Below are 70292 nucleotides of genomic sequence, written 5' to 3'. Positions count from 1 at the left end.
GAATTACTCCCAATCGGCCCAGGAGTCGGCCCCGCCGTGCCAAGCGCCCCGCTTGGCGTCGTACTCGGGTTCGTCCGCCGAGCACCAGCACGTCCCCGGCGCGACCGCCAGCAGCAACGCGATCGCAACCAAAATCCTCTTCGCCGCCATGCTTTCCCCCCCCGGCGCCGCGGAAGTTGCACTCTCTCAGCGGCAGCAGCAGCAGCAGCAGCAGCAGCGATCGATCCAAAGACGAACAGGTAAAAAGTTGGCGTACGGCGGAGACAAGTGTTTTCTCTGTGCGTGAAATCTGCAAGGCGAGCGCTTGACGAAGGAAGGAAGGGAGGAGAGGGAAATGGTGGAGCGACTGCGGGGAGCGAGCCGTTAAGAAAGAGGGAATCCCGAAACGTGGCGCGACGAGGATCGACGTGGCGGGTGGGGGCGAGGCTGGGCGCGCGGAGGTGGCGACGCGTGTCGCTGGCCGGGTTGAAGGGGAGCGACGCGACACGCGTGGGCGCGTCGGTGGCTTCGCGGTCGGGTCGTGCGGGGAGTGATTTCGCGCGCGAATCGGGGTGTTTTGAGCTGAGCGAGCGGTTGTCCAGACTCCAGAGGGAGGAGGAAATGGTCAAAAAGGGAACGACGTATCCAAAGGGCAGATGAATTTTCATACTCGAAAAATATGATCGGGAATTTATTACTAATAAATTATTTTAAAATATTTTTATCATCCATAAGTAATGATTTATACATATAAATATTTTTGAAAATATTTTTTTTTTATTTCTTTACGTTTAAATATTTTCATAAATGGTTAAAATGTTTATTATTCACTTATTTTGTAAGTGGTACAAGCTATTTACTTTTAGGAAAATGAATTTTCATGAAATTTAATGCGCCATTAAGCGAGAATTGTTATAATTTGATGACATTAATCAAACAATTTGGAAAGGTGCAGGCACCTAATATCATAAAATTATATGTTTTGCTCGTTGTTTTGACATGTTCCCTTTGTGGAATTATACAGTTCACGGCCTGTCTTGTCCATCAAACACCGGAAGAACTTTTTCAGCCAAACCAAGGGACAAGATGTAATTTTATAGAAACTAAGTCAGGAAAGTACCCTTTATCTTGAAAATTCATAGCTTTATTTTCATTTTCGAACATGCATGGATCCCGTGTGCAGACAGGTTATGACGCGCAGAATTGCAAACGAATATAGTCATGCAAGAAAGAAGATTACATATAGACTAAATACACAAGGCGCCTATACAAGTGGGTGCAAAATAATGACGATGATTTTACTACTCTCGAACCTTTATGAATGAGATACAATCAAAACCCTCCCCTTTAACTTTAGCAAGGAAAAATGGCCTTCATGATCAAACATAAACGAGGGGATATCCTCCTACGCTCATGCGATGATCTTCCTCTCCATGTACTCATTTCAAGAATATCTCTAGTTATGAGCAGGAGGTAGTAATGCACAGATCGACAGCACGGAAATCATTATCGCTCGTTCAACTGAAAGTATGTCGAAAGAATTTCAATAAGCCAATGAATAAAACCAACAGAGTTACAAGGATGTCCGAAGACATTACCGGTGTTCTCGTATCATGACACGCAGTATATTGACCAAAGATTAGGAACCACCTCAATATCGTATGCCGAATACATGAAGATGTACACCACGTGAATTCTTCCCATTATTTGGGATAAAAATGGATTTTATTATCTTTTCTGACGGATAACTCGCCCGTGAAAAGGCAAAAAAGGTTCATCTCAATCAGGTGGAAGCAGCAGCTGCAACAGCCGCCGTGTAAAACCTCTTGAAGGAGCACCGCTGCTTCCTTCTATCTACTTCCCCGGATTTCAAGCGTTTTGTACAGTATGAGCATTACTCCATCTACCAAAAAATCGCATAGAAACACGACTTCACCGGCTGCCTCTCCATTTAAAGCAAGAATTACAAATGAGACGATTTCACCGGTCAAAATTTGGGAAAGCAGCCTCTCCATTAGAAAGAACAGAAACAAATTGCAAACCAGAATCTAGGCAGGTTGACCACCATTGGCTGCCAATTTTATCCGCTGTTGATGCTCTCCAACTTTGTATTCTACAATCTCCTTGAAAAGATCGGCATCTAAGACACAGTCTGGCCTTCCATAGACAGCTGCTTGCACACTGGCCATTAGTTTTGCTATCTCACGGCCAGAGAAGCCCTCCATCTTCCGAGCAGCTTCTTGAAGCACATCATCTGATATGTCTTCTATGGTTATCTTTTGAGGCTGCTTCTTAAATAGAGAACCCCACTGAGATGTTTCGTCCCCTTCGCCGCAAAGGTACTTCCTCAAATAGAGTTTTAGAAGTCTAAATCGTTCCTCCTCCCCAGGGAGTGGGAACTCAATCACTTCATCAATGCGGTCAGTCACAGCTTTATCAAGATCCCCAGGCCGGTTAGTTGCTAGGACTAGAACAATGTCTCTGGATTGATCTCCAGTCCGGAAGAGCAAAGCATTTAGGGCACTACGCTGAGCCTCGCTCATATATCTACTGTTACGCCTGCATTGGAAATATATTTCATAACATGTGATGGAAAATTGTGCATAATCAAACAGAATCTGATCCTAACAAATATTGTCATGTCTTCATGTTCCAATGGAGTAATGGGCTCATTTAAAAGCATCAATTTTACCAACCTCAAACTTCAAGAGGTTAATTACTAAACATTGAAGGGATTTGTCATTTAAAAGCATCAATTTTACCAACCTCAAACTTCAAGAGGTTAATTACTAAACATTGAAGGGATTCCAACAAACGACATCTTTACCGACCAAACTACAATCTTACTGGCATATAATCAATCATAGAGCTATCCGCAACCTACTAGAAATCAGGTACACCAAAAAATCAGTTCTCAACTGCCAAACAATTTTTCAGGTCAATTTCCTCAAAGAAATCACATAAGTGAACATTAGCTACATTCCATCAAGCTGGCATCATTGCTAAGGCTTTGCTGATATAGTCATAAAGCAAAAGGCAGTTTCATTAAAAATATTGTAAATCAATATGCAAGAAAAGAACTCACTCGCATAGAAAAGCATCTGCCTCATCTATGAAGAGAAGGAGACCCTTCTTTGACTTTTTAGCCCAGTCAAATATTTGATGGATTTTGGTGACGGCCTGTGGACCTAGTGGGGCAACATCTCCTCCGGTCATCATGGCATAATCTAAACCCTGGAAGAAGAAATAAAGAAAATTAATAAAGTTTTGATGCACCCATTTGAATGCACACAGGACATGGAAAGGACAGCTAGAAAAAAAGCAAAATAAAAACATCAACAAAGAAGTATAAAAGCAACATAATTGAAGAGAATATTTATGCAGATTTTAATAAAGACGAAATGAAGTTTACAGGGCTCATCAACAAGCCTTCAATGAGATTCCAGTTAGGGCATTTTCTGCTGTTCTTTTACTAGAGTTGTAAGGCTGAACAAGCTAGCAGAGAAATGAAAGGAGCCACCAACTCGGGGAAAGAACAACACTGAAATGAGCAATGGTTGCTACCATACCGATTTCCGAGCTATCTCCCTAGCGACCATAGTTTTTCCTGTGCCAGGAGGTCCATAAAACAGCATATTGCGGAATGGAGCCTCGTGAGCCTTGGTGTTTGCTGTAGCTCTAGCAAGTTGTTCTATTCTTTTCTGCAATGAAGGGTGGAGAACAATATTTCCAAGTCCGCTTTTATTCTCTGAAAGCACTGTGGAGCCAGCTGCAGCAGCAGTGCTATAATTCATAAGTTTGTTTCCTCCCCGAGAAACAAGGCCCGACCAAGGAAATTTAGAAATGGATGATTCCCGAATAAGTGAGGGCTGCCCAAGTATTCGGTTTATGTAACCCCATGTGACTCGAGCACCTTCCCTGAAAAAAAAAATACCAGAAGACTTTGAAGAGAAATAACAAGATCTATCTATTTCCTACCATGCAGATGAGAGACCCAAAAACAGCTAAAGAGTGAATTTTCCACCTATGCTGAATGCCTTTGAGCAATGCCAAAGCTAAGCACTCCAGGATGCATTTTACTGAGTCTTTTCAGCGTTCAAATCTGTCCCGATGGCAAAATTTCATTGTTATGTTGGCAGTCATGTTAGCTGTTAACATCCACAACCATATATAAGCGGCTTGTTATTCTATGCAAAGGAGTCCTGCCTAATTCACTAATCTATGGGAAGATACTAAATTTAAGAATTGGAAAAATGTTTAAACTGATCAATCACAATTTCCAGTATGACAACAGCATTTACATGGGATTACTGCTATGATAAGAAAACAGGCATAGGTTTCATTCTGGATTAAAGTCAAAGTCCCTCATCTGCACACGGCAATCATCTGTTGGTGTTTATCACGATACCAGAGAACACATGCTCTATGTTATTTTAACTTATATGTGAGTTTCAAGCAAACGAACCTGGTGGTGTAAATTCCTGCAGCTAATGCAGTAGCTCCACCGACAGTCATGACCAATGTGTTTCTATCATTCAGTAATATCCTAAAACCACCTGCAGATTCCATCCACGAAAGAATAATAATGAACATAATGGTAACGCCAGAATCAAACAACAAACTCAAGAATATGAGTTGAATTGGTGTCATACCTTCAATATGACTAAACAATGTATTGATGGCAGCAAGCCACTTCTCTCTTTCACCATTGATTCGTTCTATAAGCATTCTCCTATTGTGGTCTTCTGTCAATTTCGCTTCATGGGCCCGGCCTTCGGCCTCAGCCATGGCCTTCACTCTTATAGTTTCTCGCTCTATTTCAGCTCTTTCTTTCTCAGTTTGCCGTTGTTGGGCTTGAATCTGTTCCTCAGTCGCCCGTTTTTGCTGCTCTTTTCTTACAGAGGATTCCTCTTGCATCTGAACCAATTCAGCATTATGGCGCCTCTGAGCTTCATGGTCTGTCTGAGAACATTTGAATATGATATCATGAGCAGTTTGATATTGATAATCTTCCACATGAATACAGTTTAATGTTTTAAAAGGAACACCACTATATTCGTAGGAGACAATCTCATTGACATCTCAACATACCCACGGACTTTAATCCTAAGAAAGAAGAAGCTATTCAACTGGCTCAAAATTTCACCATCGGTTAACTTCAAATCAGAAGTTCCAGGCCAAAAAGAAAAAGAGCAAAAGTGAAGACATACTCAAGCTTGAGAAGCCTTTAAACAAATTAATCATTACATTACAGGACCATCTCTACAAGATGATTCTTTTAAAGACACTAGATAGACGTTCACAAAATTGAATAAATACTAGTCTTTGCAGAATCTTCTTTATTTACTTGCCAAGTAAAGGCCCCTCAAGATTTCTCCTTCCTAATAACATATCGATGCCTCTATGTTAGTTCTTTTCATAACTGAAACAGCTTTTAGTGCAAAATGGCACCAAGGGGGTGCCAACCTATGCAACAAATCAGTAAGTACAACTCAAGTCTCTAATTGTCAACAAGGTCGATTCTCAATGTTACTCAATGCACCTGCTTTCTCTTTCTCGCCAACTCATCTTCATATCTAAGCATTTGAGCTTTTGCCTGTGCTTGTTGCTGAACCAAATTTCTCTGCTCTTCAGCCAGTTTCCTCTGTCTGTCCTGCCAAACACAATGTCAAAGGATCGAGTCACTCAATGACAGATCGCAGAAAAGTAACAGAAATCAAAGAAAACAAATTGCAGCACAACATGAAAGACTCAGCACTGGAATTCATTAAGAAAAACCCACAAAACCCAATAACGAGTAAACACATCATGCGAAAGTCAGTTACATGAATCAAGCGGATACACGAGACTGAGCTCAAATTGTTAAAAGAACAATTGATTATACATAGAAAGACAGATGCATCGCTGACACGTCTAGTACTCACAATGTCAGTTTGAGCTTGAATTAACTCGTAATGGACCTTCTCCGCAGCTACCTCAGCCAAACGATTCTGTTCTTGCTTTCTCATCACCTCAAAAACCTGCCAATTCATTCCACGCCCAAAAATGAATATCTCCGATTTCCAAATTCAAATCGATCACCATCAGAACCCCCCCATTGCATATCCACTTGCCATCAACCGCCTCGGTTTCTCCACAACCGAGCAGAAAACAACGATCAGGAAACAGTACAGACCTGTTTCGCATGAGGGGAGCTATTGATTTCCCGGAGGGCCTTCGCTCCCCTCTCCAACGCCTCCGGGTCGAACCCCGCCCCCCGCGGCTCCTCAGGAGGCTCGGGCTTCGCCGGCGAGGCCGCGTCGGGAGGAGCGTCCTCGGCGCGCTGCGACGGAGGCGGAGGCGGCGCCGAGGAAAGAAGCCCGGGAAGCGGAAGGGAGCGTCGGCGTACGCGCGGGTCGATAGCGTGGACAGGAGGCCGCCGCCGCCGCCACGGCGATCGCCGATGACAGTCTCGAGGCCGCCATTTCCGAGCATAAATCCCAGGAGAAGAGAGAGAGACACAGACACAGACACAGGGTCTGTCTAGGGTTTAAGCGGGATGGGGGTTTTAGGATTTCAGGAGGAGGAAGAAGAAGGAGATGGGCTTTTTCTTGGAGAATAATCCACACCATGGGCCCAAACCCAGGGCCCAAATACAAGAACTCCCTTTGGGCCCAGGCCTTGCTATTTCCCCTCTTTTTGTCTTTTTTTATTATTATTATTATTATTATTCTTGTGGTGTAATTTCTCCTTGGATATTTTTATTTAATTTCTCTGTTAATTTTTGTAAATTGTTTTCACTATGTCTATGATGTGAGAAATAAGTTTTCCTAGGGTAGTGTGACCGAGTATCTAGTCGACTCGAGTTCAACACCTCATGCGATACTCGACAGGTTCACGCATTCGATTGAGTTTATATTACTCACTTTTACACGCCTAGAGCTGGCATTTTACCCGCAAATTGATTGTAATCGAGACGAGTGTTGATTAATTTTTCTTTCGGAAGTCGTGCTTTTTTCCGTTTGTACGACCAACTTTACAGAAACTTTTCTCTTTTATTTTTTGAGTTTTTTTGTTTTTTGAATGACAATCCGAAAACCACCAATACAAGAACAGAAAAGGAGTAGAAAATGCGTGAGTGACGTACATCCGCGCACGAACTGCAAGCTCTCAAAATGCTGGAAATTCACGCTCAATAAAGCGCCGACGGCGATAGGGAGCCGAAGCCACCACACTATGGCAGCGCCGTCATCGCCGATATATTGACTAAGGGTGAGCATAATTTCATGGCAGAACTTGGAATTTGAGAACCAAATTAGTGGGAATTGTCTAGTTTCATGTTTTCAAATAAGCGAGTAGGTTCTAGGTTCAACGGATAAGTTTTAGATTTCAAGTTTTACTAACCCATAACTTGAAACCTAAAATCTTGAATAAATTTTTGTGTTTTTCTTGGCCAATGCCTTAGTGCAATTTTGAGATATTTTTCATGATGTTCGATGATTAGTATATAATTTAGAATTACATGTCTGAATTTCCATTTAATAACTAAGATTTTTAATTTATTAATGTTTCATATTTTTCATATATCTAAATATAAATTATGATAAGTGAATTGTAACAGCAAGTGGTGGTCATTAAAAGTGATAATTCATTACAATCATTCAATTAATAATACAGGTGAAATCTAGTAGACTTTGATACTGATCTTGGAATTTTTTATAGAGTAGGTTTTAGGTTTCAAAAAATGAATAACTTGTTCTGGTGGGTGGGTTTTTGGTTTTAGATTCCAAGTAAACCTATATAGACCCTAGAACCACTCACCCCTAATGTTGACCTTGGATCGGGGAGAGAGAGAGAGAGACACTATTTGCATGATCTTTAAGTAATGTGGCTGTCGTTTGAAACCTTATTACTCTCAATTGGTGAAAGAAACGCTAAATTTGTCTGTACTTTCATGCTGTTCTCCTGTTCTTCATCTTCTTGATCTGCCGCATCATATGTTCTGTTAGGCTGCGACTGCTAATCTTGTCATTTGGACGAGGGCTTCTGAATATGTTGTGAATTTGTTTTGCTCCGTTTGGTCATAGAAGAATTTCTCACTCCGCCATCAACGTTACTGGTATCGATTTAATGACATTTTAATCTTCCCTTTCTGAACATATTGCGTTATTGTTCCCAAAATCATATGATTCAGTGTTGATATACCAGGCTTCATCCTTACTTCGACTCCCATTAAAATATGGTAGCTTATCGGGTGATTATGGGTTTTGACATTGATACAAAGTGGGAATAACTGACTTTTTTCTTGACGGGACAGTTATATTCTGCAGACGGCCATGAGGATGAGACATTTTGGCTGAATATCATAGACAGGTGGTAAATGATACTTCATCCATTCACTTGTAATGGGCCACTCAATTTCAAGTCGAAAATTACTTAAATCACAAAGACGTTACAAGTAGAGAACATCAAGACTATGTCGTCTACTTCTTGAGCCTCCTGCTTTCTTGGACATAATATGCAGATCAGAAACTGCTACCCTTCATCTTAAAGATTCAGGAAAACTCCATAGACTTCACCGAACCTGTTGGTGTAAAGCAACAAAAAGAATTGTTCTCAGTGAATTTAAAAGCAAAAAGAAAGAAATCTTGTATACTTGTAATCGGTGAAGAAGCCAAAAATCCAGAAGGGCATGAGAAATACCTGGTCTTTTGTCTCTAAGTGGAGACAAAAAGTGGAAAAGCAATAAAGTTCACAGAGGAATAGGAGATTTGGAAACTTGGATTCATATAATAAACAAGCGAGTTGGCTGTACAGGAGAATCCTCACAGAAATCAAAAGGAAAAAGGAACTCTCTTGCTTTCTCATGGATTGTCCTCACACGCAAGTTCTTTGCAGTAGTGGTAAGCATAGGACCATTGAAATATCATCCACAGAAAACAGGAGGATCAGATTATTCAGATCTCATGAGGGATTTTTTCTTTTCTTGTCTTTTCTTCTTTTGGATGAGAGACAGGATAAGAAGAGTTGCATCCAATGTGGTCGTACACTGGTTCAGGCATTGCCTTTTTACATGTGATCTAATGTGTTGCTATCTTGAACAGTTGGCAAATGGGACAAAGGCCGAATGATAAGAGAGAAGCAAAACTTGAGGGAGGACCAGTCAAGATTGCAACTTGGGGGTTTTCAGATTTCCAAGTTTCTTCTCTACGGGTTCATCTTATGGCCCCCACGAGAAAAGTATTCTCACCTTGTGATTGTGGAAAAGGTAATTAGGTATAACAATCTGAATAAAGACATATATCTTAAAATCCAGAAAAAGTGTGAACCTTTATTTTTTCTGTGAAGTTCAGTGACACTCAAAGGTTTCTCAGAGTCAGTTAATGAGTCGATTAGACCTGGGTTTTGGCGAGAACAATCTCAATTGTTTGTGCACAGCCATTTAGTCATAGTTGGTCGAATGATATGGTTCCATGCAAAAGATGTGCACATCAATAAACTATCCTTAGTTTCGCCCACTCAGAAAGAGCAAATAAGTATTTATTTCTATAGAGAAGAACATTAACAGAACCTTGCCTTCGATGTGAAGGCATCAATGCCACAGCATTCGAGGTGGCCTCTGAGCCATGGACTAATGCAAGCAACCACTAAATGAAACTTAAGAGAAGCCACAGTCCATCCATAAGGGTATATTACCTTCAGCCGCTATTGTTGCTCGACCTGTAATTAGGAAAAGGAACTCTGCCAGACTCGATGTGCTTGACGTCCTCGATTAAAATTTCATAGTGTCTTTTCACTTCATCTGCAGATTTCCCACCCACGGCCTTGGCAATCTTCTGCCACCTGTCGGGAGTGTCCTTGTCATATTGAGCCAATGCCTTCTCGAACATCTTGTTCTGCTTCGGCGTCCAGGATGAAGAAGTCAGAGAATTCGATGCCATTTGGGGAAAAACGGATCTCTCAAAACGCTAAAGAGAAAGAATGTAATTGAACAGCTTGAGGGAAGATGGTAGGAGAGTAGCTCCTTATAAGAAGGAAGGAAAAGGAAGATGTGTGGGGTTGAGCCAGTTGAGAGGGAATATATCTTTGAAAGGGGAAGAATATGGAGTGACCCGGTTGATTAGCAACCACAAGAAGATGCAGGACAAAGGAACACAGCTTGTGAAAGAGGGGGAAAATTAGTATCAAAAGGACAGTATCTTTGTCTTTTCTTTTTGGTCTAAAAAAAAAAAGGAACAACAGCGAAATTCCCTCCAAGTTGGACAAATAGATTCAAGTACTGATGGTGATGGTACACGAAATCACCTTGTGTTGTCTTCTGGTAATGGCGTCTTTCTGAGCTGCTAAAGCAGCGGCTGGTTTGATGATTGACAAGATTATCTGTCTCTTCAATCAAGACAACATGAGATGATGGAATGTGCTTCTGGGGGGGCAATAAAGGGTTTCTGACAATGGGTCAATTGCGTTACGGTCGTGACCCGTAGGTGTTTGGTTAATGATGATATATTTCACCTAATGCTCTGTAACTGGCAGAGCACAAGTTGTTTCGCTATGATTTTACAGTAATCCAGATTTTGTTCAGGCGGGGTTTTTTCTTTTGGGTTAATTCCTTATGCGCTTACACCTCAAACATATATCTCAGAATGTTGAACTCACCAAAATTCTTCCTCTTTCGAACTGGTACATGATTAGACTAGAGCACCATGATTGGCTAATTAAAAGGAAGTTATGTCATCCAGTCACGCCTCTGGATAAGGGGGAAGTGGCTCTCCTCCTCATCAATGACTTGTCTATTTTCTCATATTTCCTGACATTCTAACGGACGAGATGACAGCGTCACCCTCAATGCATTAATTCAGCGTGACTGGTAATTTGCTCTTAAGTAGTTTCCCCAATGCAGTTGCTTTGGCTAGAATCGGAAAGCGACAGCCATATTCAGGCTGGAGTCAATTGTGTCATGTTCTTCATCTCAGGATGAGCAGCCTTTAAATTTAAAACTAGTCTGCTTGTAGTTTTTAATTCAAAGGGAAGGTGAGCATCAAACTGCCAAATTGATTATCCTTCTCCATATTGCAATTGAAGATCCCTCTAGATTCGGCGATAGTGGAGGATAATAACAAATCCACAGAACCTTCAATGAACTCAGATAGTTCACGCACTGATGTTTTTCTCAACTGGCTCAGATAATTGGCTTGTTTACCTCTGGATGATTTCTTATTTGACTGTTCAGTTTCACAAAACAAACAGGGCAAATATTCTCCACAACAATACTCAGAATTTCATATGCAGATATTTTGGGAAGGGCTTTTCTTGGTTTTTCGTTCCCTTCTTTTTTGTCCCTGTTTTCTGCTATGTAGTGATTGATCTTGCTTCCTCCTGTAGAAGAAGTTTATCTTATGTTATGGCCTTGTTCTTTGCTTACGTAGAAATCTCAAGATAGTTCCACTGAGTGCTCTTCCTAAGTGATTTGTTTGGGGCCACCCTGGTCTAATTACCCCAAGAATAGTGTAGTACATCGATTACCACACAGATTTCATTTGTGCTGTATGCAAAATTGCATCTCTATGTTTCAAGACTCTCTGATCCCTAATCATCTTCTCATGCTGCAGTTTTCGGCTCATTCATCATGTGACAGCAGACATTCCTCAAAAAAGTCTAGTGCCCAGTCAAATTATTTAAGCAGCTTCTGAGTTCTCTATGGCAATCATGGGCTTTTAACTTGTCTCTCTCTCTCTCTCTCTACATGCAATTCAAGACAAGTGTAGCATGCCGCATACCACACAGATCTCGTTTCGTGATGTACGCACCATGATATCTTTAAATTCCAAGACTCTCCGATTGCTAATCTCCTGCTCGTTCTGGGGTTTTCAGTTCATTCATCACGTGACAGCAGACATTCCTCAAATAAGGTCAGTTCCCAGTCAAATCATCACAACAGGTTTCGAGATTTCTATGCTAATCAGGGCTTTTTAACTTGTCTGTCTTTTCTCTTACACGCAATTCAAGTCTTTGACTATTTCTCTCTGATCTGAACAGACTGAGAAGACCAGATTCTTGAAATGAAGTCAGACAAACACTAGGACCTGCCGACTCCTATTCTTATCTTGACAGCTTTATTTGTTTGAGCAACTTGGCTATTCTGGGAAGCCCAGAACCATAAAGGAAGATTAGGCAACAAGAATCTGACCTTTTGGGCAAGTGGAATGGCTCATATATAATTGTTTTCTACATCCAGAATCAAGGCATTGCTTTGTGATCTTAAAGTGATTGCTGTCAACTTTGCTCCTTTTCCAAACCACTGATCTGACATTGTCTTTCAGACATTAGATATGGATTGGTTGGCAACGATGCGAGCGCAACCACGACCCCTAATCATGAACTCAAGTCCTTGCCCTTTCATGCTTTAACATGCGTCGCTCCTTCATTGACCAGTTTAGCAAAAAGCAAATTTGATGTCTTAACTGTTTGATAAAACATCAATTAATCCAAAGGGAGACCAGTTTTACTAGCACGCTAACATGTACACATTGAAAAAAAATTGATCCAACGAACTATACCCATTTCTCAAAACTGTCATAAAAACAAATGCAGGCATAAGGACCAGGCGCTGCACCGACCTTTACCAGTTGAATGATGACGTATTACAAATATCGGAGTGGCAATTGGCATCCGGGTCGACAGTAAAAAAGTTTATTCTCTGGTTGACATGATCTTCAGAGAACCAGGTATCGGAATAGCTTGAAAAGCACGAAGTTTGTTATCTGGGACGGTGCTAAATGTACGGGAGATATGAATCAATTAGGTTCACATCGATCTCACCAATCATATGAAAAAGCGGATGCGCATACATCGATTATCGAACTGTCTCTGTAAGTCGTCTGAGAATCAAGGTCTAAAGAATGTGTGTGGATAGATTTCGCTGATGTTTGGAATCCTTATCATATTCCCATCATTTTCGGCGTGAGAATTCTTGCAATGGTCCATAGCACTCCACAGATAATGGAAGATGCTGTCACCGAGATCAGCACATTCACCAGTAAACATCACGCCTAAGAAAGTTAACTTCAATGGTCAAAGCTTTGCTTAGTCATCATTTGAAGTTGCTTCCCCCAGCCCAGCCTATCCATAATCTATACGATACAGACCGGATACCCTGTTCCCAACTGTCTCGTATAGCCCCATCACATAACTGTACACATGCAACGGTTATTGACTGTGTTTTGCCTAGATCTTTCTCCCTAAGAACATGCAAGGATATACAAGTGAGCTATGTTAGAGAAATTCCATATCGAAAAATTGATGTAGTGTAAAGCAATTGATATATCATATTTGGCCTATAATATATTGGTTTAAGTTTTTGAACGAAGATAAGTCCAACCGAATGTACATCTAATACCTTAATTTTCTAGTGTAAAGCAATTAATATTTCCTAATTGGCCTATAATACATTGATTTAAGTTTTTGAGCGAAGGTGAGTCCAGCTAAATGTACATGTAACACCTTAATTTTCTTTATCGTTTTTCCAAGTAGATGGATAAAAAGAAAGGCATGTTGACTCATCATTTTTAATACTCCAACTCAACATATAATAATCCGCTTTATCACGTTTAATTTGTCGTTTAAGCATACAAAAGTAATACAATGAACATTTATTAATAGCTTAGGAGCCACATCGAACAAATTAAAAGTCCAAGGACAAGATTGTACATTGGGTCAAAGTTTAGATACCAATACATGTCAACACCCTATTTTTCTTTTCCTTTTTCCAAGTAGACTGATAAAAAGAAAGACATGTTTTTTTTTTTTTTTTTTGTCGATAAAAAGAAAGACATGTTGACTCAACATTTTTAAGCTTACAAAAGGACTTCACTTAATATTTACTAATAATTCAAGGGAGCAAATTAAAAGTCCACGGGCAGTATTTTACATTGGGTGAAAATTCATTGACCATTTATGTCATTTTCCCTTCCAAAATCCTTTTTTTTTTTGTGTCAACAGATTTCTAAAAGTGGTTATAAGTGTCAAACCAGCCTTATTTAAATCATGCACTTTTGTTATATTAACCAATTAATCCACTTCTTCACGTCTAATTTGCCGTTTAAGCAAACAAAAGAATTACACTTTACATTTACTAACAGTTTAGAGTCCACACTAAATACATTAAAAATCTAAGGATAAGATTGCATATTGGGTCAAAATTTATGCATCATTTGTGTCGTTTTTCTTCCCAAAACCCTAATTTTTTCATGCAGGTAGATTTCTAAAAGAGGTTATAATCGCCAAACCAGCATTATTTGATTCTATTTTAATTATGCACTTCAACTTGAATTACCAACCTTTTTTTTGTGGGACTTACCAGTTTCTCTTATCAACCAGTATGGCTTACCAGGTCTCCATGTTTTTTTCCTCCAAATTTACTAGATTTCCTATTTAGTTACCTATTTGTGTATGTCTTCCTTAGCGACTTGTTGAATTTATCAATTTATAAGAAATTAGCAACCTTAATTAATAACCAAACATGTTAATAACAAGTTTCAAGTTACCAACTTTTATTTGAGTTGATTACCAACGTTCATTTGGTTGTTACAAATTACTAATTTCCTTAATCTATAAAATTTTATCTACCTTCTTACTAATGTTTTAAATTTACCAACTATTATATAAATTAACAACATTTATTTTAATTATTTATCACTTTCCTTCAATTAAGTTACAAATTATTTTTTTGTTACCAATTCTCATCTGAGTCACTTATTACCAAGTTCTATTTATGCTTTCTAATTATGTTGAGTGACCACATTTATTTATCATGCTTGCCAACTTTTCATAAATACCAATTATTTTAAAAATTAACAATATCAATTAGAGTGATTAGTAATTTTTCTCCAATTAAATTACCAATTAATTTTGTATTTACCAAAGTTATTGATGTTTATTTGGTTCTTCTTTAATATCAACCTCTTGGAAGAAATACACCTTAAGTGCTAAAATTTGACATGGGTGAACACATAAGTGCCAAAAATTTTAAAAGATACACTTAAGTGGCATTTAAAAAAAAAATTGACATTTAGTGTGAACTCCGACAAGGCTTGCTAGAAATTCGACATAGCATTATTTATTAATAAATTCGATATACGTGGCTGCCGAAAATCTAACGTGGCTTGTTGTGGTACTTAAGTGTTCATTTATTTTCCAATTTTGGCACTTAAGTGTATTTTTGGAAATTTTAGTACTTATATGTCCACCCATGCTGAGTTTTGGCACTTAGGGTATATGCGCCTTTCAATCTCTCTTATCTCTGATCGAAAAAATAAAAAATGCTCTTATTGTTCATCCACTTTAATTACCTTTTTTACCAAAGGCTTAAACTTACCAACTACTACCAGAAATATTGACTTTTATTTAAGTGATTAAAAACTTTTCTCTAATTAAATTGCTAACTTTTTTTTTTGTTACCAACTCATTTAAGTTATTTACCAACATTTATTTGTTTTTCCTTAGAATTATTAACTTTTTTTTTACTCAGTTACTAATTTATTTGCATTACTCCGATTTTTTAAAATTTACCAACTCTTGCTAACCTCAATTCAGTGATTAGCAATTTCTATCCAATGAAATTACCAACTTATTTAAGCTAGTTACCAACAACTATTTGATATTTTGTTTTGCACTTACCTACTTTTCTCATCTCTGAAAACAAAGAACTTATCTAATTTTTACCAATTTTTACTCACCTTTCTTAGAAACACTTAAATTTACTATCTATTATGTTATCAACATTTTTTATATGATCGACCAACTTTTCTCTGATTAAGTTACCAATTAGTTTTGAATTACCAAGTCTCATTTGAGTTGCTTACCTATGAAAATTTGATTTTTTTTTTAATTTGCCAATTTTTGGATTGAATTGACACTATTATGCAATTAAATTACTAATTAATTTTGCATTAGTAACTCTTATTTAAGTTAGTTACAAGCATTTGTTAATTTTTTGTAATTACCAACTTCTATTATCTTTGACAAAAAAACTTCTCTTACTACTTATCAACTTTAATTGAACTTTCTTGCAAACAATTTAAATCAACCAATTATTAATCAATCTTTATTGGGTGATTTACCAACTTTATTCCCCATTAATTAACCAAATAGAATAGTTGGTAATTTTAAAAAAAAGTCAACATTATTAATTAACTCACATGAGTTGGTAATTTAGAACTAATTGATGGCTTAAATAGGAGAAATGTTGATAAATAACATGACTTAAAGTTAGAAATTTCCATATAGAAGTCAGTGAATATAACTTGTAAATAAGAACGGTTTATAAAGTTGATAAAATATAAGAAAGCTGGTAATTAATGAAAACTAAACTTGGTAAGTAACTCACATGAGAATTGATAATCCAAAACTAACTGGTAGCTTATTAATTTATTTTAAAAATTGAAATTTACTTTAATTAAGTAGCACATTCTTCAAATAGTTGGTAAATTAAAGCGTCCTCATGAGATGCATATAAATGTTTATTATTGGTAAGAAAGTTGGTAAATTAAAAAAAAAAAAACTCAGTAAATAAATCAAATGCAAGTTTGCTACTCAATCCTATAGGGTAGTTGAATGGATTTAGGTTGGTAATCTTTCAAAAGAGTTTGTATATAAGAGGAGTCGATAAATGAAAATTAGTAACACAATAGAAAAGTTGGTAAACTAAATTTTTTTTAGTATAAGTAAACTAGTGGACTAAGAGTTGGTAACCCAAAACTAATTGGCAATTTAATTTGACAAAATTGGTAAACCACTCAAATTTAAATTGTTTAATTTTATGTGAGTTAGTAATTATAAAGCATCGGTAAGTGGTGCAAATAATTCAATATAAGCATCAATAAGTTATCCAACAAAATGTCATCGGTACATTTTTCTAAATAGTTTTGTGGCATTCATAAACAGTTATCAAAACTTACCAGCACATAAAAGAAATCAACTTTTTCTAGTACCGAACAATAGAATTATGCATAATGGTTATTCAATTGGTGAATTGGTCTAGGTGACATCAATCTAATTGCTTCAATATTGGGACTTATATATTCCATATCAACGTTATACAAAAACGAAAGAAATTTTTTTATCATCAATAAAAATGTAGACATAGATTACTGTCGATAGTAAAACTATTTTAATTTTTGCATATGATACAAATAATTATTTTAAGAAAAGCCATCTTGATTTATTCATTTTTCACGAAACAAATCCAAACTTCAAATGATATAGCTCAAAAGCAAGAATCCAATAAGAGTCAAGAAGTCATGACTCATGAGCATCCAATTGAGGTGCACAAAGGAAGACAAGACAACTTGACCCTTCTTTGCAAAGATAACCAAGAAATTTTTGTTCTAGATGCTTCCAAAATATCTAGCCGTGAATTGACAATCAAGTAGAGATGGGTCTCAAATTACGCATCGTATTGTGAACTCTACACAACTATGTGTATAAATTTGAGCCATAAGTCCCCAACTCATGGAATATGGATTAATTTACCTAATGTCGATTCTAGAACCTACCCGATAAAAAAAAATGCAAGCATTATGAGAACCACTTTTTTGTTTTTTTGTTTTTTTTTCCTTTTTTTGGAGTGGCATTGGTACCAAAGTAGAAAAGGAGGGATTTGCCTTCACGTTGCTAGATTTGATTCCAATGGGTGGGGATATGAGAAAGTAGTGAAAGGTTTCACTGATTCGGTCCCTATCGAGAAAGATTTTTGACGTGAGATTCTTGCATCAACCAATTGGAAATCGGAAAAAGCATTCCTTTTTTTATCATGATGAGGGGCTAAAAAAGGGAGAGAACAAGATAAAGGTTAGGAACCCCGTGTAGGGAGAGGTCAAGGTGATAATAGTCTTGTGGCTATAACCACATGAGAAGGACGTAGCTAGAGGGACGGGAAACTGGATAAGTTACGGGGATAATCATTTAAATAGTTCATGAACTTTAATTCAACATGTAATGTTGTCCATAAACTCTTAATTTATTTATTATAGTGTTTGAACTTTAACTCAATACGCAATTTCGTCATTTGATTTTTAATTTGTTTAATATGGTTTATTTAATCTATTTTCTCAAATATATGAAAATATTTAATATTGTTATTCTATTAATTCAAGTTCATGTACAATATTGAGTACTTTCATATAGTCTAGTCAAAAAATTGAATATGTCCCAAAATTTTAGGGAATATATTGAAAATTTTAGAGAGAACATTACACATTGGATTAAAGTTTAGAGACCACATTGAACAAATTAAAATTAATTGTCGACATTACACAATGACCAAAATTCATAGACTATAGGTGTCAATTTCCAAAGTTATACCTCGAGCCCTAGATTTTAAAAGATGCCTCATCCGACATTATTCTATTTCTTTTTAAGAAAAAATAAATCAGCATTTTCATCTCCGGAACTTTGACTAGAGTCTTCATAAGTAAATTACCCTTTCATGTAGTAATTCGTCTAACATTCTCCGAAATTTTGTTAAATCTACTGTTATCATTTATGTTTACCAGTTGTAATGTGGCTATAGAGTTCGAAATGTATGTATGTTAGCTCTCAATAATTATCGTTAATAGCGAAGCGAGCTCCATTGAATTGTCGTTAGTGATATTACCTAAACTCCCATACCCAGACTTTACACGACAGTTGGTAATCTTCCTTCAAAATTAGTAAATTGTCTCTATTTCTTGTAAGTTTGAACATCCTATGGTTTATTTAAGGAGCCAATCGATAGTAACTTTCATTGTATGTCCGTAATCCTTTTTCAGTAACTTTCCTTAAACGATAGTAAGCTGCCAATAAAGAATTCCTGTTGTATCTTAAGCTGAGTGCAATGTTCTTCGATTTTCAATCAGTGCTCTGACAGCCTTAGAAGGCTGGGCTTGGAAGCCCACATGGTCCAAGCCGGTGCCGCATTAAACTCAATGTGACTTGTGGCAATGTGGCTAAAGATGCATTTGATTCAGTATTTTGAAAGCTTATTAAAAAAATGTAAACCAGTTTAACCTAAAAGATTTTAGGAAAATGGAAAAATCATTTGGTAAATTATGTTTTAAGAAATAACTTTGAGAGAAATGACGTTTGGTAGATAACACATTTGAAAAGCCCCTCGGGTGATTGACTATAAGTGTATCGCTGTCCGTCATTCTCGCAAATATCAAGTAATTCCACCCAAAAGAAAAAAATGCGTAATCTATGTTCCTGGCTTGTACTGTTCTTATGCATCCATGTTTTCCATTTGTTGTCAGAAGCAAGAGCGAAAGGGAGCGACCAGATCGCCATTCAAGTTTCAACATCTGGTTCGCAATTCAATGACAAGCCCTTTCGTGGCTCCTCCACGTCTAAAAACACCAGCAGTCCATACGTTATGCCAGCAGACCGACGGCTCCTTCCGGCTCAAAATCGTTCGTCTCAGGATAGAACCTCCGTCGAGAACCTAAACCGAAAGGTGTTAAGGTTGCATCACCTCCGCTTATTTACGGAGCTTATCCTTCTTAAATGACTCATTGTTGAAAAAGTCACGTTAATGGAGAGATGTAAGAGTTTTCCTGATGTGGGCTACATTAATTGATATTGTAATTTACCGTTTTATGGGCATTGTAAAACGGGATTGTTCTAAAGTGAGATAAAATGTTTCTTAATTAGTCTAATATGAAACTGGCTAGTGTGGGTTGAGTTGAACATAGCCCGTAATGAAATGTCTAGCTGGAAACTCTATAAATAGTGCTCAAGTCTCTCCTCTAACCATAATTTTCACATGTATCATCACATAAAGAGCGTTAACCTAACCTTAAAGGGTTAGAGGGCTGCCTCATTAAGCCAATGATACAAATGGCAATAGAAGAGAAAGACTTGTACGTGGAACATCTGTTATCTTTTTATTCAATCATGCATGTTCTTATTCTGATTATGGAGAGCTTGAAATTGCGTAATTTGCATCTAACAAGAGAGTCACACTTCTAAGTAGACATTCTAACATGACCCCCATTTGATTTATAGCTCTATCGTGTTCATCTCCATCCCTGCTTTTTCGGAATCACTTTCGAAATTGGTCATTGGAATAACATGGAAGTCGATTTCCGTGTGATGGTGCTTCTTCCATCGAGCCTTCAATGCCCCATCCATGTCCAAATAATTACAGCCAACCAAGAAAGGTGTCCCCAATCAAATAGTTTGCCCTCAATACTGGGCAAAAATTCGTGACCTCTCCGATTTGATTTTCGGTTTGCTTTTCAGAATACGATGGGACTTACATAAATCATCGATAAGAAGCACGTAATTTTCTTTGGATAAGCATGAGGAACAAATATGCTATAAGTTTTTTTTCAACATTACGATTAGTTGTTTCGTTCTTGCAAAATAGTTTATATAAACATGTGGAAATATCGGTATAATTGTCCACAAAGTCCTAAACTCATTGTACGACAATTAATTCAGTCTTAAAATTTTCAATTTGACTAATTTAGTTATATACATTTTAAAGATCAATTAATGTAGTTCTATCGGCTAATTTTGATCGAAAATCATCGCTAACATGAAATTTTGTAATTTTTAAATTTCTCTGATTTTTTCTTTTTCTTTTCTTTTCTTTTTTTTTTTTTTTTTTCTTTCCTTTTTTCTTTTTCCTTTTTTTTTTTTTTTTCTATTTCCCACCGCTAGTACCCAGCCTCAACAACTCCCCCAGACTTTTATGGTTTGCAATTTTTATGTCCCATGAATGATTCAATTGGGTGGCGAAAAAGTCGTGCTTTAAGAATAGGCATGATTATACAAATGATTCTTCATTTATGTCTAATGTGCAATTGAACTTTTTATTTGTTTGTGTGGTCCAGGAATTTTATTTCAATGACATACTTGAATTTTTAATTTGTTCAATATGATCATGAATTTTTAGTAAATGTTCAATCTAATCTCTACATTATTATATCCCTATATTCAATTTAATCCTTAGATTATCTAGTTTATGAATTAATTTGAACATGTACCAAAAGTTTAGGATCCACATCAAATGAATTAATACTTCATGGATGATATTACACATTTAGTTAAAATTCATTAACCACATTGAATAAATTAATAATTCAAAGACGACATTGCACATTGAACCGTAGTTCAAAGATCACTTGTCTCATTTTCTCTTAAGAATACCTTAACATCTCATAACTTGTTTAACTCAAGAAAAGGCTTAGACTATATTTAATTGTAGACTTACGAGGGAAAAGATTGGTCCCATCCAGTGAAGGCCTGGTACCAATGTAGAATCGTTTTATGTATTAAAGTCCAACTAACCATCATCTAGTGTCGTGTGTATCTGATACAAATTGACACGTTCTAACACCATTAAATGACAAATCTGAACAGCGACACGAGTGGACACTAATCTAACACGCTAGGCCCACTATCATTCAAGCTTTCACTACGTCTTTGTTAGACTCCCTTGATGCCTTTAATTTAGGGCATAGACCTAACAATAATCAAATTCACGCAGTACTGTACTCGGATATTGAATTAATTTGAGAGTTTGCTTCCACATGGTTGTGGTGGAGGAGTACTTAATTTAGATTCTATTTATTTCATGAAAAATGAATAATTTGAAAATGTATTTTCATAAAAATAATTATTTATAACGCTTGAAATAATAAGTCAATAATAAACATTTTAATTATCGACAACAATTTATATCTGAACATTTTCGTAAATGACGGAAATATTTTTCATCCATTCATTTTTGTAAGTGACATAACTGATCACTTCTAAGAAAACATTTTTTTAAATCATTCATTTTCTTTGCAAAACAAATGCATCTTGAGATTTTTCAGGCAAAGCTTAAGTGAGTTTACTGGGAAGGCTACGTCGCACCCACACACGACACTATTCCTCGACGGGGTTAGTCAGTTGGATGATAATGTCCTTCGTGAGCATCTCGGAAGAATTCCTGGTATATGTTGAAAGGTAAACTAGTTTCCAATGATTACAAGGTCGGTTTTGGGCATAAATAAATGAAATGCCCTTCTATTTTTCATCGGTGCTTTGACAGCCTTATAAGCCCCAGGCTTGCTCGGAAAGCCCATATGGTCCGGGCCAATGGTGCAATCCACTGAAGATAAATTGCGGTGATGTGGCAAGAGCATATGCCCATGTACTAAATTGGGAAAAATTTACCAATTTAATCCTTAATCTCTTGTATATATGTTAATTCAGTTATAAACTTTTCAATTTGACCAATGCAATTCCAAATCTTAACACGAAAATCCAATATAATCATCCAAACCAATTGCCTCTGAAAATTACTAACATGGCGACCCATACGTAAAACATTAATCTGAGTAAATTTATCCATGTCAACAATTTCCAACAATAGTTGAGTAGAAGGACTACACTAACTTATTGGGCAAATGTCAAGAATTACATTAGCAAAACTAAAAAGTTTATGATTAAATTAACATATGCACGATAGGTTTATGACTCATTTTGGTAATTATCCCCTCAAATTGTACACGACGGTACCTCGTTCTCGCGTATATCAATTGATTTATCATAAAGAGATAAACAAGTGTTTCTATGTTTATGGCTCTAGAAAGAAGTTGCCGCACCCTACTCTCATGCATCAATTGTTTCCACCTTCTTTTTAGAAGGAAGAAGAGTAAGCGAGAGAGAGCGACCGGATCACAGTACAGCGACCGGACCAAAATATATGGACAAGGCTTCCTCAGCTCCTCTGCGTCTAAAAGTCACGCTAGTGGTTTCCGATGACTCTGTATCGATGGCCATGTTTAAAAGTCACGCTTTAGGTGGACACATTTAACACGACCCATGTCAACTTTTTAGTTTTGTCGTGGTTATATGCATTGGTCTATTTTGGTAAAGCAATCAAAATCGGTTATTGATTTCGAAAACAGTTAATGGCATCATATCACTGTCGACTTATTCATATCCACAAGAGTCTTATTCCATCCAATGTGAATGCCCTAAGATTGGAAAACGATGTCCGACCGGGCCCTTCCACAATCCAATTTCCTTTAGGGCACGGGTCTTTGGCCAACGTACCATCCCCGTCCAAATAATGATACGCTTGCAAGAAACGTCACCATAGTCTTATGCCATAAATTACTAATCACGATTATGTTGGCAAAAGTTTACAAGAGATAAATGCATCCTGAAATTCTTTGCGAAAGAACTGTTTTTTAAAATTATTCTTCCCTTTCTCCCTCTTTTTTTCTTTTTCTCGCTTTCTTATTTTTCTGATTTTTTTCTTTCTTCTTAACCGGTAGCTAATCCTTGCCACCTACAATGCCTGGACAGGGCTAGGCGAGGGTCGCCCTCACCCAATCCAGTGAGGCTGGCCTCCTCTTGACGAGGTGACCCTCGCTTGGGCAAGGCCCCCCCTGAAAGCCACAAGCGATGACTGACCTCGCTTGGGCAAGGGTCGCCCTCATCTTATCTGGCAAGGGCTTGGGCGAGGCAATCCTCGCCTAGTGGCCAAGAATGTTGTCGAGCCCTCACCAGCCAGAAAAGAAAAGAAAAGAAAAATAAGTTTAAAATTAAAATTGTCTTTTGATGAAAATGCCCTTGACTGGCTAGTGACCAACAAGATTGGGCCTTTATTTGAAATTGTCATGACCACTTTAAGCCCTTATTTGAGATTGAAATAAACACTTCAAGCATTTATTTTATGCAAGGTCCATTTCAGGTTTTTATATGAGAAAATAAGAGTATTTCGGGCATTTATTTGGAATTCTCCCTAATTTATTATATGATGTTAATTTAGTTGTAAACTTTTTAATTTTGTTAATGCATTTATAGATCTTAACACGAAATTCTAATGTAGCCATTCCGGCCAATTGCCTCCGAAATCGTTGATGCCATGCCCTATTTTGAGTAAGGTTGTCCACATCAACTTATGCACAGGATGACCAGCAATGACTAGATGCCATATCAGCAATTTTCGATAGTAATTACCCAAAAGGACTACACTAACATTTTGCAAAATGGTAAGCATTAAACTAGCATAACTGAAAAACTTATAACCGAATTAACATCCGTATAATGGGTCTAAGACTGATTTTGGTAATTATCTCCCCCAAATCGTACATTACCTTATCTTGTTCTCACAAACATCAAGTGATTTTACACAAAAATGACAACACATGTATCTAATAAAAGTTGCGGCACTGCTCTCATTCATCCGTTGCCTCCATTTTTTTTTCAAAAAAAAAAAAAAAAAAAGAAGAGCAAGCGGTAGAGACCATATCGCACGGTACAGCGACCAGACTTTTCGCAGCTCCCTTGCGTCCAAAAGTACCAGAAGTCCATACGCGGTATTAGTGGGGTTGTTTAAAAGTGAAGCTTTAGGTAGATATTTTTAGCATGACCACGTCGCTTCTATGTTTTTGTCACGGTTGTTTGCATTGGTGTGTTTTCGAAATCGGTTGTCGGTTCCAAAAAAACAGTTTGAAATCGATGGCATCACATCAACCGTGGACGTGTTGATATTCGTAGGAGTCTTATTCATCCAACGTGGATGCCATGAGGTCGGAAAACGACGTTCAATTGAACCCTTCGACAATCCTCCTTCCTTTAGGTTACTGGTCATCGGTCAATGTCCCATCCCTGTCCAAATAATAATAGACTTGCAAGAAAAGTCACCCCAATCTTATTTCAAGGATTACTACTAACAAACTATTCCGATTATGCGGGGAAATGATTACAGTATAACCAATCGTGAATAGTGAGATTGGATTTTCAGTTGGCTCTTTAGAATATTAGGAGACTTACATCAAGTTATGTGATTTCATAATAAAGCAAATCAAGACAAAATGAAGTCCAGAATACTATAAAACAAAACCAAATTTAGAAAATAAGAAGGATCAATAGAGTATAAATAGGATTATGTACATACTCGTTTCATAAAAATAGATCTGTCGAGTAAAATATTTTTTTTAATAACTGCAGCGTTGCCAATTGGTGATGCATGCTTAAAATTGGCTTCCTCACACCATCGTCATATGAAGACAACTAAGCAGGTAGAACAAATACAGATATAATATTTGGAAGAACAAATCTTAGTGATTCAGAGAGACACCAGAACTTCTGTGATCACAATTGAAGTTGGAGGCAAAAGAGCTATACACAAACAGAATACGAAGTATTGGATCCTCGAAAACATATTTGTTAAACTTCTAGATGTAAATTGAAGAGTTCAAACACTCATATCTAGAATTAGATTTGGGAGAAGAGAACTCTCAACCCTAGACTAGGAGAGAAGAAAAAACAAGAAACCACAAACAAAATCAAAAAGAAAGGAAAAGAATGGTGATGTAAGTAGAAACTCTCCCCAAATTGAAGGTTGAAGAAGAGGATGGACAGAAAGGAGAGAGAGAACACTTTTCGACTACAATTTGAGCGCTAGTCAAAAAGCGTATAATTTCGGACAAGTTCGACGAGCAAATGTATCATAAGTTATCCTTTAACATTATGATTAATTGTTGTACTTTTGTAGAAATAAATATATTTATGCATGTGTATATGTATATTGTCTCCAAACAATATTGCGACCTAAAGCTATTGTGACCTAAAGTTATCACTTGTCTCCAATTTCTAAAAATCGAAAATATGGAAGATGGTAGCCAAGAAGGAGACAAAAAAAAAAAAAAAAAAAAAAAAAAAAGTGTTTATTTTGTTCATGCTTTCCCTTTTGAATCCTTACTCCTTCTTATGTATCATTACATCGAAATCACTTAAGTGAAATAAAACAATTTCATTAAAAAATCAATTCATTTATGTTGACAATTTGATATTAAAGCTCATATTGTCGAGCACAATTCATAGACATGATATAAAATATAAAATACAGATTGCAAAAACTTAAATATGATTTGACACACATAATAAAAAGTTAGTAATTTAATTATTTTGCTTGTTCAATAAATATTATGATATTTGAGTGCTAATGCATGAATCATAAGATTGGTTATGACTCATTGATGTGAATTATTAATCCTAACTAACGTTGCCATGACCTTTGATTTGAATGTAATACTCTTCGAGGTTCTAATTACTAAGCTGTTGGATTGAAGAGAGTGTTAGAATAAGATAATCAAAATTCAATTAATTTCAAAATTTTGAGAGTGAGAGGACTCTAAGCACACGCTTTGGCATGAAGAATCGACATTTTCTATCAGGGAAAAGAGAATCGATTATAAATATAAAACTGGACGTTGACCCGCGCGACGCGTGGAAAAGTGTACACAAAAGCATGGAAACTTCATGACCAAGGAATTGTCCTAAAGCTTAAAGCATATAAGCACGTGGGCAAGTGTAGAGGTTTCCACGACCGTGCAATTATCCTAAAAATGGTAGGTACAGTATTATTAGAGAGAACAACAACACCCCACGGGATGCACGAAAGATCATATGATAGCAATAAAAAAAAACTAAATTAAAGAAATTATTTTGGAATCGGGTGGAAATTGAATTCGCCAAAATTGTAGACTTTGTTGAAAAGAACATTTAGAAAAATGCCATATTGAAAAGAGAAATTGCATAAATAAGTTTTGGGTGAATGTGTATAATTTGGGTTGTCTTTATCTTTCACCATCAAAATAATTCTTAGTGTGAGTGCAAGAAATATACATTAGATAATATTTCGAAGAGCACGGCGGAAATGGCATTTTCCTTTTCCTTTTCTTGAAGCAATAAAAATTATCTGAATATTTTCTTACATTATTCATCTATAGTCTACATTATCATAAAAAATATAAATCGCATTCAAAATTTATGCCACCATAAAATGAATAAATACTTTATATTTCTTATATTGTCTTTGACTATATGTCTCTCAAATCCAACATGTAATGACTCAACTATAGATAAATTCCACCTTCTTTTGGCTTACGTTAATTTAAACATGTACATCTAATGTTAAATGGTCGAAAGCAACAAGAGCATCCTTTAAGCTTTCTGAAAAAACCTAAAGAGACTTATACGTCATATTGAAAAGAGAAATTGCATAAATAAGTTTTGGATGAGTTTACATAATATGGATTGTCTTTATCTTTCGTCCTCGAAATAATTCTTAGTGTGAATGCAAGAAATATACATTAGATAATATTTCTAAGCGTATGGTGGAAATTGCATTTTCCTTTTCCTTTTCTTGAAGCAATAAAAATTATTTGAATATTTTCTTACATTATTCATCTATAATCTACACTATCATAAAAAATATAAATCGCATTCGAAATTTATGCCACCATAAAATGAATAAATACTTTATATTTCTTATATTGTCTTTGACTATGTCTCTCAAATCCAACATGACTCAATTATAGATAATTCTTGGTGTGAGTGCAAGAAAGATACATTAGATAATATTTCAAAGCGTACGGGGAAATTGCATTTTTTTCCTTTTCTTGAAGCAATAATAATTATCTGAATATTTTCTTACATTATTCATCTATAATCTACGCTATCAAAAAATATATATATATAAATTGCATTCGAAATTTATGCCACCATAAAATGAATAAATACTTTATATTTGGCAAAGAACGCTTCAAGTGCCATAACTTTGACCAAATGGACACTTAAGTGCCATAACTTATGAAAGGTACACTTAAGTGCCACTTTCAAGAAAACGGATCACTTAAGTGCCAATCCGGCGAGAATCCGGCCAAAATGTCGATGTGGCACTTTCCCGTGCGAATGAGCTCAAACGACGCCGTTTTGACGCCGACGTGGCCAAAACGGCGTTGTTTTTTGGCGATGTGGCAAAAAAAAAAAAAAATAATTAATTAAATTAAATTTATTTAAAATAATAATTTTTAAATTAAATTTAGTTGAAATATTTTAAATTAATAATTAAAAATTTAAAAATTTAAAAAAATTTTTAAAAAAAAAAAAGGGGGTAGGCGACGAGGGATTAGCCCTCGGCCGCCGCCGCGAGAAGGGCCTGGCGACGGCGGGGGAGGGTCGGCGGGGTCGCCCCCGGCCGGGGGTCGGCGACCACGGGTGACCAGCGGCGAGGGCTCGCGAGCCCTTGCCCGGCCGGGCCAAGGCCGCCGCCCCGCTGGCGACCCGGCGGGCGCGGCCCCGGCCAGCTCGGCCGGCGAGGCCGCTTGACCCTCGCCGGATGGCGGCGAGGGCTCGCGAGCCCTCGCCACCGGCCGGCCGAGGTTGCGCCCTTGGCCAAGGCCCTATGACCCCGGCCGACTCTCCCCCCGCCATCGCCGGCCCTTCCTGGCGACGGCGGGCGGGCGGCGCGGGCGAGGGCTAATCCCTAAGCCGCCTCCCTTTCCTCTTTTTTTTTTTTTTTTTTAATATTTCAACTAAATTTAATTTCAAAATTATTAATTTAAAATATTTTAACTAAATTTAATTTTAAAATTATTATTTTTAAATATTTTAAATAAATTTAATTTAATTAATTATTTAATTTTATTTTTTTGTGAATGCAAGAAATATACATTAGATAATATTTCTAAGCGTATGGGGGAAATTGCATTTTCCTTTTCCTTTCTTGAAACAATAAAAATTATTTGAATATTTTCTTACATTATTCATCTATAATCTACACTATCACAAAAATATAAATCGCATTTGAAATTTATGCCACCATAAAATGAATAAATACTTTATATTTCTTATATTGTCTTTGACTATGTCTCTCAAATCCAACATGACTCAATTATAGATAATTCTTGGTGTGAGTGCAAGAAAGATACATTAGATAATATTTCAAAGCGTATGGGGAAATTGCATTTTTTTCCTTTTCTTTAAGCAATAATAATTATCTGAATATTTTCTTACATTATTCATCTATAATCTACGCTATCAATATATATATATAAATTGCATTCAAATTTATGCCACCATAAAATGAATAAATACTTTATATTTCTTATATTGTCTTTGACTATGTCTCTCAAATCCAACATGTAATGACTCAACTATAGATAAGTTCCACCTTCTTTTGGCTTACGTTAATTTAAACATGTACATCTAATGTTAAATGGTTGAAAGCAATAAGCTTTTTGAAAAAACCTAAAGAGACTTATTCGTTTCAAATTCTTTGACCCATTTTAGCCCCGACCCTTTCCCTTGCCTTGACTCCATTCTTGGAATGAAAGAGATGCAACATCAAGTGTCACACGAAGAGTCACTCATCAACATCGAGATACCGTTAAGAGTCCGATTCCGCACAGTGATTTTGTCATGCCATGACACGCTAAAAGGACTCCTAACTTTCTCATGGCTCTTTCAAGCAAAAACGCAATTTAAAATTGAAATGAGAAGTAAATGATCAGTAGTAGATGAAAATGATTGCTTATATTTGTTATAAAAACTAACAAATGAAATTCCTTTAGTCAAATAAAACAATTCCTTTAGAAAATCAATCCGGAAAATCGGTCTATTTATGTTTACGATTTGATATTAAAACCCGTATCGTCGAACGCGGTTCATTGACACGATATAAAATATAAAATACAAATTCCAAATACTTAATATGATTTGACACACATACTAAAAAGTTAGTAATTTAATTATTTTGTTTGTTCAATAAATATTATGATATTTTAGTGCTAATCCATGAATCATAAGAACGGTTGTGAGTCATCGATGTGAATTATTAAGCCTAACTGACGTTGACATGGCCTTTGATTTCAATGTAATAATACTCTTTGAGGTTCTAATTACTAAGCCGTTGGATTGAAGAGAGTGTTAGAATAAGATGATCAAAATTTAATTAATTCCAAAGCTTTGAGAGTGAGAGGACTCTAAGCACGCACTTTCGCATGAAGAATCAACATTTTCTATTAGGGAAAAGAGAATCGATTATTAAAAAAAAAAATCAAACAAATATCTCTTCAGGAGAATTTATGATTCGATGTAAAACAGGACGTTGACCCGTGCGACACATGGAAAGGTGAACACATAAGCATGGAAATTTCATGACCACGAAATTGTCCTAAAGAAAACTAAATTAAAGAAGATATTTGGAATCGAGTGGAAATTGAATTCACTGAAATTGTAGACTTTGTTGAAAAGAACATTTAGAAAACGTCATATTGAAAAGAGAAATTGCATAAATAAGTTTTGGTTGAATGTACATAATATGGGTTGTCTTTATCTTTCGTCATCGAAATAATTCTTAGTGTGATTGCAAGAAATATACATTAGATAATATTTCGAAGCGTATGGGGGAAATTGCATTTTCTTTTCCTTTTCTTGAAGCAATAAAAATTATCTTAATATTTTCTTACATTATTCATCTATAACCTACACTATCATGAAAATATAAATCGCATTCGAAATTTATGCCACCATAAAATGAATAAATACTTTATATTTCTTATATTGTCTTTGACTATGTCTCTCAAATCCAACATGTAATGACTCGACTATAGATAAATTCCACTTTCTTTTGGCTTACATTAATTTAAACATGTGTATCTAATGTTAAATGGTCGAAAGCAACAAGAGCATCCTTTAAGCTTTCTGAAAAAAATCTAAAAAGACTTATACGTTTCAAACACTTTGACCCATTTTAGCCCCGACCCTTTCCCTTGCCTCGAATTCATTCTTAGAATGAAAGAGATGCAACATCAAGTGTCGCACAACGAGTCACTCATCAACGTCACGATGCCGTTAACGGTGCGGTTCCGCACAGTGATTTCGTCGTGCCACAGCACGCTAAAAGGACTCCTAACTTCCTCATGGCTCTTTCAAGCAAATTTTACGAAGTTCACAATTTAAAATTGAAATGAGAAGTAGATGATCAATAGTAGATGAAAATGATTGCTTAAATTTCTTTAAAAAACTGATAAATAAAAAAAAATTATTGTCTACAAAAATATTTTAACATGAATTATTACCAATAACAAAATTATTTAGGCAATGCAATTGATCATTTTTAGAAATATATTTTCCAAGTTATTTATTTTTTAATGAAATAAAGGGGCCTAAATAATATTTTGAGGCATATATTGGGAAATTGGCATATCCTTTTCCTTTTGCTGAAAAATAAAATTTACCAAAATATGTTTTACATTGTCCATCTATAGTTTACAATATCAAAAAAAAATGAAATTGCTTTTGAAATTTACACCACCACAAAAAAAAAAAAGACTTATATTTCATACATTATGTTTGACTATGTCTCTTATATCCGACGTGTAATGAACCAACTATAATTTGTTTCACACTATATGCAGTTCTTTTTTTTCTTTTTTGCTTGCATTTCAATTTTAGTGCCTTTGTCACCCTTGTGGACAACATAGGTAAATGTCGTAGGTATGGTCTTGGAGTAAATCAGTCCCGTACGTGTCCCGCCCTCTTCGTTGTACATTAAAAAATTGTCTACATGATTGAAAACAAGTAAATTTTGAAGGTTGAAGGGTCCAAAGCAACAAGAGCACGCTCACAGCTTTTTGAAAAATTATGAAGATACTTCTACTTTTCGATCTTTTTGACCGTTTTAGCCCCGACTTATTCCCGTGCCCAGTCTCCATCCTTGGACGGAAAAGATGCAAACATCAAGCGTAGGACGACAAGCCTCGGGATAACGTCAGGGGTCCACTTCCACACAATGATTTCATCGTGCGAGACCGTTGACTTCCGGTGCTTCTTTCAAGCAACTTCTACGAATTTTACGGTCCGAAATTCAACTTGTATTCTTTTGATTATGGGAGGGTAAAATTTACCTGGATATTTTCTTACATTATCCGTCTACAATTCATGGGTCCCTAACTCTTTTCGGGCTTGGCCGGGATACCCAATGGGGCCATCGTTCTGCTATACTACTCTCCCTCATTTCCCGTAAATGGGTTGGAGAAGAGCCCCCTGGTGATCATTTCAGGGAGAAATAGCTTTAAGGGACTCCGCTCAGTCCAAAGATTCTTTGATTATGGGAGGGTAAAATTTACCTGGATATTTTCTTACATTATCCGTCTACAATTCACGTTGTTATAAAAAAAAATGAAACACATTTGAAATTTACACCAACATTAAGAAAATAAATGATTTACATATCTCACATTGTGTTTAATCATGTCTGGTATGTAATGACTCAACTATAAATCTAGTCACTTTTAGTTTTACATTGAAAATTTATTTATATTAATTAAAACATATAAATCTAAAGGTTAAATGGTTGAAAGTAAAGAGAGCATCCTCGTAACTTCCTGAAAAATTCTGTAATGACTTGTGCTTTTCAAACTTTTTGACCCATTTTAGCCTCAACCCTTTCTCTCGCTCTGTCTTCATCCTTGGGACGTAAGAGATGCAAAATCAAGTGTAGGACACAAAATTACTTGTTGCCAACGATATACGGTTGAATGTCCGGTTCCGCACAGTGATTTCGTTGTGCAAAGCTCCACCGCAAGCTAAAACGACGCTTAACATTCCAGTGGCTCTTTTAAGCAATTTTTATGGAGTCTGGGGTCCGACATTTAGCCAGTGTCTTTTACTTTTGACTATGGGGGGACAAAGTTTGAAATTGGAAATGACGAGCAGATGATTAGTAGCTGATAATTCTTGTCTTGTCGCGGTTCTCGTCTGCTCCTATCTATAGCAAGCAACTCTGACCCAAGAAAATGGAAATCTTCGCACAGCTTTTAGGAAATGAAATGGTCAGATTCCCCAAATGTAGCCTCTCGAGTCGAATCGAGGCGAGGCCTACCCTGGGTTTTGTCTGTAAGTTCATGACTTTGACCAGCCGAGTCGACTCGCAAGCCTCCAAAAAGAGTCCTAAACTTCTCTGCCTCTCTCTCTCTCTCTCTCTCTCTCTTCGTCTCTACTTTATTTTACGTGTCTTTCTCAATGCGGACTGTTCCAACATACACGACAGCTTTCTTTTTTATTTAGGTGCCCGAGGAACAGTTAATCCTGTGGATGCTTCGTCCTAATTCGCCATATCCGTGTACCTCTTGGTCTTGATTTCCGCGTCTGCCATGCCACAAGGGCCCCTTTCCGAATTCGGTCTCCAATATTATATTTCCAAGATTAGAAAGATTACCATTAAGTCGTTATCTCAACAACCCAAAATGTCATTCTTTTCACCAATATGGAAAATTGTTATTTCTATTTGAGACGGCAGGTGATGTCCACACCGGCTTTTTGTGCTGAACCCGCGAGTAAAGAGGCTATCTATCTTACTATGTAAGATAAAGGAGATGCACTAATCTTGAATTTTCCATTAATAAATTCAAATGGAAAATTCAAACGTTGCCACAACCATCCACGATGTGTTGGACTTAGCGATCAAAACATATCAAATCCTGTATTTCTTGACGTTCGATTAGTTCAATTTATAGCTTTAACTTTTTGTCTGATAAAATACGAAAGCAATCAATCATATTTTCTTGACTTATAATTTTAGCTGTTTTGGTTTTTCCCGTAGGCTAGGAATAGTCACGAGTTCTGTGCTCGCGTGATCTTGGAATTGACCAGGGAGCGTTCCTTCGAGTCAGCTCGTTGAAATGTCAGCTAGCCCCTTGACGGCTCTTCAAAGTACCAAGCACCACAAGTGAAAAGGGGGACTTCAGCAGCCACTTTCCTCGGGAACAGACAAAGCTGTGGAAGATGACGCCTCTCTGTCTCTCTCTCCACATGTATATACTGGGAACTTGAAATGAGGTCTCTTCTCTGACGTTGTCCATTTGTCTCCCTTCTGTGCAAACACTTCTGCTTGTCCTGAGCAAGATTCTTCACTCGGAGAACAAAAACACGAAAAGGTTATTCTCTTGGTGTTCTGGGTTAAAGAATTTGCTTAGTTGTTTTCTTCCCCGAAGACCCATTTTGGCAGAAAAGAAAAAAATGGTCTTGGTTATTGGGACGAGCAGAGCATGTACTCTCCTCTCGGAGAGCTGTTCTTGGACTTCTCTTCTGGCTGTATGCTTCTACACGTCTAAAAAGGAGGGCTCTTGCTAACATTATCTGGTAATTCTCAGACTTCTTTAGATCAGAGTATCTTTGGAAGATTCTTCTGCGATTTTGTGGCTGAGGTTTGGCAGATTGCTTGTCTTTGACAAGGTTTCTCTCTGGTGATAGAGTCAGAAACTGTCTGTTGTGTAACAAAAAATGAGATCTTTAGGGGTTATTTCTCACAAAATTGGTTGTGACAGTTTACTTTGAATTGGCTAGTTCCGAGAAATTGTTATTTACTTGCTTAGGGACGAAAAGTGAGAAGGAAAATCTAGTCTCCGTATAATATAGTAGTAAGAGCCATATTGGCAGTAGGTTTAATCGATGTATATTTTCTTCCCAATAAGCAGGGGCAGAAGTTTCATTACTATTCTTGGATGATAAAATTAAGGCATTTGCTTTGCTCGCAAAGGTCAAACTCTTCAAGAACGTTGCTTTTTGAGTATGACATATGCAGACTGGTAGATGCTTGGAGGTTGAAAGAATTGATGAGACCATTAATTGTGTGTTACTGCGAGGGTGCCAAGAACTGAACTCAGGAATTAGCCAGGTCTGGTATCTTATTAAAAACGACGGGCACAGCCAGTTATTTTGATTGGTGCATTACAAGTTGTAGACATCACCTACATGCAAAATTAACTAAATACGAATATGGGTTTACATGGTTGTCACCCATCATTGAGAAGGGTGTATGGAGGAAGTTTCCGCCAACATTTGGAGGAAAACAAAACCAATAACTGTTAGCAAATGGTGCAATCCACTGCAATGAATGGAAACCTATATGTCGTCTTAATTAAGTTCAATCTCAATTTGGTGAAAGGTCACATTCTTTGCCTAGTTTCTATGTGACCTTTGTCCTTTGCTTGAACTGGAAACTCTGGATTCATCAAAACTCAGAACTATAATCCTTTGATGAAGATGTCCTCCTGTTCTTATATTTGTGTTTTAAGGGAACCCATTCTGAACATCCCATTTCCTTGTGGTGCAAAGGTCCGTATGAAGGAAACCAATTTATGAAGCGTAAGCTATATATCCGGTTCTTTTCATGAGGAAAGGCTGTTTTGTTTAAAGCACAAGTTAATGGCACCAGAGAAGTGAAAGCGAAATAATCAATAGCATGTGGAGTTTGTAGAACACGTCAAACACTGATTTACGTGAAAGAAATTGATAACACTAATGCCATGATATTCGGTGGTTTTCAGAGTAGAGATTCTTGATTTTGAGGAAGCAGAGGCCTAAATATAGTTATGGCGTATCCTGCTTGTTTAGAATCTTTGTTTCTGGTTAGTTAGCCATTCTTTAATTTCTGCAGAAAAGCTGTATTCTCTATTCTTTATTCTGGAAATGTCAAACTCTAGTTTAAGTGTTGCCAATTAATTTTTGCATGTCAAACCTCTGCTTTGAGGGGCAGGCAAATAAAATTCATACTTTGCTGGTGGTTATGTCCCTTAAATCCTCCGTCCATAAGCTTTTGCACCCGGTAACATCTCATGTCTGCTGCATTTTCAGAGTAATGATTGGTTGCTATTATGCAATGTAATTGATATCTCAACATAATATTTAAGTCTCCTGTGATTGGGTTGTGTGTTGGATTTGCAAAAAAGACATCATAATAATCTTTTCTTGTATTTTCAGAGTAATAATTGGTTGCTATTATGCAAGATATCTCAACATAATATTTGAGTCTCCTGCGATTGGGTTGTGTGTTGGATTTGCAAAAAAGACATCATAATAATCTTTTCTTGTCAATACTTCTGCATCTGCAGATCAAGGAAAAATCAGTCCCTTTGAATGGGGAGTGGTACTGTGGTGGAGGAGACACTCTCTAAGTCTTATTTCAAGGTAAATATTAGTCAGGTTTTAAAATTTTTATGCCTACGCATGAGATTGATCATTTAACGTCCTAATGTGCTGTCTGGTAACTTTGTTCCATACCTGTTATTTGGGCTGCTGTGCAGTGTTAATTATGATAATAGAGCTGCATTCCAGCTTAATTCTCTTGAATGAGAAGAGTTTCTGATCTTTGGTGCCTTTGGCTTCCAAGTAAGTGAGATGCTATTAGAAAAAATCACTAGCATTGATGAAGATGAAGCACTAAGTTGTTTCAGTTTGGAATGAACTAAGGACTGCACATTAAAAAAAGCGTGCTTAGCTTAATGTTTATTTGGAAGCATATCAGCAATTCATGGTACACATATTAAAGCTCTGTATTGATTGGTTTTTGAAGTTATCCCTATTTATCGATCCTTCCTATTTATCATTTTTCCTTTTTTCTGATTTGGTTTAATATGATGAATCTAGCTAATGATTGCAGGTCCACTCTGAAGTGTGCATAGAACTTATGAAGTCGGTTCATAGAGTATCAAGTGTTATTCCACAAATAGAGGCAGCTCGACCTCGCTCGTCTGCAATGCTTGCACTTTCCTCTTTAACTTGTGAAATCGAAAAAGCCAAGCAACTCCTCCACTACTGCAGTGAATCTAGCAAACTCTACCTGGTGGGTACCTATGAGGTTGTTCAACTCCAAAGTGATGAGGTTAAAAAACATACACTGATTTGTCAAATGCTTGTTGCTTCTGGAAAATAGCAACTTGATCAGATTCTATGTGAAAGCGATGCAGTTCAAATTAGAAAAAAGTCATGAAGGGACGAAGAAAAGGCAGAAAAGTTGGATATAGATTTTTTGGTGCATCATTAATGGGGAGAATTTTGACATGCTGTATTGACTAAACATTTGACAGTCTTTCCTCTGTATTTCTCGTTCTCTACTCAGTTCCTGGGATTACTCCTTAAAATCTACATTAGGTCTGTTGCCAAAGTATGTAGGTAGATTATATATCAAGTTCACATATTTGTTGGCTTCGTATGTGTGATGATTGTTGCAACTTTCAGGCATTAACCAGTGATGCAATAGCCAGGAGATGTCAAAGATCAAGAAATCTATTGGAGCGCAGTTTAGACGTAGTTCGTAATTCGGTTCCAGTCTTGTTGGCTATCGAGGTTGGTTGCTTTTATACTTAATGTAGAGATCTCACACAGATTCTATTTTCTTTGGGTGTTGTGTGTAGTGGGCATATTTCTGTGGCCAACATGGAAAGGACAGACTCCTTTGCAGCTTTCTGTTAAAGATCTGAGGCAACACTTTGTCCTATGCCTTCTGTCAGCCAGAAGAACAAAAATGCTGACCTTGTTTCACTGACGTGGTTTTCATCTTCTCTACATTAAGTCTTTTTGTGCATGCTTGATCTGCATGACTGAATTTGTTGCAATTTACTGACCCCAGCTTTCAATTTATGTGAAATATCCGAATTCACACCTAGTAAGGAAAACCTTCCTTAGTTGATCGCACGGACTTCTTGTCAACCTCCCCTCTCTCCCCCACGCCCCACCCCACCCCACCCCAAAAACCATAGCTAAATCCACATCTTGTCAAAAAGATTACCTATGCATTTGTTGCAGCTCTCCTGGAGTTGGCATTTTCTCCGTAGAAAGGTTCACCGGGGGTGCAGGAAATTTCTTTGGACGTGCATTCTTCTTTATGCTTGTGAGAAGGATGTTCTTAGTTGTGTATTGGAAGGTCAAACCTGGTTTCGTTCCTTTCTTTAATTTCTTTGCTTGCTTGATGCATCTGCAGATATGTCACATAGTTGACGAGCTTAGAAATGCAAAGTTTATCTTGGATCCTTCTGAAGTGGAGGCTGGAAAGGTCCTTCGTGAATCTTTAAGGCCACATTTATCCATAACTGTTCCGACAGAGAGATTGGATATTGGAGCGCTTAAATTTGCTGCTTCAAAGCTTCATATCATGTCTCGAAGAGATATCGTAATAGAGAAAAGATCAATCAAGAATCTTCTCAGAAAAGTTGGTGACGGAAACCCGGCAAAGAAAGAGAGGTTGAAATTCTTATTTTATCTCTTGGATAAGTACGGAAATTCCATTGTGACAGAGCAACAAGAGAATGCTATCCTTAGTGGTGATAAAACAAGTGAATTTCAAACCTCCAGATCCAGTAATGATGCTAAAGCTGATGTTGTCCCTCCTGATAAATTCAAATGCCCTTTGTCCCTGAGATTGATGTACGATCCCGTCACCATTGCTTCTGGAGTGACATTTGAAAGGATGTGGATCCAGAGGTGGTTCGACGAGGGTTACGATACATGTCCCAAAACAAAGGAAAAGCTGTCACATCAGTCATTGGCACCGGACAGTTTCCTGAAACATGAGATATCAAAGTGGTGTGTAGAATACGGAATTAGAAATATTGACCCAAGCAGAGGAGCAGAAACCCTTTGCTCATCGGAATCTTCAATGTCCATCAATAGCCTTGGCAGTCTTGCTCATGGATATGGAGATTCCATCTACAATCCCGACCCTTCGAATGGTAAAGTTCTAAATGACCTAAGTTCAAACTCTATTCAGAGTGATGACAGTGATCAAAGATGCGAGACTTCTACACTGAGGACCTTGAGATCTTTAGCATTACTGCCTAAACTCAAGGAACTTAAATGGGAGTCCCAATGCGATGTTGTCGAAGACACAAAAAACTATTTGGATCGTGATGATCAAGCTCTTGGGTCAGCAACATTTGAGAATTTTCTTACACTGCTTGTACAGTTTCTTGTAGACGCCCATGACCAAGGTGACCTAAAAGCTCAAAGGACTGGGTCACAGTTGTTGCTGACATATGTCAGCAAAAATAGGTATGTTATTCTCTATAGTCACCTGGAATCCGTAAATACTAGTAATGGTATCATTCCTTTTCGGGATGATGTTATGATGACACTGCTAGCTTAGGATGACATGATTGCTTGACCTCGCAAAAAATTTTCCTGGTCAGCGCTTTCAACGATGCTTCGAATATTTAGGCAGATCATTTTATGGCTGTGGGTTGCATCATACTTCACTAATGAGACATGAAAGTGTTTAAATCTATGTTAAGAAGGGAAGTGTCGTTTTTTAAGTTTTCCTTCTCTCTTTCCCATCAACTTAAATTAAGTCTAGCCTCCTGTTAAAAGCATATGCTTGCTGTCGCTTCTTTTCTGCATACATCCTGCAGAACCTGATTTCTTATTTGCTTTATTTGCTTCATGTAGATACGAAGCGACTTGTTTCGACAAAGGTGCATTCTCTCTGTTGATATCATTGCTCGACTCAGAAGTGTCTGAACAAGTTCTTGCCACGCTAGAAGTCTTGTCTGCTCATGAAAACTGCAGACCTGAGATTGCCGCATCGGGTATTCTTGGCCCCATCTTTAAAATCCTTGGCTCTCAGAACAGAATTCTTCAGGAATCTGCACTTAAGATCCTCAACAATCTGTCACATGATTGCTACGTCTGTCAGCATCTTATATATTTAGGATGCATCCCAAAGATGATTCCATTTCTTCAAAGTTCCCCTTTTACGAAGCTTGCCCTGACAATCCTGAAAAATTTGTGCAATAGCGAAGAGGCAAGCGCTTCCATTGCGGAGACTGATAAATGCATTGCTTCTGTTGCTGAATTTCTAGAGTCTGCAAGCAGTGAAGACCAAGAATATGCAGTGGCCATTCTCCACTCGGTATGCCACGAACAAGTTCGATACTGTAAGTTGGTCCTGGAGGAAAGTTTTGCAGTTTATCCTGCTCTAATCAACATAAAGACGAACGGGAGTGACAAGGCAAAGGCGAGTGCTTCCGAGCTGCTAAGGCTTTTCCAAGTTATCGAACACGATGGCTTGTGACCTGAGGCATTCTATGCCTCTTGAAAGGAAGATATATTCATTTTAGAAGAACTAATTTCTCGAGTGACCAGGGTGAAATTTAAAGGCGCATCCTGGGGACTCTGCTTTTTGACTGTGCAGTGGTAGATAATCTCCATCAACAGAAGATAGCATAGAATCTTCTCAAAGAAAGAGTTCTCATCCCGGCGAGATTCCGCATCGCTAGGGATGGATTCTTTGGCAAATTTTGCTTAGGCCAGGTCCTGACAGTAGGCTTCGTTTTTCCTCTTTGTTCTTGGGTTTCAAGCTATTTTGATAGTGTCCATGTATATAGGAATCTACATTGTCTCTGCTTCAGTTTTCTCAAGCCATGAACTCAGTGGCGTTTGTACAGTTTTGAGTTGTTATTGGCCTTGAAGCTGATCGCAGTCATCGGATGCGGAACTTGTTGCGACGCATGCAAACTAAAATGTCCTAGGTTCTTCCTATTAGAAAGTTACAGCAAGTTTTTTGCAGCATTGTGAAATCATTGTCAAATGGACAGAAATAAAATAACCTTGCACAAATAAAATATGCTCACAAGGCTACCGTCTTCGATTGTCAGATCATGTGCCTCGTATTACCGATCCATTCCTCATTCTCAGGATAAGCACTGAAGAACCACCTCGGCGCACGATCTCTTCCCAATCTTATGTGACTAACCCAGAATGGTAGATAATGAACTAGGATGATTGCTCTTTAGACCTTGAAAGCATTCAGTAATGTCCTTCCTGATGTTTTCTTGTCAGATTTCTTGCTGATGTTTTCTTTCATGTCCTTCCTTTTTTCCGGCTCAAGAGTATGCGAACCCCGAGTCCCGACCATAGCAGACTGCTCCGCAGCATGGATAACATAGAATGTGTAGGTATAGGTATGTATGTTCGGATTGAAACGCCGAGTGGTCAGATCTGCAGCAGCCGTCTATCAAATTCAAGCAGCAAATTTAGGAGCTATGGAAGGATCTTGGGTTGAGACTCTGATTTGCAATGCGACTATGATCCTATACATACCTTTCATTGCCGAAGCGACCGAATATGGAAACCTGCTGGACATTTTACCGCATGTCGAAATTGGCATTATGGAACTAATGTTGACTGCATGCGATGTATCTTCAAACGAAAGACAGTTCGACATGTCCAATCCTGCCCCGAGGTTAACATGTGAAGAAACTATTATTTTAGCATATGCTTTGACATTCATCAGTTCCGTCTTAAGCAGCAACTATGGCAAAAGGTATTCGGTGAGTCAATAAATTCAAGACTTCTCTATTTGATGTAACAAAAGTGACCATTAACCCATACATATATTTCGAAAACTTAAAGGATATTATTCTTTGGGTCGCTCTTATTTCGAGATATCTATGAGCTAATTAAACCAAAGAAACGCGAGAAACCTTGTCATAACATCGGGAGGTTGTAAACGAGGCCAGAAAGAAATTATAACATCCGGATCTCTTCTTTTTCATTCTTATCAATTACCTTGTAATTATACAATAATAAAATTGTAGGGTCAGACGGGTCGCAAAGCAGCTGGAGTAGCTCAGTTGGTTAGAGCGTGTGGCTGTTAACCACAAGGTCGAAGGTTCAAGCCCTTCCTCTAGCGCCTTCTTTCCTATTTTCATTATCAATTTTTTTTTTTTGTATCTTTTATTTTTCTTGGTCTATTTTCATCACGGATAAAAATTCCATTTATTTTTTCCCAAGTGATTAAAGATTAATTAAAATGATAGTATTATTAACTTGCAAAATTAAGTATATCCAAAGCATTGATCTATTTTCCTTTTGCTATTTTATTGTGTTGAAATCGCAATGAAATTTGAGAGTGTGTTTGTTTGAGTAAGAAAATTTTTCGCAAATTAGTTTTCTAAGTTTTCACGTGTTAGGTTTACCAAAAATAATTTATGATCAAGGAAAATATATGTTTAAAATTAGGAAAATGAGTTTTCTAACAAAAAAATGGGAAAATATTTTTTGTAAGAAAATTTCTAAAAAATATTCTATTATATCATGAAGTTTCCTCCAAAATAAATAAAATCTATAAGAAACATGTTTGTCAACGAAACATTAATAGAAAAAATTTTGTCAAAAAAATTATAATAAGGCCTGTCTTAAGTAAGACCTCCAACTACTTCATTTGAGGCTTCGTGTGGATCTCAGCATTCCTAAAAAAAAAAGGCAACAAAGTGGGTATTTCCTCTTCTATGGAATAGTCAAGGCCATCCTAAGAATGAAAGCTCCCTTCTTTGGTGAGTTAACCCTTCAGCCATCATCAAAGATCCAAAGAAGCCCTTAAAGTTAGGGGGAAACAAATTCTAAGAGAGATTTCTAAAAAGTATTTTCTTTTAGGGTTAATATCTTGAAAAACCCCAAACTGGTACACCTGTGACAAATTTACCCCAAACTATTTTTTTTACCACCAAAAACCCCAAATTAGTATACTTTTGACAAATTTACCCTAAACTTTGGTACACTTGTGACAAATTTACCCTCTCGTTAGTTTTAGTTAAATTTTCTTGTTAAATTATAAAGTTAAATAACACTTGACAATTGACCGGTATATCAATTTGTGATTTTACACTCTATTTGTCATAGTTTATAATTTTTGTGATTTTTTTGTGGTATTAATCTAATTTTTCGGAGGGTATATTAGTCATAAATTTACCAATTTGGGGTTTTTTTTGTCAAATAAATTAATTTTAGGGTAAATTTGTCATAAATGTATTAGTTTAGGGTTTTTTATAGTTAGTCAGGGTAAATTTGTCACATGTGTACCAGTTTGGGGTTTTTTATGGTCAAAAAAATAGTTTAGGGTAAATTTGTAACAAGTATACCAGTTTGAGGTTTTTTAAGGTATTAACCCTTTCTTTTATGACGAAATTTTCTCCAAAACATGAAAAGGTCTATAATAAATATGTTTATCAGCGAAACAAAAAAATAAAATTAGCAGACAGTATTAATTTTTGTGAAGATAACAATAAAGAGGTAAGATGATGATGGGTTTTATTCACCCCGTGTTTGCGGCTTTTTCAATTTTTTCAAACAGCAAAAGCGCTCCAGTCGGATACCGTCGATCCTACTCTCTCTCTCTCTCTCCGGCTGTTTCCGATGGCGACGGAATCGTCGGAAGGAGAGGACGAAGGGAAGATCACCGGCGGCAACCCCGTGCTCGCCGTCGACGACGACCTCCGCGAGATGGGCAAGAAGGCCGTCTGGAGCGTCAGCTCCTGCAAGCCCGGCAACGGCGTCTCCTCCCTCCGCGACGACAACCTCGACACTTACTGGCAGTTCTCTCTCTCTCTCTCTCTCTCTCTCCGTGTTCTCTGTTGGCAGGAGGGAATTGGGGAATTGATCGTTTGGGTTTGTTTTGTGGTGGTGGTTCTCTTGGGAGGTGATGCAGATCCGACGGCGCGCAGCCGCATCTGGTGAACGTTCAGTTTCAGAAGAAGGTGAAGCTCCAGGTTCGATTCTTCAGTGATTCCTCATTTTAAAAATCCAAACTTTCCTGCGTTTTTTAAAGTTGTGAGTGTGAATTGTGGTCTTTGGGACTTGATTTCGGTTGAAGATGGTGGCCCTCTACGTGGATTTCAAGCTTGACGAGAGTTACACGCCCAGTAAGATCTCGATTCGTGCTGGGGATGGATTCCACAATCTGAAGGTTGGTTTGTTTTTTTTTTTTTTGGTGGATTCGGACGAGCTTTTGAGTTTGGCGTGATTGATTATGTGTAGTTTCCATTGATTCCATGATAAATTTGATTGCTTGAGTGAGTAGAAAGTCGGGTCGTTTCGCCGGTTAATGTTTTTTGTTTTCTTGTTTCAGGAGATAAAGACGGTGGAACTTTTGAAGCCGTCCGGGTGGATTCCTATATCTCTATCTGGAAATGATCCTCGGTGAGTTCTGAAAGCACATCAGGTCATGTTCCTGTAGTTAAGCGATGCTAGATAGTTCACTGCTGCTTTCTATGTATGATTTAATATGAATATGACATCATACAAAAGACAGCAGCATTTTCAGAGAAATTTTAGCTGGAAAGATAGGGGTGTGTCATGTCCTGGAACCTTTCTGCTGGTCGTTGTTGGTGCCAATTGTCGTCATGCTTACCTTGTATAACAGCCGGGGTCAATTTAGGATCACCTCTTTTCCTGGAATGCAATGGGAGCTGGTTTATGAATATGATCATATGATATAGAACTATCTGTTGATATGTCCAGTACTTTTAGGACAGAAAACTAACAGGGAACTTTTCTGCTGGGACACAGAAATGATTTTTAACTGAAAATTGCTGAACATAGAGATTTTCTGCTAGATTGTTCAAAGGATTACTTGTTATGAATCTTTCAAGCATGTTATTGGCCCTTCGTAGACTTCCTGCTGTCTTCTTTTGGCACCGTCAGATCCGTAAGGTACTTAAGAATAGATTACATGCATTTTCTTGCATATTTGGTCGGTTGAAGCAATGTGGGGTTGGTCGGCAACATGGATACTTCAAGAACTGGAAACCATGTGCAGTGTCATATGATTCTCAGTTTTGGTTACACACTTTATTGATATCCATATGTTTGTAGAGAGCACCTGAGACATAGTTTTATTTCTTCCCTTGCATTGGTTTTCTTGGAGTATCATTGTTGCAGACTCAAAAGGTTTTGTTAAGTATTTATATATCACTTCTTTGTGAGTTTTCTCTTTTTCTCTTGAGTAATAAGGAAGTGTTTGGACAGGGAAACTTTCGTCAACACTTTTATGTTGCAAATAGCGGTGTTGTCAAATCACCTGAATGGACGAGACACACATGTGCGGCAGATCAAAGTTTATGGTCCTCGACCGTGAGTTCATTGATCATCATTAACTCATAATTGTTCGGCTTTTGATTTTTCATCGTTGCATCAAGGACGACTTATGGGCTACTTCTGGGAAGAACCATACTGTCATCTGTCCTGACCTCAAAGCCAAACACTCTCTGGTTTGGCTATGGTGTCTTCTTGCACATTTCCAAGATTTTAACTTCTCTTTTTCACGCTGCATGACAGGAACCCATTTCCACATCAGCCTTTCCAATTTACATCGACAGAGTTTATCACTTACTCCTGCGTGAGATGAGAAACGAGAATCTCCAGATTAAAAGGGGATGAGAAATGTAAGATCTTGTGCTTCAAGGGCCCTTGAAGAGTGTCTTTTGGGAATGCGAGTTACATGGCTTTATTCTCTACCCTCGAGGCCATCCTGATATCTTCCTACATACCCAGGTGAGACTTCACTGGTGCAAGCGATCCAGTGCAGGGGCAGTGCCCATCCACAAGCTTACAGATTAATTGGAGAGTGGGCAGCAAAGAGAGACATGAATGATATTTTCAGTTTCTTCTCATTATTGCTTTAGCAGACTGTTGAAATTGCAACCATGTTGATGCTCTGGCGACCTGGCGACCTTCATCTATTGATGCTTGTTGTTGATTGAGCCTCCAAGTTCAATTGAGTTCGGAGAGTTAAATTACTTTCTAGTGCACGCTGCCTTGTCATCATCTGTTCTGTTTAAAAGTGAAGCCTGCCGTAGCGCCTTTTCCCAGTAGTGTGCTGTAATCGTCGTTTCTCTTTCTATGGTCCGGAGTTGGCATTTTTCAGATTTTCGAGTTGATTTCAAAGGCCATTTGGTGTATTGCACCCCTTATTCTAGAGCCAAGAGGTCATCGTCATCGGTTGAAGTCTCCTCGTAAGCGATGTGAAATAGAGTTTAGCCCAAAAAAGAAGGAACATTTACAGATGAATTCACGTACTCAATGGTTGCCCTTTGAGTAGGTGCGCGTTTGTTTCTCCCAGTCGATCCTCATAACCCTGCTATCCGGCAAAGGTTTGGAGTCCTTGCGCAAAACATCCCCATGAAACATAATCTTATAAATGCGAAGGAAAATTTGCCTGGAGAGTTGGAATAGAAACAACCTAGGTAGATCGAACAAAAAGAAGGAAAGCAGAAAGAGGGAAGGTCTGTCCGCAGCAAAAGAAGAAGCCGAAGGTGAGAAGACAGCGCCAAAAGGGCGAGGGGGATGCATCCTTTTCCAGGGCATGGTCTTTATTAACTCTATTGCGAAACTTGCATTTTCGGCGATCATATATCATACTTGCAAGGAGCAAAATGCTCAGATTCTCAAGCACAGGCAAAGACTAACATCGGATTTGTTTACTTCTTCTGGTCCTCACTTTCACACCTAAGCTTGAAAGGAAGCACCCTCTTTTTACGCTTCTATGGCAGCGGGAAAGGAAAGGAGCCCTATTGGCTTTGGTCACGGGTCAAATTAGAGTACTTCAACATGGAAGCCGAAATCCCATCTAGGACGTAATCAGAACCCTATCTCCATTAAAGATGGAAATGCAGCGGGTGGTAATATAAGGTATGAATTCACAACCCTATTTCCATTAAAGATATGCCGCCGGAGCACTAACTAGGATGTAATCAAAAGCTCAGAGGTTCCAAGAGTTTTGATAATTAAGAGTCAAGTAGCCAGCTAATAAAAATACATCCAAAGTGCGCTAGACCTTGGGAGACTTGATTAAGGCAATGCCATACAAACATAACATACAAGTTTTCAGTTTCACAATCCCCAGCTTCGATAGAGTAGCTATGGATGCTCAGCGAAGATTCTCCGCTGTTGATTGGCCATACAAACTTCCACATGTAATGATTATGCTTGAGCATTTGCTTGAGTTAAATAGTAAACACTGTCCATGGCGTCCAGCTTAAGTGTCATGTCATTCACACGCTGGCTTGGTGTCAAAGCTACTCAAGCAGATAGCAAAGGCTTGCAAAGCAGATAGTGGATAGCGGTAATCCATCGTAAAGATGTCTTTCCCAATCTTTCCGAATTGTAGGATTACCTTCTCTTGCTCTGCAGCTGAAATTTTGTGGGAGGGATCAACAGCAGCCACCAACTGAAAGTTCTTAACAGATGCAACTGTAACGCGTCCCCGGAAATTCAAACACCAGCACTGAAGCTGCTCATGCCACCTAGGTGCCTTGTTTTTGAGAACCAGTGGGTCGCCCGCCCCCGGAACAGGAACTGGAATATCTAAGAGACTTGTGGAGCTAAATTCTGTGACCTTGTCTTTTCCTTTTGAGGCAGGTGACAGAGAAGATGGTTCATCGAATGAGTGGGTGAACAAGCTTGGTGTTGGGACACTACCACCTTCCTGAAGGCAAGAGATAGGAATGGAGTCCATTTCACAATGCATCCTCCTCGGCCCTCTAGTGCGGAGGACATTCAATTCATAAGAGACGGTGCCTACACTGTAGTTACATGCAGAAACTCTTGGAGACACCTGCTTAGAATTGAATCTTCTATTCAACCGACTGTTTGATTGAATAGCCGCTTCACATGGAGGTTGGGTGTCATATATGGTAAACTTGGTTCCCAGAAAATTAGACCTAAAAGATCAATCCCAAGAGATCATTATATGAAGCAAATATGATAGGTGGATAGAGAAAAGTACAGGTTAGTTCAAACTTGCCTCAATTTTCCTACATATGTACTGCTGGCCCGAGAAAAATCATCTGCAACCAGAGATATAACAAAATCTGTGCATGTGGCCCTCCGAATCTTTCTGGCAGCTAACAACATTTTATCTTTCTCATCCTCAGCTGTCAATATGAACAAAGTGAATGAGATAATCTGAGCAGCTTAAGAAATCAACAATTTTATAGGCAAGAAAGGCTGGTGCTTCCATCTTCATGAAAAGGAAGGAGGCAGAATCTCAACATTGGTTACAATGGAGACTCCCAGTCACAACATTCTCTTCACAGCTATATAGAATGAACTCCATCAGGTTCAGCTATTAAGAAGCAATTGCACCACACTTATGTATTGTTTACAAATTAAAGCAGATGGACTGATCCGGCCACACTCTCCATATAAATTTCGAATGACCATGATCAATAGCAAGCTTTCTTCTAGAAATCATCTACATCTTTACAACTCAGTTCTACACTTGGCAAATAGCATCTATTGGGGATGAGCTTCAATGCACTGGACATGGGGAGTACCTTAAGTTGTGTAGACTAGACTATAGTACGTATCTACTATAGATTTTTTATTTTTTTTTTATTTTTTTTTATTTTGGCGTGCAGGGACCAACAACGCAATGTCTTAGGACGGCTAAACTGTACTTTGGGTTATGTAGTAAAATGGGCATGATTGACATCCAGATTCTGGGTCAAGGAATATAGCTTGGAGTTACCTTCATCATCCACTACACTGCATTCAAGACCTATGCTAGAGAATGTAACCAAGGTAAAGAACCTATGCAAGTCTGTAATTGCTCAAAACTATATATATACACACACACCAAGAGCAGTCACAGCTTCTAGGGGTTAGACTAAGCAAATTCTCTATTCCAGCTCAACTATGTCAATCTCCTCTTTGCTTTGGCCTTTTCTCATCTATCACTCATTGTTTCTTATACAAATAGGAGTGCTAAAACGCCAATAAGTTCCAATTCAACCGAAAGGAAGGAAGGGGACCAATCCATTTTGAGTTATATGGCTATTGCTAGAGAAATCTTCTACCTTGTAAGCCAGAGTTCCCCATATCAAAGAGTACAATGAATCACAACGGCAGGGTAAAATTCATGTGGAGCAATCCATATATAATTTCTGTTGATTCTCTAAAAATTTTGAAAAATCTCAAGATGCACAGACCTGACAATTTTTAAAGCAGAATAACAAGAGAAGAATCAGACTTACAAGGAACCAAACCAAAGTACAACAAATAAGTAGAAGTAGCTCTGTCCCTTTTGATAAAGCACTGGATTGGACATTCGCGAGGTCCAGGCTGTTTGTCATGCAATCGAAAGTTAGCAAAAAAAAATTGTGAAAGAATGCGAAGAAAATCAACAAAGTAGAACCCATCATTTGATAAATTGACATGGACTATTACCTGCTTTAAGGATATAGGAAAGGTCAGCTTTCCACATTGCTCAGGAGTTTTAACAATCTCTTTGGTGATCTCTCTCCACGACTTGCAAACCGATGCGCAAGCTACCACCACAGCACGAGAAGGCCACAATGTCTCGCTCTCTTCGACTCTCTGAATGATGTCCAGCAGCAACTCGGGTGGCAGGTTCGCCCACCGCCCTTGTTCAACCGACATCGGAGGTGGTGCCGCGTGATCCGGGGCTATGTGTGATCGTGTACGGCTACACCAACGCCTCCCTTCCAATCCCCGCCTCGACACATTACCGATCCCGCCCTTCATCTCTTTCAGCTCACGGACAAAGTTTTTTAAGGACATTTTAATTCGACCGCACCAAATTCAACCTTCTCGGACAAACTGCCACCCTGGAGCAAAACTCAAAGGATCAATACGCCAAAATCCAGTACAGTCAATCCAAAATGCAGGATGCAAATCAGACAATCCTCAGATTTTCGCAAGCCTCCGGCCTCCAGTCAGTACCACTGAACTCAGATCATGTTATTAGAGTTCTAAAGTTACTCCAAACTAAGAAACCGTAAGAACCAAATCAGTGTCTCTCAACTACGGCCCCAGCTACATCCTCCGGCGAAGATTTCCTACCGCGATTCGAGCATAAACATCGCAGACTACAGCCGGATGAAATCAAACCTCTATAATCTAACAGCGACTCGGAAAAACACACTCCGAACACAAAAAATCAAGTCACTCTTTCCGCGATACAGCGCTAATCAGTGCTCGGAACGACGAACAGCGCAGACAATCCGCTGGTTCGCCGGCATTGCTCGAGGACTAACCTGCTCCCGCGAAGCGGACAGATCCGAACCCGCACCGTTCCAGAACCAGCTCGAGCGCCAAGCTACATTCGGAGCATCCGGAGGAAACAGATCCGGAACGACACCGAGAGGCCTTCCTCGTTCGAGAGCGAGATCAGATCGAGACGAGGAACCCCGGGGGCTGAAACTCCCCACGCGCGATTCCCGCGGCTGCGCGAGCGAGAAGAGCGCTTGACCGGCCCCAGCTCCGGTCCCTCACCGCCGCCGTCATCTCCGCCACCGCCGCCGGAGCGCCACCGCGACCACCGCCGCCGCCGTCGAAGATCTCGAGAACACAGTGGTTTCTCTCTCTACTCTTTCTCTCGCTTTCTCTCACTCGCTCGCTCGCTCGTTCGCTCTCTCTCTCTCTCTTAAAACGGATCCAAGGCTCCTTCCATTTTTCGGTTGTTGTGAAATAAAAGTTGATTAAATAAAAATATTTCGTTTTAAAAGGTCATAAATTACGGGGACATTGGTATGAGCGAAACACGTCACGTTCGTCTGATTCTTACTTTTTAACTCTGAAGCTCCGTTTATTTTATTGAGAAATTAAAATTATTATTTTAAAATATTTTCTTATTTCACGGACAATGAAAATATATTTTGTTTATTCATTCACCTTTATAAGAAATGCATACTATCAAACGGAACAAAAAAGGAGCAAAAGTTTCAAATTTTCGATTTCCACCTAATTTTACCTCGTTAAAATAATTGAGAGTCGATACTGATCGTTACCATTTTGTGATTATACCTTCTTTTTTAAGATCTCGATCATGCTACATAAAAACTGTTTTTGGGTCGGGATAAAATATAAGATAGAGGGAAGAGAGAACAGTTATGTAGAGAAAATTTCTTGATTAGTTTTGAATTGTTGATCGAACTATGTCAACATTCTCGCCTCGCTAATAGGAAAAGGAGAACTTTTCTCAACTTGCATTGACCAACCGCGTCATGCATACTTTGGCCAAAACACCATGTTCGCCTATTTTTTTTTTTTTTTGTATGCTAGGCATATTCCTAAACTTATTTGGAGCTTGATGGGCCCCTGAGGGGCCCATTTGAAAAAACCTCATAAACCCATAAATCAATTATCCAAAAGTGGAGGGGTCTTACCTCCCCATTCTCACGTGGAAATGGGGCCATTAAGGCTAGCCCCAGTGGTTCACTTTTCATTTAATCCATATATACTCAATACTTTAGTTGTAGGCAACCTAACTTTAAAGTAAAAAAAAAAGGAGAAATTAGTTGTGAAATATGTCCCCAAAAATGAACTTTTGACTTTCTATTAAGAAGCTGTAATTTTGTAAAATTTCTTAATTGTCCACCCAATGAAATAATTAATTTTATCCCCATATCCTATGCGCGAGGAAATTTAGAATGCTTCTCTTATTTCGAACTTTAAAGCCTCAGATGAATTTCAAATACTTGGATTTTTGAGCTCAAGTCTTTTGGACATGCATTGATATCGCAAACGTGGCATGCTCAAACCCTATCCAAAGACTTTTTTAATAAAATCGACGTGGCGCCACATTAATTGAAGATGTCCAACCATATCTTTAAATAATTGCGAGGATGTATCCCTCTCACTTTTTTGCCCACGTTTTTTTGGATTAAATAAGGCATCCGATTTAGCAAATTGAAATTTTTCTAAAATGGAATCTCCAGCAAATACAATTATTTTTTGCCTGAAAAAGCTTCAATGGGATATTTTGAAATTAAAGGATTTTTTTTTTTTTTGGGGGGAGGGGGGAGTAAATGCCTGTGAAATCAAATTTATAAATAAAATTTTCTATCTTTGGAGGAGTAAATGACGATGAGAAGAGGCAATAACATGGCGGGTGGGGTCAAGACATGGCACGTGGGTCAAGACCAAGTGGCTCGGTCCGATTTGCGGTCCGAATTTGGTGCGGTGGGCCTGCAGTGCAACCTGGAATTGGCCCAAATGATTGATCAAGTGACGGAGTGGGAAAATGAAAAAAAAATCATACAAGGGCCACAATGACTATATATATATATATATATATAAAGGAAGGAAATTGAGGATCGCTTACTCGGCGCTTAGACTTAATGTACGTTTATTTCACAAAAAAAAAAAAAAAAAACTTAAAATTTGCCGTAAAATGGTTAGTTATATTGCTTTGAAAAGTAATTAATAAATAATATTTTTATTATCGACAATAATTTATAAAAAAACTATTTTCATGGGTGATGAATATAATTTGCATTCATCTATTTTTATAAACGATGATCATTTTTCGAAATTGCTTTTCAAAATCTTGAGTTTTCTATGAAGTAAATGCACCTTTAGGATATTTTTGTTTCGCAAAAAATTAACGATGCAAAAAAAATTTCCTAAAAATGATCGCTTCTATTGTTTATGAAAATGAATAAATGAAAAAAAAAAAAATTCATCGTTCTTGAAAAATATCTAGACATTAATTGCTATCGATAACAAAAAAAAAGAAAATCAAACTAGTTATTTCAAGTGATATAGTTGATTATATTTTACATAAATGTTTTCCCAAAATAATTCATTTTCGGTCCTTGTATTACTTAAAAAAAATTAGCCAATGAAATTATTTTCTCTATTAGCAAAAATTTATGTCTAAAAATTTTCAAACCTAGGTGATGGCTGGTGATCGGCTACAAGCGAGGTCACCTTTGTCGGGATCTGGCGAGGGCAATGCAGGTGTGGATAATTTTTGCAATTTCTTTATTTTTTTTCCTTTGTCTTCCTACCCCTACTTTCGGTTGGCCGATAGACTAGGATGAAATTGATCAACCTGAAAGCTCTAATTGATTAGTATAAATATAATAAATTTATGACTTTTTTGACAATTTACTTGTGAGGCGGGAAGAGGGGGGGGAAAAGCAATTCACTTTATTTATTTAGGAGGCTGTGAACCCGGCTTTGGCTTTGACTTTGCTTTTGCGCACGGCGCTCTTTTTCTTGCCGCTAAGATTCTGTCGGAAAGCAAAATATCGAATCGCATCACCGAACTTTTTTCCCGGGCACGCCCTTCTAATTAGCTTTTTAACCGAAATTTAGCTTGGCATAATGTCGTAAAGGTGCCCCCCAGCACCGGGTGCGTTCCATGTTTTCGTCTCCACGCTTTTGCTTTTTCGTGAGTAAAAAAGTTAAAGAGCAACGGGACGGGGTGAGGACGAATTGACGTGACAAAAGGACGTGGTGGAATCTTGCTGCCCGCCGCTTTCGAGCGGCGATGCGTCGGGAAATGAAGATATTTTCCTTAGCCAGTAAGGTTAGCGAGTGCTCCAGAGACATTCGTTAACGACATTTTGAGAAGAGACTGACCTTTTATGTGTTGGAACCTAGGATCTCTCTTTACGTGATGAATGATTGACATATACATAGGAGAAGTTTGACAACTGATGCCCTAATTCTAAGAAAATCGAAAAGTCCAAACCACTCAGATACTTAGTTTCACTCACCCTTATTAGTGAAGTTGTGCTTCTACTCAAGAATTAGACTAGACTACTCATAGAAATAGGTCCAATTCCAATGGAAACAAGTTCGGTTCCCAATTCCAAGTTTTTAGAATCGGTATGTGCGAGTAGATTTCATGTTCTGGGTGTTGAGCCTACCCATCCATTCACTCACTAGGAACCGATTAGAACTTAAGGAAGATGATTTATTATTCTTAAATAAGCTTAATGTCCATATTGCTTGATATTTCTATTTGTTTTGTATCAATATTTTACTTTGAGCCATTTTGTTACTCATACTATTTTGTTATAATTACTATTTGTGTTGGTTTTAGTAAAAATGAAGCTAAAAAGAAAAAATGGTTTTCAAGTGGACCCTCATGTAAGGACAACCCCATTACATGATCAAGAAATGACCGAACTAACAATATAGGTTCAAAGTCAATTCTAAAGATAAACATATCAGGTTTCAAATTTCAAAAATTGAAAACCGATTCTAATAAATAGGTTTTAGGTTTCAGATCTGAAACCTACCCACCTTGAAACTGATTATCCATATTTATCAGTAAAAATTTTGGCATATCAAATAGCTAGCTCATTTAGATATGTCGATTTTTCTTCCTTTATGATAACAAACTCACAAGACTCAATTACTCTCTTTGTACACCTTTGCAAATATGTCATGGACTCAACCAATGATTTCATTAAGTCACGGTACAATTGAAAACAATCGCAATCATAATATGCAATAATAATCCCCATAGAACAGGGGCAATTGGTTGGGTCGATAGAAGATTTCCGACTTAGAAAATGGAGATATTTTATCTGAATCTCTCGTTTACCGCATGCAAGCTTCTCTGAATCATATGCCATCTGACCGTAGATTTATTTATTTCGTGGGGCTCGTCGGGTGCTCCATCGATCTTCAATTCGATGATGTGAAGCGCAAAAAAGATCTCGGGCAAAAGGCTTAACCTACTTTAAGCAGGATTATCAATATCAACTCGTACCCAAAGAAAAGGACGGTCTTGTTGGTAGTAACCAATTGTGTGATTTCTATCATCAATGGGTACGACTATCCCATCGATCATATCTCATGGCGGGTGAAGTTAAGTCTTTCCCATTTCTAAATTCCAATCGAGCTTCGACCACAAAAAAAAAAAAAAATCTAATCGAGCCTTGTTTTTTCAATTGTTTTTTTTTTCTTCCCATAAAAAGGTAAGATGGACTGGGGAAAGCGAGACATGCTTGGCTACAAAGGTTTCAAATAGAACCACATAAAAAAAAAAAATCAATTCTTTAGATCCAATTTCTGAAAAAACTAGAAGGTTTTGCGTGAACGTGTTAGGAATGGAAACACCATGATGGTATGCACGTTGGAGGGGGTGGGGGGAGTCATCATTGAAACGTTTTCCCTCCCCTTGCCCTAAAATTGGTGAGGGATGGTGGAGCCCCATTCTCTCTCGCTTTCTGATCGTCGCCGTCCCGGTGTCGTAGCCCAATCTCGTCCTCTTATTCTTTTGTTGTTACGTGTTTCTTTTTTTGCTCTCGTGTCGTTTTCCTTTTCGGTTTCTTGTAAGTTGGTGTGGTGGGTGAGGGACGATCCCGCGAGTCGGCCGTCCCCTGCCTTCCGCCCAGCCAATCCTGCATTTCTAATTTCTCCCACAACACTAGGGCGAAGTTTGGTTTCAAAGTAAAAATGAGAAGCTAAGAATCGGATTGGCTTTAAGTTCTAGGACATGCTGGATAAATTTTAGATCTTAAAAATTGGATTATCTGTTTCGAAGAGTAGATTCTAAGTGTCTAAATTTCACCTAGAACTCGGAACAATTCTCTATATTTTTATTGTTCTATGTCTTCACGTAATCTCGTGGTATTTTATGATGTTCAATGATGAGTGTATAATTTAAAATCACTAATATGTGCTTCCATTTTTTTATTATATTTATAAACAAGAATTTTGCTTTGTTGATATTTTATAATGTTTGTGTCTAAACTTGAGTTGTGATCATTAGATGTGATGATTTAATACAACAAGTGTAACCTAACTAGACTCTGAAATCTATAACGGGATAGGTTTCGGTTTCTAGATATGTAGGGTAGATTTCATGTTTAAAAAATTAGGGAACCTGTTCTTGGAACCATTTACTCCTATCCCACATTGCCTCAATTGATGTCGCTTCTCATTTAGAAGAAGTTCAAAAGATTATGATTAGGTGGGGATGTAACACGATTAAGAGATTCGAGACCATGTTTGCCCGACCAGTATTTTTGGAAAAAAATTCGGACTTTCGAGGGAAAGGATCTAGTCTAACAATTGCGGATTTCGGGCGGTTTGGCCAAATTCCGTCATCACCTCTAGTTATTATCATGCAAGTCAATTGCACCATTCGCATGAGTGATGATCCACATGCGTGAGGCGACCTACTGAAGATCAATCCCAGTTTCCACCTTTTCTTAATTAGGTCATCACCCACAATTAAACTTAACTGGAAATCGATATCGGTGACGTTTGTATCTACATTTCACGATGAAGAACCGGTGGAGAATTGCTTTTTCAATCGGGGATGAATAATGCAATTCTCAAAAGAATATGTTACATGTTCAAAAAGAACCGCTCGTTTCGACACGATCAAGACTTTTCGAGACGAATGCTTTTCTAATTAAATTTTTTTTCCCGTAAATCCGGAGTACCTTCCGGTGATGCGGATGCAATGTTAGTTGGAGCAAAAAGGTGGGGAGGGAGGGTGAGAGCGATGGGGACGGGGGGGGGGCAGGGAAGGGCAGGGCATGGAGGAAGTTAGAGAGAGGTTGGCATGTCACATCCCTCTCGGAGACGATGAGGTTTTTTGGGGCAGACGAGGAGGAGAGGAGACGAGGCTGAGCCCATCTCTAGCATTTGCCAGCTAATCCCATCATCCGTTCGTGCGCTCAATTGGCCAGGTTTTGCCAGCGTGTCTAGGACCGGGGAGCGTCTCTCTCTCTCTCGATCGTATGTGCTTTTTCGACCAGTCGCGCATCGACCAAGGCCCCGGGCTAACGTGGGGGTCGTCTGTGGTGTCGCGTCGTGCATAAAAGGACTTCAACCGTTGGATTATGCAAGGAAAGATAGTGAAAAAAAAAACCACTTGAACTTGGTCGTATTGGTCCTGTGCATTTCCACCCACGGATGATCCTAGTCTGTTTGGCTGAAAATAATTGTAGAAAAAATTAGAAAGAAAGGAAAAAAGACATAGAGTTCGTGACAAGCCGGACGGGAAATACGGCTGTGGCCTATCAATACAATGGCACGACGCTGTCCCTTTGCCAATGAGGGTGGCGACGACCCTCACCACAAACAAGAATATGGCTCTGTTTGGTAACCATCTTCGGAACAACTGATTATATTATTTTGTTCCGGGGAACAAAAAAAGAACATAAGCCTATTTGGTAAAATTTGTGTTCTCGAGAATAGATTTGGAATAGAATAAAAAAGTAGAAAAAGTGTTACTTCTTGTTCTTGAGAACAATTCTTAGAATCAACTCCAATTTTTTCTTTTCTTTTCTCTTTCCTTTTTTTCTTCTTCCTTTTGGCTGGCGTCCTCGGCCCCCGGTGACGCCGAGCCATGGCGAGGCTTGGCCGATCTCTAGCTCGCCCAGCCAAGGCGAGGCTAGCCTCACAGTGGCCGGGTGAGCCTCCAGTGAGTTCGTCGAATCTTGCCTAGTCGGTCGCCGGCCGCAACCGCAACTGGTGACCGGCCACAAGTGAGGAAGAAGAAGAGAAAAGGAAAAACAAAAAAGATAAAAGATAAAGGAAAAATATAATAAAGGTATTAAAAAATTAAAAGAAACAAAAAAAATTAAGGATTCTACCAAACACATTTCTATACTTAGAATAGAAATTTTGTGCAGTTACCAAATGCGTTCTTTTATTTAGAAATTGTTCCCGAGAACAAAATCAGAAAAAACCATTTTTGATAAAAAAAAAAAATTGTTCTCAAGAACAGAATCATTACCAAACACGCCCTATGTGATTTAATGAGAGACAAGGGACATTAATTATGCTTTATACAAGCAATTTACAGGAGTTGAGTTCATATTATAGTTGAAATATCCGGACTCCATGCGGTGAGGAAAATTGCTCAAAAAGTCATAAATTTATTGTGCCAATTTATTTCTTCCAATCAATTTTGGCCATGAATCGTGGATATAGACGTATGCCGTCTTACGTTGTATTGCTGTAAGATTGGATTGTCCACATTAGCACCAATCATGTGACGTAGAATTGTTGGTGTTCATACATTGACGATTTCCACCTAAAATTGGTTGAAAAGACTAAATTTGCATAATTAAAAAGTTCATGATTGATTGGCCATTGTATAAAAGGTTTAGGACTTTTTGGGCAAATAATCTCCCATCATATGTGCGAAAGAGTTTGATCTGTGGGCTACGGGCTTTACGTACATGCACAATTGAAGGAAACTGATGAAACTCTCCCTCAGCTCCATGTGGATTTAGCATCGGGCCTTCGAGCTGAATGTGGCCTTATTATGACCTCCCGTAATATTGATACAGCCCATGCCTGATATCGCCTAAGCTGTATCGTTCTAAGTCATCGTTCACTCTCATTCGAGTCCCTTCAAATGAAAATCATCCAAAGCAGACAATTTGCAAGATTTTGACGCATTGTAGTTTGTGGGTGCAATCGGTATCGATTCGTGCTGGTATTGCAATACTATCTAGGTATCTTTGGTGGGAGAGCTTCTTACACATAATTTGGAGCCAAGTGCATGCTCACACATACTTAAGATGAGAGACAAGCTCATTCCCAAATAGGGAGCACTTGGCCATTTTATAGGCCTCACAACGAGGTGGTTCTACTTTCCAGATATCTCGAGAGAATACTTGATGCGGCCGATCTATTAATCGCGCATTCCTAAAGAAATATATCTTCCCAGATACTTCTAGATAATACTAGATGTGACCAATTTGTCAATCACATATTTCGACTTAAAATCTAGAATTCTCACAAAAAAAAGAGAGGAGACGCAATGTTTTTTGTCGTATCGGCTGTGACAATACCCCTTTCTCTCATTATTTGTATAAACATACATGATAAAGAAAGAGGTTAGATTAAGGTGATCCACCAGAGAGCTCGTCTCGGCCAAAGCCTAGGGTACCAAGTTCCTTTCGATAAACATGATACATAGATCAAAAGTTTGTCGACTTAGGCGGGATAGATCGACTAGATGGGTAAGATGCTGGTGAAGGCCGTGGCGACGGGGCCGCGGGGATGGGAAGCTCGTTCTGCACTAGCGCGAGAAAGCCTAAAGGCCGTCTTGGGTTCGACCGAGGATGATAATTTTCAGGTCTGTTCACTGTGTACCCCCATGCAGTGAAACTTCCCAGGATCTCTCGCTTAAACCCCCTCTACTGAATTAAGCATCGGGGGATCGATTCGGATCATCGGATTGTCATCTCAACAATGTCTGACGATCTCAACAATTCACGATCGTGGTTATCGATACGCCGTAGAGGAAGAGCTACAAAGATAACACGGAAGAGCATGCTATGTTGCTGTCGCATATATCACGCGTCGCCGATTGATTTCAATGGCTGAAACTAATCTATGAGAGTGAGAGCACAATGAACATGCATGCGAGAACAGATCAGAAGAATATCAAATTGCCTGGGGAAACTTGGAGCTTCCAAGAAGAAGCTTTAGGTTCAGATTACAAATCAGGCTGTGCAGAAACCCTAGGAAACCGGCTAAATCACTTTCAAGAATCTTTCATAACTTCAAATTTTTTCAAGAAGCCAACAAGGAAACTAGGCACACCAGCAGAATGATCGCCATCACGGCCCAGACCCACTTTGCCCAATGCCGGCCCTTCCTCTTCATCTGGTTCGCGTAGTACAGATTCGTCGTCCCGCCACTGACGAACGCATTCGCGCCGGCCACGTTCTCCTCGATGTCGCCCAGCCCCACACCCTGCGCCTCCACGAGGACCGCCATGTCCAGGAACACCTGGTGGAGCTTGTCCAGGCTCTTCTGCAGGTCCCTCACCGCTTCGTGCCTCTCCGGGCTGCCCAGGCTCAGCTTGGTCTTTCCCCCAAAGAGCTCGATCTTGCCGCCCGATGAGATGATCTTCTCGATCACCTCCTCGCCCGCGACCTCCCCGGTCGCGTTGAAGTACCTCCTCTTGAGATCCTCCTTGTGGTCAGCCACGATCTTGTCCCTCAGAAGCTGGAACTCGTTCATCGTCTCCTTGAGCCTTGTCCTCAGGCCGCTTGTGACCGAAATCCTCGTCCGGTCCACCGAGCTTCCTTCTTGGAAATTCGCCGAAAGCCCGCGATTCGTCAGGTTCGACCGGTCCAGGGACTCGAGCAGCGCCTTCACGGATTTAGCCTTGCGGAGGACGGAGATCAGGTCCGAGTCTATCCGGTCCCGGAGGCCGCGAAGGGCTTTCGCACTGTAAGTGGACTTCGACTCCTCGTTTAGGCCTTGTAGGTCGAGCAAGAGATTGGTTATCTCCTCCATTTCGGACTCGATCGCGTCGACTTCGTGGAAGAACTGCGAGAGGTTTTGTTCCTCCGCCGCATCAAGTTGGCCCAGTTCAAGGTCGAGCTCGGCTTCGAGGTCCTTCTGGGCCTGTTTCTTCAACTCCACATAATTTAAGAACGACTCCGTCATGAGATCATTCATTTTTGCGAAATTTCGTCGCGAGCTTTCGCCTGCAAACACAAGAAATCCCTTCTCTCAATTTCAACATGAACTTCTGAAGCAAGAAAGGGTATAAGGAATCGAGAACTCTGTATCGCAAGCGATCGATCGACTTTAACCTCACAAGAACAGAAGGGAAAGATTTGGGCTATCTTCCCGAAGATCCGCGGTTGTCGGTTCTCACTTCGATGCCGTCCTCCAAGTAATCTGAAACAAACCGAGCAGCGACGGCGAAGTTAAAGAATGCGCAGAAGAAACAAGAAAGCGAGATGAATCGCGACGAATCATGCTGCGTGAGAATCGGGAAAATCATATCATCGATATATGAAAAGGGAAAAATCCGTGATACGATTCCGTGACAAGAATTCCCAAAAAGAAAAACACAATGGACTACGAAACCGAAACAAGATGAACAAAGAAAACACAGGCAGAATCGCATCAATTCTAAGTTTACTAAACAAAACAGGCGAAAAGGATCAATGTCGTGAAGTGAACGAAGATGATCGTCGAATGTTCACCGAAGATAACTCAGTTCGGAAGCCAAACCTTGGACTGCAACGACGCCAGTGATCTCTCTCTGTCTCTCTCTTTTTCTGGGGGATGATAGCAGAGAGCAGAAAAATTAGGGGTGTGGAGTTGAAGAGCGATTCTTGTTTGATGATAGACGATGACGAGCGTTTTAATAATTTCGAAATTTCAAATTTCGGTTTGGTGGTGGCCGTTACAATTCCAAGCGTGGCGGTTATACTTTTACATTAAAACCACGTCGTTTTTTGGGTGAAAGGGGGGCTTTTCGGTTTCTCTGAGCAGTCGCCTCTTTAACCCTCGTTTCATCTATCTTCGCATTTTACGTGATAACAATTTATTTGCTCTAAGCACTTACCAATTCAAGGTCTAATAATTCTTGGCCCCCAAAAATAAGAGGAAATTGAAAAATTTTCAATCGAGAATCTACAATGTGGCATCTAAAAGATTAGTAATAGCGAAATCAACCTCCTCATCAAAGGGTCGAATCGATGATCCAGGCTGCTGTTGATTGCTTTTTTTTTTTTTTCGTATGATGGCTTGCATTCTTCGTGGCATTGTGATTGTGTATATTGCGAATTGAAAGGATTCACGGTGTAGACATTTATAGATTCTACTATGCTCGCCAAGATTAGGGTCAGGGACAAGCCGGTTTACATAAGCAATTTCCATCATTTGATAACACGAGACTCTCCACCCAGCACTTTTAAAGGAAAAATGGAAGGATCGATTGCAATAATTATTCATTAAATTTTGGAAATGACAAATTTCTTATTAAGTTACAGAGTAATTGTACCGGGTAATGACTCAATACATTGTAGTGGCAGGAAAAGATACACAAAGAAATTGTTCCTGTGAATTATCTAGGAAAGCACGTAAATAGCTTCCTGGCTATTATTGTTTGAATTTCCTTGAAGCCGTTAATTTCGGATGTCGGATTTTGGGGGGACGGTATTTGTCTCGGCCGGTTGTTGATTAGCGGTCTTCTCGGCTTCGAGCCTTCGCAATGTGCTCGAGCTCAACTTGTCTCCACTCGATCCTTCGGAAACTAAATCCACAACTTCGATCTACACGAAAATCATACATTCATTCAGCCATGTATGTACAACTGGTGATCTACAAGAGGCATAGGAATGGCTGTGGAAAGGCGCGCAACTAAAAAGGATGCACAGAAAACTCTGAAATCTCAGACCTTCAACTGTGAAAGACCTCGGTCGGCCCTCTTTTTATTTACGGAGATTCCACCGGGTAATGTCTCCTTGCTGTCGCCGGAAAATAAAAAAATGAAGGAAGGAAGAAGAATGCATTAGCTAGGAGCCTAGGAGGCATTTCTATGCCATTTCTGCGAAAGTTCAGTCTTTAGCTGGTGCAAAAACCGATCGATGCTGCAACGGTGAGAACACTTGCCAAAAAAGGCCAAATACTATATCGACAGAAACAAACCTGACAACAATAGCCTCCAATTCTGCATCCACAATGGAAGGCCCATAGGGATCGGTAATGGGTTCAACTTGGACTGTCAAATGAGGTTTAACAGACTGGCAAATATCCGTTGAAGGGACAGAGAATTAGAAGATGAGATTTAATTATAATCAGCTAAAGAGTTCCAGACACAATAAGGATGACATGCACATTGCAAACGCAGTACATAATAATGCTCCACATGTTTCAGCACCTAGTTATACCACAAGAGTTGCTGAGAACAGACAAATCCCTTTTGTGCATACATATAGTTTCTGTATACTTTGATTTGATGCATATGCGTCCTTCGCATAGTACAAAGATATGAAGCTTTTAAGGAGCCATGTTGATTTGAGATATCATCGCAGGGAATGTACTGCGTTAACCCCACAAAATTTTGGATATTGCACAACAATCAGTCCATAGCGCTAAGTGCATTATTTGGCACTTGGAATTCTATTTTTCGACAAGTTCAAAAGCTTCTTCCATCAAGAAAGAGACACAAAGGTAAAACATAAACAGAAGACTACCTTGATGTAGTTCTCAACATTTTGCATTCTCTCCTCGATTGGCTGTATTAGATCAGCAAACTGCAAAAAAGATAATCTGGCCATTACTCTGGAGTGAACAACCCAAGGAGAATGAAGGGCAAGAGCCACAAGACTATCTATCATCACCAAACCAAATATTTGAGCACAAGAAATGGCAATAGCTCACACTTGCACAACCACCTTGGAGAGCAAATTTCTAATTCTTTTTTAGATTACTCTAACATGAAAAAAAGATGTCAGTAGCAGGACAAGTTTTGTAATCATAGCATATAGTACATCGTAGTTCTTATGATGATAGAAAACCGAGCTTTCTCAGCAATCAAAACATACCCTTTCGACAGCCAAAAGTTACAAGATATCCCAAAAACAAACTACAAATACTCGAACAGAGAAAATTGAAAATAATTTCAGAGGAAGGAATGTAAACAACAGAAATAATCACATCCCCAGTAAATATAGAAGATAAATAAAGTCTGCAGAAGGATTGTTCTACAGCTTGACCAATGCCCAAGGGCATGATTGTTTATACAAGAATGGGAAGAGCTTGCCACTTGAGGGGGCATTATTAATTAGCAAGTGCATTCAGAGTATGTTTCTATCTCAGACTAAAGTAAAAGATTTTACTAACAATTAGCTCTGTCTGCTCACAACTTCACTTTCCTGAATAGTCAAGCAGTAAGTAAACAAATTACCAACTCATAGAGAAGAAAACTTAAGGACTGTATCTGGCACATAAAAGTCACCGGCCATTAGCTTCAACTTAGTAATGCTACAATCACCTTTAAAAAAATGATATAACTAAGGCCTGCCTCTGCACAAAATCAAGACCTTCATATGTATATACATGGCGTAGGAAAATGAGAACAGCTAAAAAACATTCACTCGTTACTGATTGACCAAATTCCAAATTGCTACAGACAAACGGCAAAGGTTTGTGCAATGCCACAGAAAACCAATCTCTCTTCATCCCTGCAGCACTAGCAAAGATGCAATAACCATATGGCTCACTAATAATTATCAGACAAGCACCTGCTTTTTGGCCAGCATGGGACCGTCACACACGCCCACCACGATGCGCTCTTTCGCCAGCTCTGCCGATGCCTAAAATTTTGGCTTTGCCCATCAGATAAGTTCAATCATAAGAACTGTCGCATTCACCAAGCCACCACATTACCAAGATAAGCAGAACAACAAGAAGCAATTTTCCGAAACTAGCAGAGCAGAGATGACCATGAGCAGACTATGCACATAATACAGAGGGAGAAAAGAGCGCTGACCTTGAGAAAAAGTCGATGCCCCTCGTGCAGGCGATCGAAAGTGCCACCGAGGACGACCGCGCCGTACGAGTCGGGCGGCAAAATCGTCGAGCCCGCCGGTGAATTCTCCGAAACCACCATGACTTCACGGAGCAGATCAAACGGAACAAGAGCCTGAACCTGTGCAAAGGCGCCAAATTACTGCTTTTTATACTCCTCGGATCAATAGGGACATTGAAAGAAGGAGGCGGAGATGTCAAAGTGCATTGAATGTAGACATAATTCGGATTCGTCCTAATAAAGAAACAAGAGGGCAAGTGAGGCCTAGAAGAAGCCAACCGGAGTGGGGCCGAAAAGAGGGTAAGTACCTGCCGAATTGAACCCAAGAAGCCGATCAGCGTCGTGTCAGGACTGTAACGACGCGAGACCCATCATGGGTATTTGACTGCGGCATTCCATCGAACACCTCGAGCGCGATGACGCGAGCACAGCCGGGGGAAAAAACGAAAGATGGGTCGGTGCGATGGTGCGGGGAGAGGGGAGGGTGACGTCAGAGAGGGAATGCGGAGAGAGGAAAAACCTCGTCTTGGTCGATGCTTGATCGGAGATTCGTACAGTACAGGGTTGGTTTGGTGGATGGCGTGGAACGGTAGGCGGGGCGGTTGGCGGCGGAGTAATGGCGCGGTAGCTAGGCGGGGAGGATTCCTGTGGTGGCGGGCGCACGGCACATGATCCAATGGAGAATGTACACGCGTCATGATAGACAAGGGAAATCTTGGAATTAGGAGTGACCATCGGTTTGGCAACTCTACCAAACTCTACCAATCTTGATCCGATTCGCAAGAAGACTGGATCGGTCATTTGCCCTAAAATTCCTGAACCAATACTGTGCGAGTCGGTCCTCAATCTGAGAGTTCCGGGTTGGTCTAACCCGGACTTATATATATATTATAATTTTTTATATAGAAAAACCTTAAAATAAACGACGTCAATAATTAAACAGTTCTTTAATGTGGAATTCGAGTAATTTTATATCGTTCTTTAATGATGGTGTTAATAGTCATAATTTATTAAGGAAAAAAATGTTTTCGTGAGAAGTCCTCATGGTGTCCAAAAAGGCACCTTATGACATCCTCATTTAGTAATCGTTATCTTCTATCTTATTTGTCATTTTAGTCTTCAATTTGCTAAAATCGAAAAAATAATTTCTTCGCTCACCACTCAACACTCATCTCGCTTACTTTGGGTCACTCGTGCCGCTCGCTGCTTGATGCTCGCTTATGTTCGACGCTCATCCCATTTAATCCTCACCACTTGCCTTTCTTAGCTGACATTGCTCATCATCGAGCCCATTGGGTCGGTACAGTTCTCGATTACTCTTTCAAGGAGTACAAAAAATAAAATAAAAAATTATTAGTTAGTCCTGAGTTGATCTTGAAACCAGACCGAACCTATTAGGTCAGTCCAGTCCTTAATCATTTTTTAAGGAGTGCAAAAAATGAAAATAAAAAATTATCAGTTGGTTCTGGGTTAACCCTAGAATCAGACGGAACCTATTGGGTTGGTCCAGTCATCAATCTCAAGCTTAACAGAGTTGGTCCTTGGTCTCAAAAATTGAGAACTATCACTCTGCGAGTTGGTCCTAGAGTTAGGGGGTGAACTGGCGCAACCCGGATCATGCTCACCCTTACTTGATATTATGCACTTTCTTCTCTTTCTTGATGTTTATAAAGTAAATGAGGATACTTAGTAGGGAGAAAATTGATTGAGACTCCTTGAAAGAAGGAGGACGTCTTTACTTTATATACCGATGTAGATTATTGCATCAGTATATTATTGAAATTTGGTAATGACCTGATTATTTGTATACTTTTAACTCTCACGTAGGGCGATGAAAAGAAGATTATTGTTTTAATGAAGTATTGTGAGCCGTTTCTCTTCTCACTGTTCCTTTTGTTAGGGTCACCACTGTGTCTTTATTATGTAGGGCTTCCCGCGATGGACGACGCTTGAGAATGAGTCGCCAAAATTATTAGTTAGGTGTAGTAAGGTTAACTCATAAATTAAATCAATGTTAATATATTCAATTTACCCAATGTCAAAGTAATAGCAAAAGAAAAAAAAATCACATTTCTAATCTGGTTACTTAGCATGCGTTTGATAATTGATGCTCACTAACTATGCATAAGTTAACCAATTTTTTAAAGTAAAGATCACTCAATGTTATAATAGGAATGACTTCTTAATTGATTGAGTGATGAAATATACAATGAAAAGATAAATCTTATCAACTATATTGTCCAAATTTTCTAATAATTCTAACTATTCTATGATTGGTAAAAACAACGATAGCTATTAACTAATTTTCTTCCGATATCAAATAACTTTCCCTTTTCATTTTCAATAACTAAAGACTTCAGCAAGATCTCTCTACTCTTGCAAAGCATACATCTGCGCAACTCGGCTGTTATTTATTCTTTGCACCTTTTGAAGATCTTGTTGTTCTGGTATTTTGACTTTAACCGTGCGAAATCCCTCAAAGCTTTTAAACAAACACCATGTGTTTGCCATAGCAGTCTTGGCGACAGAAAATTTCAAGACTTTTTAGTCATTGACACGGCGGTCGCCAGTATCATTTTTCTAGACAAGACGGCTATGACCATTTCTGCAGCCCGAAAACAGTGGTGACCAGTGCCGTCCATCTTTTCACCGAGAGGAAGCGCACAACAGGATGATGCAGCACAAGCAAAAGAACACCTATGTCCCAGCAAATTGTGACCTTTCCAGCTGATAAATTCTCATTACATGCGCTTACGTCGCTCTCTTCATCAGCTCTCTAAGTGCTTCAAATTGAATCCAGCCTACCAATCCTTCATGAAACACCGCTGCGAGGAAAAGGGTGCTCCAAACTGTCCGCGTGGCTTGATGATCCCATTCACTAGCAGAAGCTCAATCAAAATCAATCATGGTCAACATGATGAAGTCATGGCTCCGCATAGGCTACGTCAAAAGATTAACTGGAACATCAATGCACATTACACATTTCTAGATTGTCATTAGACTAATCTAAGTCATCAGGGGACAGAAGATAAGGAAACCTATCCAGATTGTCAAACCCAGTTTGTCCTTTGTACCCTACTATCGCTACTCAAGAGAACATTGTGAGTTGCAGTATGTTAAAGTGAAGAACAATGACTAACCGGAAATGGAACAAGCACCAAAGATAAAACGGTTAATTAAACAGCATGAAGAGTGAGAAGATCGATCAACGTCATAGGTCTCATCATCATTTGCAGGTATTCACTTCTTAGCTGTAGCAAGACATTCTTTGATGAAATTATCGAGCTGTGACATGTAGAGATCAGGAAATGTCCTATAGTGGTCCACATGAGGAGATGATCCAAAGTTGAAAGATGACACTCTTCTTCCCATCCTCCTCTGAGTTTCCATAAACGACTCCACAGATTCATATGGTATTACATTATCGGCTGTACTATAGAGGTAGAGTTGCGGACAAGATGGCTGCGCCTCTGAGAGGGTAGAGACGATTTTTGTAAGCCTCCTACAAAAGCAGAAGCACGTAACCATTACATTTGATCATTAGGTGAAGACTCTAATCTCTTTATAATAAATGGATGCGGAAGCTCTTATTGCAATTACCTCTCCACATCAGGCAACTTCAGAGCAGCGGAGAAGAACCATTCCAAAGCTGAAAGGAGCACTGTTTCAACTATGCCCTCATCTTCTTGTTTGTTTGATCCTTCGTTATTTAATTTATGTGTATCTTTTCCCTCAACTGAAGAGTTGCTTTTTTTTATCAGAGCAGTGGAGAATCCAGCAGCCCAAACCTGCCAAGATGGAAAAAAGTCCAACTCTAGGTTAATCACCAGGGATGGATCTAGAAACTTTCTTTATTGGGGGCAAAAATCGATAAATAATTACAATTAAATCAAGCGTGTTTGTTTTAGTCACTAAAGTAGTATTTTAAAACTTCAAAGTACGAATAAAAATAAATATGTTGCTTACTCTTACCAAAAAAAAAAAAAAAAAAATAAATATGGTGCAGTCTATATTAATCTAAAGCAAGTACATATTCGTAATTTTCAAAATTGTACATTGAGTTTGGTTTATTTGTGAGGTCAATCTGCAATGAAAATATTCAATCTTCACTTACCTATAAAAATTTTTAGGTATATAATTGGGGCAAAACTTATTTGTGTAGCCTAGCATCACTTAAAGACCCTTAACAATTCAATGAGCCCCACTCTGGTACGTGTAAGTTCATCCCTATAAACAAGTAATGAGTCTCTTGAGGTTAAATTGACTCATTGAAGAGCTAATATCCTTCGAAATCAAATGCAAGAAAACGCTTAATATATCATCCAACCATGTCAGCTACCGGGAGGCTAATGTCCTCAGCTTTGTTAGCGAGCCCAAGTTTCCTCTAGGAAAAACTTGAGATCATGATCAACAGTAGCTGTACATTCTCCAGTCAAAGTGGCAACTAGGTCTGATTCTCATATACCTGATGGCCTAGTCATGGACTAATACACAGCTATCCAGCATGACAACCATATCTGTCAATCAGTGAACATGGTATGTTGTAGTCTACATAAAGCTCGCTATGCTATGGGGATCAATATCATTACATAATATTGACTCCTCATGGTGGAGCAATGCTCAAAATCAAAAAAAGTCGCGATTCTGTACATGCATCATACCATTTTAACTGCAAAGGCCATTTTCCTCACTTAGTATCTGTGCACAAACTTCCTTCAGGACTCATTAGAGGCCATTATTCACTACCAGTCAAATAATATGTTCCCCACGCACTTAGATATTTAGGTTAATGATTCTCGTCTACCTAAACACTGAGTCATACAAAAGTTCACTGGTATGTTTTTGACAGAAGTAGCTGCATATTTTGGCTTTTGAGGATGAAGTACCTTGGAGAAGCAGCTTTGCCAAGTCTCAATCTTCCTGACAAGTCTAAATCTTGCTCCTCCTCCAATACAAGGAGAGTTTCAAAGGCATTATTTTATTCAAGGATCTGAGAAGAAATGATTTCATCTCACGTTCTTTTGGCTTCACAACCAAATGTATTTTTGATAGTCAGGTCTGTTATACATGTGATTTTCCCGAGAGAATAGTTACTGTCAATAACTTTGACAAGCAAAGTGTATCAATAGAGTAAACTTGAAGGTTGCGTTATAAATGACCTAGGCTATGATAGTTGAAAATTAAAACCTGAAATTTGGTACTAAAAGAGCATAAATTTCTGCTTTTATTTACATTGCTGTTGTTCATAGCATTGTCCAATACTGAACAACTAGAGTTTCAAAACAAGGGAGGATATAAAAACGCAACTTAATGATGCCTTGTTGCAGACACAAAACTAGCTCTGAACACTTCCACTAACAATTTCACACAGCAATAATCCACAAGACGACTCTGCATGCTATGAATTCCAGCATAGAATTGCATCATGAGTAACCAAAACAGAACCAGAAACCAAGTAAAGGGTTAAACAGCACAGTCTCACACGAACCGGACCAAAGATTTTGCGCTTATTCTTCAAATGTAGATAATCAACAATACAGAAATCAAAAACCAGAGCACAGGACGTTTCTTAATTCACCTTTGGATTAAATGGTTCGGCTGCTCCAGAATCGACAATACAGCCTTGGATTTTCTCAATCAAATCCTGCCTACCACGCATCCTCTCCAGTATCGCACCGTATCTGACCAATACAAGATTCTAACAAATGTTTAACCCATGCATGCATTCTTAATCCTAAAGACCAAATGCTCAGGAAAAATCAACCCATCGGTGAATGAAAGAAATTAGAATCGGTCAACCTACACAAACCACCCGGTGTTGCTGAAGGTGTGGAAGAGCAAGCAACGCTCCCTGCCGTCCTCCTCCCTCTCCGAAACCCAAGCGCTCAGCTCGTTCGCCAGCTCGTCGATCCGGGCCTCGACGCCGCGACCCAAATCGAGCGACAGCATCTCCCTGACGCCGACGACGAACGTGACCGCGTGGAACCCCTTGGAGTTGTACCACTCCACGTACCTCCTCAGGTGCTTCCGCCTCGCCCCGAGCCAGCCCAGCAGAACCACGGTCACGGCGGGGCCACCGTCGCCGCGGGCCCCGCCCCTCGCGCCGCCGGAGGTCGCCGGAGCCCGGCTCCAGGCGAGGGAGGAGCCGTCGCGCGCGTTCGTGGACGGGGCGCCGTTCGCGCTCGGGGGCGCGATGGGATTGGAGGGGCGGTGGAGCGGGGAGAGAGAGGAAGGAGGTTGAGGGAGCTCGAGCCCGGCGAGGGAGGCCGAGGAGGGGCGCAGGCGACGGGGAAGGGGCGGCTCCGCCCGGCGATGGCGGCGCGGCGGCGGAGGAGGAATGGGGACGGAAGGCGGACGGCTTGCATGGGTGGGTGGCGGAGGAGGAGGAGGCGGCGGTGGAGGGAGGAGGAGGCCAATTTCCTGACCGGAGCTTCCATCGGAAAGGGATGGGTCGGAGGAGGTGGAGAAATGCGAGCGTTTCGAGGGGATTTCAGATCGCCGCCGCGGCGGAGGTCAACGGCGGCGGAAACGAGAGTGAGTTCTTTCACTCCATTTTCAGATATGAAAACGAAACCAACTCCCTCCTTTTTCTCTCTAGAAAATGCCAAAAAGCTAGTCGTCTGACGGGTTACCCTCATTCAATTTTGCAATTGAAACCCCAAAAAAACCTTTGACTTTAGGCATACTATAAGTTCTACCATGAACTTTTTTTAACTGGACTTTTTACTTGAGTCCTAAATCTATCCCATCAATCCTCTGTCCAAAATTTCTTGAAACAATTGAGAGATGAAAACTTTTGAGCATGAATTGTTCGAGCGTTCCAAACACGAGCTCAAAGATTAAATACTAAGTGTAAATCACAAATTCTCGAGTG

General features: G+C 39.0%; 8 protein-coding genes and 1 non-coding gene across 15 annotated transcripts in view; 3 read left to right on the top strand and 6 right to left on the bottom strand.

Moving 5' to 3' along the window:
* LOC104419735 overlaps positions 1-547 on the bottom strand; it is a 4220-nt gene extending 3673 nt beyond the window's left edge. Inside the window, exon 1 of the mRNA XM_010031489.3 lies at positions 8-547. Coding sequence (XP_010029791.2) covers positions 8-150 — 143 coding nt within the window. The 5' untranslated portion in view covers positions 151-547. The remainder of the gene's footprint in view (positions 1-7) is intronic.
* A 1060-nt stretch (positions 548-1607) lies between these two features.
* On the bottom strand, positions 1608-6471 carry LOC104419734 (ATPase family AAA domain-containing protein 3). The gene is given in 10 exon segments (XM_010031488.3): positions 1608-2538; positions 3065-3213; positions 3549-3897; positions 4445-4535; positions 4632-4941; positions 5522-5632; positions 5904-5999; positions 6155-6331; positions 6334-6389; positions 6392-6471. Coding segments are annotated over 10 exon segments (1902 nt in total). The 5' UTR covers positions 6444-6471; the 3' UTR covers positions 1608-2027.
* Positions 6472-8326: 1855 nt separating this feature from the next.
* On the bottom strand, positions 8327-10087 carry LOC104419733 (protein RADIALIS-like 4). The gene is made up of 2 exons (XM_039301580.1): positions 9655-10087; positions 8327-8542 (listed from the first exon to the last, which is right to left on the bottom strand). Exon 1 carries the CDS (start codon positions 9897-9899, stop codon positions 9657-9659), a length of 243 nt encoding a protein of 80 aa, XP_039157514.1. The 5' UTR covers positions 9900-10087; the 3' UTR covers positions 8327-8542; positions 9655-9656.
* A 23436-nt stretch (positions 10088-33523) lies between these two features.
* Positions 33524-40128, top strand: LOC104419732 (U-box domain-containing protein 5). 2 transcript variants are annotated; one of them, XM_039301294.1, is made up of 7 exons: positions 33524-33930; positions 35682-35757; positions 35874-35958; positions 36230-36412; positions 36808-36915; positions 37550-38616; positions 39010-40128. In XM_039301294.1, exons 4-7 carry the CDS (start codon positions 36257-36259, stop codon positions 39632-39634), a joined length of 1956 nt encoding a protein of 651 aa, XP_039157228.1. In that variant the 5' UTR covers positions 33524-33930; positions 35682-35757; positions 35874-35958; positions 36230-36256; the 3' UTR covers positions 39635-40128. The 2 variants fall into 2 exon arrangements, with proteins under 2 accessions (XP_039157228.1, XP_010029787.1); XM_010031485.3 differs by lacking the exon at positions 35874-35958.
* A 1052-nt stretch (positions 40129-41180) lies between these two features.
* Positions 41181-41254, top strand: TRNAN-GUU. Its single transcript has one exon. It is a non-coding gene; the product is annotated as a tRNA-Asn (tRNA).
* A 1400-nt stretch (positions 41255-42654) lies between these two features.
* On the top strand, positions 42655-45209 carry LOC104419730 (anaphase-promoting complex subunit 10). Of its 4 annotated transcripts, XM_010031481.3 has the most exons (7): positions 42655-42935; positions 43049-43109; positions 43214-43306; positions 43469-43539; positions 44368-44472; positions 44677-44783; positions 44893-45209. In XM_010031481.3, exons 1-6 carry the CDS (start codon positions 42757-42759, stop codon positions 44744-44746), a joined length of 579 nt encoding a protein of 192 aa, XP_010029783.1. In that variant the 5' UTR covers positions 42655-42756; the 3' UTR covers positions 44747-44783; positions 44893-45209. The 4 variants fall into 4 exon arrangements, with proteins under 4 accessions (XP_010029783.1, XP_010029784.1, XP_039157482.1 ...); XM_010031482.3 differs by having other exon boundaries at positions 43049-43097; positions 44677-45209; XM_039301548.1 differs by having other exon boundaries at positions 44677-45209.
* Positions 45210-46032: 823 nt separating this feature from the next.
* Positions 46033-49805, bottom strand: LOC104419729 (tubby-like F-box protein 5). Its single transcript, XM_010031479.3, has 5 exons — positions 49398-49805; positions 48568-48968; positions 48375-48462; positions 47144-47273; positions 46033-47060 (listed from the first exon to the last, which is right to left on the bottom strand). Exons 2-5 carry the CDS (start codon positions 48919-48921, stop codon positions 46388-46390), a joined length of 1245 nt encoding a protein of 414 aa, XP_010029781.1. The 5' UTR covers positions 48922-48968; positions 49398-49805; the 3' UTR covers positions 46033-46387.
* Positions 49806-58508: 8703 nt separating this feature from the next.
* LOC104419727 (phosphopantetheine adenylyltransferase) lies at positions 58509-64088 on the bottom strand. 3 transcript variants are annotated; one of them, XM_039301340.1, is made up of 8 exons: positions 63727-64088; positions 63380-63538; positions 63132-63203; positions 62082-62141; positions 61534-61628; positions 61283-61352; positions 61041-61157; positions 58509-59598 (listed from the first exon to the last, which is right to left on the bottom strand). In XM_039301340.1, exons 2-8 carry the CDS (start codon positions 63497-63499, stop codon positions 58651-58653), a joined length of 1482 nt encoding a protein of 493 aa, XP_039157274.1. In that variant the 5' UTR covers positions 63500-63538; positions 63727-64088; the 3' UTR covers positions 58509-58650. The 3 variants fall into 3 exon arrangements, with proteins under 3 accessions (XP_039157274.1, XP_039157272.1, XP_039157273.1); XM_039301339.1 differs by lacking the exon at positions 58509-59598 and having other exon boundaries at positions 60815-61157; positions 63380-63652; positions 63727-64057; XM_039301338.1 differs by lacking the exons at positions 61041-61157; positions 61283-61352; positions 61534-61628; ... (2 more) ...; positions 63380-63538; positions 63727-64088 and adding exons at positions 59685-59772; positions 60112-60207 and having other exon boundaries at positions 58509-59576.
* A 2271-nt stretch (positions 64089-66359) lies between these two features.
* On the bottom strand, positions 66360-69931 carry LOC104419726 (formin-like protein 13; the record flags this gene model as incomplete). Its single annotated transcript, XM_010031477.3, has 4 exons — positions 66360-66920; positions 67019-67206; positions 68997-69099; positions 69222-69931. Coding segments are annotated over 4 exons (1263 nt in total), but the record flags the coding sequence as incomplete, so codon positions are not given.
* Between the last annotated feature and the right edge of the window lie 361 nt (positions 69932-70292).

The sequence above is a fragment of the Eucalyptus grandis genome, chromosome 9 (genome assembly GCF_016545825.1).
Source record: "Eucalyptus grandis isolate ANBG69807.140 chromosome 9, ASM1654582v1, whole genome shotgun sequence".
NCBI classification, from domain to species: Eukaryota; Viridiplantae; Streptophyta; class Magnoliopsida; order Myrtales; family Myrtaceae; genus Eucalyptus; species Eucalyptus grandis.
This window is presented reverse-complemented; position numbering and strand designations above follow the sequence as displayed.

Coding starts and splice junctions, on each gene's coding strand:
- LOC104419732 (XM_010031485.3), top strand. CDS start 35,707: ATGGGGAGTGGTACTGTGGTGGAGGAGACACTCTCTAAGTCTTATTTC. Junction 36,916..37,549: donor CAGTCTTGTTGGCTATCGAG/GTTGGTTGCTTT, acceptor ATGCATCTGCAG/ATATGTCACATAGTTGACGA. Junction 38,617..39,009: donor ACATATGTCAGCAAAAATAG/GTATGTTATTCT, acceptor TGCTTCATGTAG/ATACGAAGCGACTTGTTTCG.
- LOC104419733 (XM_039301580.1), bottom strand. CDS start 9,899: ATGGCATCGAATTCTCTGACTTCTTCATCCTGGACGCCGAAGCAGAAC.
- LOC104419729 (XM_010031479.3), bottom strand. CDS start 48,921: ATGTCCTTAAAAAACTTTGTCCGTGAGCTGAAAGAGATGAAGGGCGGG. Junction 48,463..48,567: donor TTCCTATATCCTTAAAGCAG/GTAATAGTCCAT, acceptor CATGACAAACAG/CCTGGACCTCGCGAATGTCC. Junction 47,274..48,374: donor GTACTTTGGTTTGGTTCCTT/GTAAGTCTGATT, acceptor TCATATTGACAG/CTGAGGATGAGAAAGATAAA.
- LOC104419727 (XM_039301340.1), bottom strand. CDS start 63,499: ATGGTGGTTTCGGAGAATTCACCGGCGGGCTCGACGATTTTGCCGCCC. Junction 63,204..63,379: donor GGCATCGACTTTTTCTCAAG/GTCAGCGCTCTT, acceptor CCAAAATTTTAG/GCATCGGCAGAGCTGGCGAA. Junction 61,629..62,081: donor ATGTTGAGAACTACATCAAG/GTAGTCTTCTGT, acceptor GATATTTGCCAG/TCTGTTAAACCTCATTTGAC.
- LOC104419730 (XM_010031481.3), top strand. CDS start 42,757: ATGGCGACGGAATCGTCGGAAGGAGAGGACGAAGGGAAGATCACCGGC. Junction 42,936..43,048: donor AACCTCGACACTTACTGGCA/GTTCTCTCTCTC, acceptor GAGGTGATGCAG/ATCCGACGGCGCGCAGCCGC. Junction 43,540..44,367: donor CTATCTGGAAATGATCCTCG/GTGAGTTCTGAA, acceptor GTGTTTGGACAG/GGAAACTTTCGTCAACACTT.